Below are 65,121 nucleotides of genomic sequence, written 5' to 3'. Positions count from 1 at the left end.
CCCGCAGAAGCAGAGCCAGCCTGCCTGGGCACTTTCGCAGAAGTGGACTTTTGTCCGCAGAAGCGACAACGCAGGTGCGGCCCTACGACAGCAGGTGCGAGATCGCTGGAGCCAGTGAGGTCTCTTTTAAAACGAGACTTAGTCGTTTTGGCTCATTTATTTCCATTGTTGGGCGATTTTGGAGCTCTTAGAGAGGGGATTTCACCTAGCACTTTGAGGTAAGTAATTTCTATACAATGTGTGTTAAATACATAGTTTATGGGTAGATTATAACATGTAAATTAGTGAAAATTTTGGGTTTAGGTGAAAACCTAGGTTTTTGATAAAAATGAGATTTAATCATGAAATTCGTTATGGAACTTAGTAAATATCATATATTTGAGTTCATGAGGTCATGGGTAGCAACTTTCTTCAAATAATTTCGGAATCCGGGCACGTGGGCCCGGGGGTGAATTTTAGGAATTTTGCAAATAGGCTGGGGAAATCGATTTGATAGTTGGGATATGAACTTTTAAGCGTGTATTAATTATTTTAAATAATATTTGACTAGTTGCGAGTCGTTTGACGCTAAATTGAGGGTCTGGGCACAATCTTGGACCGGAAAGTAGGCCTTGAGATGAGGTAAGTCTCTTTTCTAACCTTGTAAGAGAGGATTTAACCCCATAGGTTAATTTAATCATTATGTACTTCTGTTTGTGGGGGCTACGTACGTACAAAGTGATGAGAGCCCGTGCGTAGCTACTATTCATGCTTATGTCCGGGTAGATTTAGGCTTACACCATATTTTTGTTAATACCGTTGCTTATTTATGCTTATTAATTGTTTGGATTAAAGAGGAGGTTGATGATTTCAATATTTTAAAGGTTCCTAGCTGAATTTCTTATTTTGAAAAAGAATTGAGAAATATTGTGATAACTTGAGAAAATCTATATTTAACCGCTTCGCAAGTATATGCCGCGAGCGGGATAAATTTTCACTACACTCATGGGAGCGGGTCGTTCGCCTTGGCAGGTTAATTGGTGTATTTATGGTTCGGGTCGTTTGACCCTCGACAATGCACAGTATATTTGGATCGGGTCGTACGTCCTCAGCATAATTCGTGCGTAAAGATATTGTAACTCTTTTATATTTAATATTGTTCCGTGGACTTGAAAGGTGTAAGGTTTAGACGAGAGAAATGACTTGGTTCTTACTTGAAACGGAAGAATTGTTTACTTACTTTTCATGCTTTGAGTTCTAATATCAGTTTATATATCATGTTTAATTAGAACTTCATACTATTATATTTTTGGCCTATAGTAAGTGTTGAAGTCGACCTCTCGTCACTACTTCTTTGAGGTACATGTTGCTTATGTACTCACGCTACACTTCTGCACTTGATGTGCAGGATCCGAAGTAGGTATATCTGGTTATCAGTCCGGCGCGCACACTTGACTTCTGGTTCGAGACCACACGGTGAGCTGCCCTTCCGAGCCGTTCAGCAGTACCCAGAGTCTCTCTTTTGAGTTATTTTTTGTCTATTCTTTTTCAGACAGTAGAGTAGAGATCTTTTGTATATTCTACTAGTAGCCCACACACTTGTGACATCAGATCTTGGCACACACTAGTAGACTCATGATTTTGGTTTTATTCCTATGGCCATAAATACATTCAGTTGCTTTCGTTTTATTTATTTAAATTTGTTTTTTATTAAACCTATTAAATTAAGGAAAGTTATTTACTTGGGAAAAACTTATTGAAATGGGAAAATCACTAGATTGTTCACTATTGGCTTGCCTACCCATGGTGCTGGGCGTCATCACGGCCTAAAATAGAATTGGGTCGTGACATTATGTATACGAACAGTGGGGGAACATGCAGGGCCTCGGGTTCCAAAAGGAAAAAAACCCCTACAACCCACACAACAAGTACGTTACTGTTACTGTTCATGAAAATTGGCTCTGCACTCACTGTGGTAATATTGGATATTTCAAAGAAACATGTAAAGCCAGATTCCAGTCCCAGCAGAAAAACAAAGTTTTTGCTGAAAAAATAACTATTGCTAAAAAACCTGCTCCCTCATATAACAAACGTGTATTGCTTGCTTGGACAAAAAGAACTTTGATTCACCTGTTTCCTCATTACAAGGGATCCAAACTTGTTTGGGTTCCTAAGTTTAATCCTTTATTCTCTTGTGCAGGGAGCAGTGAAAGGAAGCAACCAAAGATGGTACATGAATAGTGGTTACTCGAAGTATATGACTGGAAGCACTAATGACTTCCTTTCACTCAAAGCCTTGCAAAGAGGGAGTGTATCCTTTGGAAATGGCAAAAAGGTATACATTCTTGGAGTAGGAAGAATTGGGAAGTCTCTCACTCACTCAATCAAAAATGTGTATTACGTGAATGGCCTGAAGTACAACTTGCTTAGTGTCTCTCATATCTGCGACAAAGGCAACAAGGTGGAATTTATGTCAAAAATCTGCATAGTCACAAACCTTATGACTGGTGATGTGATCCTGATGGCAAAAAGATACAAAAACATCTATGTCGCTAATTTTGAGTCACTACATAATGGGGATTTCACGTGTCTGAGTGTTGTGGATGATGATGTTGAACTATGGCACATAAGGTTGGGCCATGCAAGTTTTACATTGCTGAACAAGTTAGTCAGGAAGGACCTAGTTCGTGGATAGCCTAAGTCAAGCTTCAAAGATCACAATGTGTGTGATGCATGTGCAAAAGGAAAGCAGATCAGGTCCTCATTCAAACCCAAAAAAGGAAGTAAGCACCTCAAGGCCACTTGATCTCCTCCATATGGATCTATGTGGACCTGTGAGAGTGCCAAGTAGAGGAGGAAAAAAGTACATTTTCGTCATTGTGGATGACTACTTCATGTTCACATGGACCTTGTTCCTCAGAACCAAAGATGAGACCTTTCTAGTGTTTGTTGCTTTTGTCAAAATGATCCAAGTAAAGATGAGCCATAGTGTTGTGAGTATAAGATCTGATCAGGGTACAGAATTCGATAATGCAAAGTTTGACGAGTTCTGTGCTGAAAATGGTATAAGTCACAAATTTTCAGCTCCAAGAACACCTCAACAAAACGGTGTCGTGGGGAGGAAAAATAGGACTCTTGAAGACATGGCTAGGACAATGTTGATTAATAATGGTATTGTAAAAGGTTTCTGGGCAGAGACAGTCAACACTGCATGCTACTTAGTGAACAGGTGCATGATCAGGTCCTTCCTGAACAAAACCCCGTATGAACTGCTGAATGGGAGAAAACCTAAGCTAACACACTTGAGGACATTTGGTTGCAAATGCCTTGTCCTCAACAATGGTAAGGAAGCTTTGGGAAAGTTTGATGCCAAGAGTAATGAAGGAATATTTCTTGGATATTCATCACAAATCAAAGCCTACAAGGTATACAACAAAAGAACTCAATGTGTTGAGAAAAGCATACATGTGATCTTTGACGAAGCACAACACCCTCTTGGAAAAGTTGCACATGATAAGGCTGATCAAGATGGAGAGTTATCAAATATCCCTGGTGAAGTTATTGACACGGCAAATGGAAAGGCCGATATGATGAGTCAGGTCAAGGAATCAAATGACAATGGCACAACTAAATCTCCAGCTGAATAGAGGAACCTGGTCCCTCAATCACAATAACGGAAGCATAAAACAGAGTTGTGGATGTTGTACATGGAACTCCAGCTGCCGAGGTGAGGAACAAGACACATGGATCATATGCAGAAGAACCTGGAACCTCTCATAATGAGATTCATGTGTCTAACTGGAAGCAAAAAAAGCTCACACCCTCTTCAAAATGTGATCACCCTCATTGACTTAGGAATTCAAACTAGATCAAAGTCTAGAAACTCACTTGCCTTCTCTGCATTTCTCTCTCAGATTGAGCCTAAAAATATCAAAAAAAATTGAAAGATGCTGACTGGATTACGACTATGCAAGACGAGCTTCATCAATTTGAGAGGAACAGTGTATGGCACTTGGTTCCTCGACCTGCTAACAGAACTCTCATAAGAACTAGGTGGGTATTTAGAAACAAACTTGATGAGTTTGGAAACACCACAAGAAACAAGGCAAGGTTAGTAGTTCAAGGGTACAATCAAGAAAAAAGAATTGACTATGATGAAACTTTTGCTCCAGTTGCTCGAATGAAGGCCATCAGAATCCTTATTGACTTTGCGTTTCATATGGAATTCAAATTATTTCAAATAGATGTCAAAAGTGCATTTTTGAATGACTTTATGAAAGAAGAAGTTTTCATCAAGCAACTGCCTGGTTTCGAGTGCCATGAGCATCCTGAACATGTGTTTAAACTTGACAAGGCATTATATGGACTGAAGCAGGCTCCTCGTGCATTGTATGAAAGGCTCTTCTAGAAAATGGATTTACAAGAGAGAAAATTGACAACACTCTATTTCTAAAGAAACGGGGGAGGAACCTGCTTATAGTGCAAGTCTATATTGATGACATTATCTTCGGAGCAACAAATGACGCTTTGTGTGAGAAATTTGCAAGACTCGTGGGAAGTGAGTTTGAAATGAGCATAATGGGGGAATTGAATTTCTTCTTGGGTCTACAGTCAAGCAAACTCCTAGGGGCACAATGATAAGTCAGCAAAAGTACATCAAAGAGCTTTTGAAGAGATTTGAGATGGAGAGTTCAAAGATCATTGATATACAAATTGCCACTCCCACTCGCCTGGAAATGGATGAACCTGGTTCTCCTATAAACGAGACTATGTATAGAGGCATTATTGGGTCACTTCTGTATCTCACAACAAGTAGACCAGACATTTTTTTCAGTGTGGGAGTGTGTGCCAGGTTTCAATCCAATCCAAAGGAGTCTCATATGAAGGATGCAAAGAGAATTTTGAGGTATCTCAAAGGAACGCATGACCTGGTTCTCTACTATCCCTCAGAAATAACTTTGACTTAATAGGGTATATTGATGCTGATTATGCTAGTTATCTGGTGGATAGGAAAAACATTTCTGTTATGGCACATTTTCTGGGTTCGTGTCTAATCTCATGGTGCACAAGAAAACAAAACTCAGTGGCCCTTTCAACTGCTGAAGCTGAGTATGTGGCAGTTGCCTCTTGTTGTGCTCAACTGTTGTGGATCAATCAGCAACTAGAAGATTTCAGTATGTTTTCTAATTGTGTGCCCTTACTATGTGACAACACAAGTGCTCTCAAAATCCAGTTCAACATAAGAGAACAAAGCATATTGATGTGTGACATTACTTCCTCAGAGACAATGTTGAGAAAGGGATCATTTGCATGAAGTTTTGTAGCACAGAAGATCAAATTGCAAATATCTTCATCAAAGCACTGGGCAGAGAGCACTTTGAAAATAATCGATTAGCACTAGGGTTGATGAAATCTAGCTAGGGACCCGGTCCCTCGATGATTGGCTATGAAAGAAATGCACAGGTAAAATAGCTAAAAAGTATTTTCTGGCAAAGTTTAACTCATATCTATACCGTTACAGGTAGACACACATGACGATTACAGGGCAAACAATTAGCTAATGCATTGCACTTTGGTCAAAGAAAGAGGCTTATATTTGCAAAATCTGTCAGTGAACCTGGTTCCCTTGACACAGGTTAGTAGTTCCTCTGTACTCTCATGCACAATTTTTAAACGGCCGAAACAGTGCCACGTCATTAAATTGTCAGTTTCTCTCTTTCCCGCTTTTTGAACCCAAGCGTCTCACCCATTATGAAGTGACTCGACTACCCAAAATTGATACCCGTTCCTAACCGGTCCCTCACCCCTATTAAATAAATCCTCTCACAGTCACTTTCATAACTGTTCACATACAAGATTTCTAGTCCACTAGTGGAAGAAAATTCTGCGGTATCTACCCCAGGCATTGATTTAAATGTTGTCGATTCTACAGGTAATGCTTTTTCTATGCCTTCTGGGTTTACTTTGGAGTTGCAAGAACAAGAGGCTATAGAAAATATGCTATCAATAGTTGTTGAGGTAAGTCTATGCGGGTATGTTTGAAACAAATGGGTCTCAAGGGGAAGATGCTAGTACACAAGGAGAGGGTAGGAAACTGGTGCCTGTAAAACCTTGGCATCAGACAGTACTACTGGGGAACTAACCGAGGGACCTGATCCCTCCACCCAAGAGGAGCCCTTTGCTTCTACTTGGCATAAAACCCATGGTTCTTCACAAGAACCCCAGGTCAGTACTGGTCCTGCTCCCTCTTGTCATTTATATGTTGAGCCATTATCAATTGTTGATCTTGAAATGAGATCTCTATCCGAGGAAGAGAATGAGGGTAGTGAAAAAGACTATGACAATGTGGCTCTTGCATGTTTCATTAGTGTCGGGGGTAGAAAGGGAACTCCCCAGGGGTCAACTTCTAAGAGACCTATCACTAGGTTGCAGAAGAAGGAAGAACTTGAGTTAGTTTTAAGGAAAAACAAAAAAGGAAAAGAAGATGAGGAGATTGGTGAAAGATGGAAAGGTTGTAAGTGAGAAGGTAGTGCCTCCTACAATAGTTGTTGATGTTGATGATGAGGTAGAAGAGGAACTTGGTTCCTTGGTTCGTAAGTCCTCAAAGAAACTTACTGTTCCAAAGTCCAAAAGGGAGTCATCTGTGAGTGAAATGGATTTGAGCAAGGTTGAGGGTGAAAAATCTTGTGAGGAAGTAGCTGAGAAATTTGGTGAGAGAGTGGTTGAGGAGTCTGGTGAAAGAGTGGTCGAGGAGTCTGCTGAGAAGGTTTTCAAGAAATGTGCAGACAAATGAAAGAGTGTAAGAAAATCAGTGAAGTGAAAGGCTGGTGCTAATGAGGAACCTAGTTCATCTAAAAAAGCCATAGGGAATGTGGTCAGGGATGAGGAAAGGGAGAATTTGAGAAATCAGAAGGTGCTCTGGGGCCGCACATTTGCCCCTGATATTCTTGATATGTCAGGAATGCGCCAACTGGATGACATCGGTGAATACCAACAGTGGACACATTTGTTCATTGGTGACAGTCCCAAAGTTTATGAGGCAGAAGTGTGCAGTTTCTATGCCGACTTCTTCACAGTTGAGGATGATAATATCTGTCTGAAAGTGAATGGTGTTGATTTTGTGATGGACACTACTGTACTGGGAACTATTTTGGGTGTCCCTACTGAGGGAATGTCCACCATTGAGGGAACCTGCTCTTCTAACTTCAGAAATGCCATCGTGAAGGATAAGGCCATACAACAAGGGGAGCGGATACACAAGAAGTCCCTCATTCTAGTGTACCAACTGCTGTTTGAATTGGTGAATAAAGTTCTGCTCCCACACGCAGAAAGATGGTCCATTATGTCACGAGCATACCTGGTTCTCATGGAAGCATTGGATAGCTACACCGCTATAAACCTGCCTGGTCTTATGATAGAACACATGAAGAAGGTGGCAGAGTTCAAGGATGGTAATCATGGGATGCCTTATAGGTTCCTCCTCACTAAAGTTTTTGAAATTTTCAAAGTCCCTTTGGGAAAAGCTTAGGTGGGAACTCGCAAGCAAACCTTCTCCAAGACCACCCTAGAAGAGTGTGAGTGCATTGACAAAAGTGGAAGGGTTGTCAACAATTATACTATCTCTCAGTTGATCAACACTCAGAACAGTGCCACTGGAAAGATATGGAAGTTGAAGGCAAGGAATGCCATTCTCGAAGGTCATCTCAGTCAGGTTCAGGAGGCACCTGATTCTAGTAGCTCTCACAGCACAAAGGTTGCCCGTCTGACAAAAGAAAATGCTGACCTCAGGAAACAGGTTGAGGACCTGAAGGAGAGACTGCTCAACGAGCAGGTGTCAGCTAATGCTCGAATGTACATCCTTCTTAGAACCCTTGCCTCTTCATCTAGGCCTTCTCCTTCTAGTACCCCCTAAAAATAGTTCCCTTCCCAGTGTCAAGTTCCTAGTGTCCGTCCTCTGTTTTTAGTCTTAGTGATGTTTATGACTGGTACCTTATGTTGTTTTTATTTTGTGGATGTTTTGGTAACAATGGAACTGCTCCCTGCTTAATTTCCAAAAATTAATGGAAGTTTCATCCTTTTGCTATGTATGTCTTGCTCTTTTGCTCTGTTTTAGTCATGATTGTGTGCACACATGTAGTATGAGTTAACCAAGCTAGACTTCTTTTTGCTTATTTCTTGCTACTGATCTTTTTATGATGCCAAAAGGGAAAAAAATAATTGAGGGGGAACAAACTGGGGAACAGATTCAGGGGGAATACAAGAAACTGATCTACCATTCTGGTTCTTATGAGGGACTTCAATTATAAGTTTGTCATCATCAAAAAAAAGGAGAAATTGATAGGTTATATGTATCCTTGTTATGTTTTGATGATCTAACAAACTTAATGATAAGAACCATATAAGGAGACTGTTACATATCCTCAAGTACTTAAAAAACAACAAGTCTCAAGTCAGGGACGTGGTTCAACTCTTCGGAGTCAAAGGAACAACAAAGGAAATAGATGGCCACCAGTTCCCTTGGTGACTGTACAAGTCAACTCTCCACATATGTAAAGTTGTTTCATGCACACGCAACAGTGCAAAAATAGTGCAACGGTCAATTTTATGGGGAATGCCCTTTACCTAACTTGCTTGCATCATTCAAGTGATGTCACAAATAAATTATTAACATCAGGCAAAGGTAAAACAAAATACTCGCACATATTCAAGAATCGATCAAGCATTTTCTCAAGTATGTGTCAATCTTGCAAGTGATTCGAATGAAGAACAACATAACGAAAGACCAGTTTATTTTATTGAGTCATTACATGTCCTGAGTTGTGTTGCACCTTTATTAAAGCACTTTACTTGTAATTCCTACTTAGCTTAGTTAGAAGCATTTGTGTAGGAAATCTTTGTAAAATCATAAACCCTGTGTTTGTGTCTTGGCTAGAGTTAGTCGAGTTGTAAGCTTTGTAATAGAGTTATTACAAATGGGCTTGTAATAGAGTTGTTACAAGTTAGTGAGAGATTAAGATGTTAATTCTTAGGTTACAATAGTTTGTAATCTGAAGTTTGCTCAGTAATGAAGTTGAAATCCTACAAGGGTAGGACGTGGTTTTTAATCCCGTGAGCTGAAAATTTTCCACGTAAAATTCCATTGTGTCACTTACTTATTGCAGTATGCGTGTGTTCTGTAAGAACTTATAGAGAACCTGGTTCTCTATATAGTTTGGTGTTCTCCTATATTTTGATTAGGAAAGTGGCATATACTAGGGGGTAACGACTATTTATTAAAATAATTGAAAGTGTCTTGTGTCCCAAGCTTATGTTCATGTATAAGCCTTTGATTTATACACAATGCAATGAAACTTCTTAAGTTGTGCGAAGGCCACACTTGATTCACTTTTAGAGAAGAAGCTTTAATAGTGGTCACAATAGTGTTACTGTCTGATTTTAATACTAGAAAATCAAATTGCTAAAATGATTTATAACTAGGACAATACATCCGAAGTAAAAGATTTTCAATTCAAGTTGTGTTTCATATTCTCATCTACTTAAAGTAGTATAGTTTCATGCATATTTTTTGTCATTTTCTCTGCTAATTTATGTGTATTTTATAGGAAAAACCAAGAAACCATTTAGACATGAGAGAACGCCTGGATTCTAAAGGTCAGCGTGAAGGAAAACTTATTGATTACAGGTCCAATACATCCGAAGTAAAAGATCTTCAGTTCAAGTTGTATTTTATATTCTCATCTACTTAAAGTAATATAGTTTCATGTCTATTCTTTGTCATTTTCTCTAACATTTCCTGCGCTAATTTATGTGTATTTTATAGGAAAAACTAAGAAACTATTTAGACACGAGACAACGTCTGGATTATAAAGGTCAGCGTGAAGGAAAACTTATTGATTAGAGGTCTAATATTAATGATCACCTTATTGATTAATTAAGGTCTTTGTTTATGTCAGTTCCGAGCTTACTTCAAATTAAGAAGGTGAAAAGGTGTCTAATTGTATTATATTGTATTATTTTGATATATAATGTTTGGATAAATTGTAGTGTTTGTCATCGTTTCATAATGTTAACAATATAAAAATTAAATTTGTAATATACGAAGTAGAATTATTATATAAAGAAGTAGGGTAAATATAAAATAAGACTATTTAATATTAAAGAAGGGTAAGACGAAATTAAAAAAATAAGATGACAACCAACTATACCAAATAGATCCTACCATAAAGCAATACTTTTGGACTCCATAGGATTCAATAAAATTTAACTAACAATGAAGTGAAAGATACTTTCTCATAACTCACAGTATTACCCATCTCCCACCTCTTCAAAAACCCCCCTCTTCCCTCTCTTCATCTCTTAACCTCCGTTCCCTTTTCCTAAACCCTAGCGCTCTCTCTCTCATTCGCTCCGCAACATTTCTCTTATAATATTATCTCATATTGTGTTTAACCTCCAATGGCGGAAGCTACTGATGATTCCAACGACATCGAGAAACTGTACGAGTTCGGCGAACGGCTCAACGAGGCCAAAGACAAGTCTCAAGTCAGTAATATCTTATCTTCAGTTTAATTTTCGCTTTTTGTTGTTTCTGCTAGGGTTTCTGGAAGCTTCCATTACACATATTTTGATTATTTAGTTTTGTGAATTGCTTGCTCATGTCTGTCTCAAGCCAGTAGTTTCTCAACTTCAGTGTTTATTTTTTACATTTGTTTTTTTTTCTGTTAGGGTTTCTGGAAGCTTCCATTACACTTTATTTGATTATTTAGTTTTTGTGAATTGTTTGCTTCGATTGAAAACAGCATAGGCAGGAATATGAGGGCATTATTGCGGCAGCAAATGGCAGTGGAAAGGCCAAGCAGTTAGCTGCGCAGCTTATTCCGAAGTTCTTCAAGTTTTTTCCTCAATTAGCGGAGCAAGCTATTGAGCAGCAATGGTATTTATGCGAAGACGAAGAGCTTGGGGTTAGTATTCAACCCATACTTACCATTAACCTGTTATAGAATGTTGCTTACTATTTACTTTAGGTTACTAATCAATGCTATTAAATGGAGTTACATGCGATTACATTTTAAAGTGACCTTATTGTTTAAGTTATATAGAATTTAAACTCCTATGACATAGCCTTGAGGTGCCCAGACCCTTTAAATGTATAAAACCCTTTGTGGGTGTTGGACTAATTTAAAAACGATTATTCATATCTCAAGCAGAAGTTATTAGATGGAACTCTTTAATTTCTTAACTAGAAGATATTATTTACTTTGTTCCAAAATCAACACCAAATCATGCGAGTAGTCATCAGATGTGCTAAGGGACATACGTGGCGTACATATTTAGCCAACTTTGTTAGGTGGCTTGCCCAAGAACAATAACTATAATAAGTGATAGTAAAACATAATTTGAAATCATAATTCAACATTCATCATCTTTCCAAGTTTCATAAAACACTTCAAAACCAGTTTAGGCTCCTTAGGACATAACCATAATTGTAAATCCATTTTATTATATTGGGAGTACCATTAAGACACTGACATTTACCACCATGTGACCAACATGGTTTACTCCGCTACACATTGTGTAAGTGGATAAAAGATGATACATACCCAATATGTATGGTTTCCAGAGATACTCGCCCCTATCTATAATATGAACACCCATCTCAGTAACCCAAGGTAATTTCCAAAGCATTTATAACTAGAAGTTAGTATAAGTTATTACATGGAACTCTTTGATTTTCTAACTAGAAGATACTATTTACTCTGTTATAAATCAACTCCAAATCATCTGAGTAGCCATCAGACATATAAAGAGACATACCTAGCGTATGTATTTAGCCAGCTTTGTTCTGTGGCTCACCCAGAAAAATAACTGTGATGGTGTGATGGCATTAATGTGGTTGTGTCCTCATTGTTATATAATAGAAATTGTCAAAAACTAGTTGTTATTGGTGGCTTATTAGTGAAGAAGTTGGAATATTTTAGAACTAGGTTTGACTTTTACCTTATATTGTCTAATAAATTTTGCATTTTCTTTATTGACTACCAGGTCCGTGTACAAGCGATCCGTGGACTTCCGCTTTTCTGCAAAGATACACCTGAGCATTTGTCTAAAATTGTTGACATTCTTGGCCCGCTCCTCGTGGCAGGTAAATTTTGTGCTCAATGCCTTGTGGACTTGGTTGGTTCGTATCATTTGTTCATATTGATACAGTTTATACCAATTATGTCAGGTGAAAATGTAGAGCGTGATGCTGTACACAAGGCTCTTATGACCTTGTTACGTCAGGATGTGAAGAGTGAGTTTCTGCTCCTGAAGTTTAGCCATTAAATCACCTCTCCCCGAAACTATAGAAGTCCAAGAGTTTCATGGTCAATAATTTATCTTCCACTTACATCTGTTATTACTTATTAGTAACATTATAAAGGTTTCTTGTGTGATTATTCATCACAACTGTCCTTACTTTTGTATTAACTGGAATTCTCAATGTTGATGTCGTTGTTAACGAATTAACATTAGTAGTCATTGCAATGTCTACTAAACCTACAATTACTTCTAATCTTACTTACACTGGGAAAAATAAGAGAAGCTACAATAACATCTAATCTTATCAGATCAGGCCCAGTGTTGTGAAGAGCGTGAAGCGAGAAAAAACGACAAACCCCATTTCGCTTAAAGCGAGAAGCGAGAAGCGAAGCGCTCGCTTTTTTGAAGTGAAGCGAAATTTAAAATAAAATAAAATTGCATAGACAACACATGTAATTGTAAGCAAATGTTCAATACTTCAATGTAAAAACTAAATAGTAGCATCAATTAAAGCACAAAATGAGCATCCTATTCTTCTACAAGATTGTCAAATTCTTGTATTCCACTATCATTATTATATTGCTCGTCATCTTCTTCAACCTCTTCTTCTTCATCAACTAGGGACATAGTAGCTGCCTCTTTTCCCTTCCTCTGTGAACTTGAAGTTGAGGTACCCCCCTCAAACCATAAATCCTCTCCCCAATTCCACGCGCCTCCGCAACATCACCCCAAGTGAAATCAGAAGTTTCCTCAAATACTTCTTCATCTGCATGATCTTCCGGGACTCCAGTTAGCCATTCATTAGCATCATCGATGTTGTCCAAACTAATTGGATCAATTACATTGCGAGCGTTGTAACGACGCCTCAATGTTCTATTGTACTTAATGAATACTAGATCATTGAGACGCTTCAAGGTTAGTTTGTTCCTTTTTTTGGTATGAATCTGCAAATAATAAGTAATTAGTCAGTTTAGGACAATTGAGATATAATTTAATTATCTCAATATACTAAATCTTTCTTCTTAGTTCTTACTTGTTCAAACACGCTCCAATTCCTTTCACACCCGGATGAGCTACATTTTAGACTTAGAACCTTAATGGAAAACTTTTGTAAATCCGGAGTGGAATGGCCATATTGCTTCCACCATTCAACTATAGAAGTAGAACAAATTTTCAAAACATAATATTGATAAAGAAATAACTTATTAACTATAAAACAACATATAAGCACTCGCTCACCTGATGACTTCGTCTTTCTTTGTCTAATCGCCATGTTTTTTCCAAAAAGTTGCTCAGCGTTCCTATAAATACTAAATTGCTCTGTTATTTTATCTTGCACGGATTCTTCAGGTATCAACTTCTCAATACATTCATAGTATCCATTCCACAAAGGTTCATCTCCTAGAATCCTTTCTTCATTGTCATAAAACAGTTCCGGGTTCAAAACAAGTCCAGCTGCATGCAAAGGGCTATGAAGCTTACTATCCCACCTTTTATCTATGATCTCAAAGACTTTTTTGTATTTTCTTTGATCATTAAACGAGACTTGAATAGCCTCCTTTGCCCTATCCATTGCTTCGTACAGGTAGCCCATTGGTGGCCTTTGCTCCCCATCCACCAAACGAAGCACTTTAACTAAAGGACCACCAATCTTCAATGCATGAACCACATTGTTCCAGAATGAAGGAGAAAGTATAATATCTGCAGATTCTCTCCCTCGAGCTTCCCTTCCATAGGCACTGTTAGTGTACTCATCTGAAACAAACAACTTCTTCAAATTGCTTTTTTGCTCATACATCCTATGCAAAGTCAAGAAAGCAGTAGCAAATCTTGTCTTTGCGGGTTTCACCAAGCTTCTTTGTTTAGTGATTCTCTTCATCATATTCAATAACAAAGGCCTTTGAACAATATAGGAATGCACTCTAATTGCCTGATTAAAGATTGAACTAAAGGGTCTTTCCTTGAAAATGTCACCGAAGATCAAATTAATGGAATGTGCTGCACACGGAGTCCAATAAATATGCGGGTACCCAGCAGACATCAAATCGCCAGCTTTAACATTTTCACTGGCGTTGTCCGTGACAACTTGAACAACATTTTCTGCTCCAATAGAGTCTATTGTACTCTTGAACAAGGAGTACATTTTGGTTGAATCAGTCGAAGAGTCGCTTGCATCAACGGACTCAAGAAACAGGCTTCCCTTAGGAGAATTCACCAAGATATTGATGATCATTTTTCCATTTCTCGCCGTCCACTTATCCATCATAATGGAACAACCAAACTTGTTCCATTCTACTTTGTGCTCCTCCACGATTTTGTTCACCTCTGCCACCTCTTTTTTTAGATATGGCCCTCTAACTTCATGATATGTTGGAGGCTTCATTCCTGGACCATATTGGCCTACGGCCTCAATAAAAGCAGAAAAAGTGTCAGTATAATTAACACAATTAAAAGGAAGACCTGCATCATACATCCACCGCGCAAACATTGTAATTGCACGATCCCTCAAAATCGTTTTGGCATCAATTTGAGGATTACCACTTTTTCTTTCCTTATCTCCAGATTTTTGCGAGAAGTAACAATCCATAGGACCTTTGGTCTTGCCAGTAGATCCACAACTAGAAGACATTGATTGCATCCTTCCCCGCTTTTGTGATTTTGGTGGAAGCGACGAAGCATTGTCACCTTCTTCTGTTTCATCATCGTCATCAAGATTATACAGTTCTTGTTCATGAATCAGTTGAGTCTTTAACTCTCTTTTTATGAAGGAATGCTTTCAAATCTTCCTTCACATGCGACGGAACTTTAGGACAAGATGCGACATTTGGATCATCGCCGATTAGATGCGCTTTTTGACGATAGATTCCTCCATTTGAAATTTTGTCACAAAAAAGACATCTAATTGCCATCTTGTTGGTCTCGCAAACTCTTTCAGAGTAAGCCCAAGCCGGATCTTTCCTATCTTCTTTTGGCGCCATTAAAAGAACAACTACATAACACATAAGAAAGGCAATAAGAACTAAGAATAAACTATAAAGGATATAAAAAATCATAGGAATTCTCTGTTAATAACTGAAAAAATTGGGCAGTAAAATTCTGGAAAAATTTCGCCAGAATTTCGCTGCTTTTTGGACGTTTAGAAAGAAAAAGAATAAGAATAAGAAGAAGAAGAAGAAGAATGGAAATCAGAAGTTCAGAACATACCTGTTGAAGTCTTGAAGTCTTGAACTTGAAGTTGAAGAAGAAGAAGAACAACCCTAGTTGATGATTTGAGATTCTTTCAGAAATCAGAAGTAGACGAAGAAGTCGCTGCTGTTGGAAGTTGAAGAATACTAGTCGCTGTTGTTGAAGATCAGTGTTTAATCCAAAAAACTTGTTTTTAATAAAATAGGGTTGAGTATTTTAATATAGAGAAGCGGACGCTTCTTCTCTTCGCTTCGCTTTCCCCGCTTCTCGCTTTTTACAGAGAAGCGATCGCTTTTACTGATCTGAGTCGCTTCAGCAAGCTGAAGAGCTGCCTTTCACGCTTCGCCTCGCTTCTCGCTTAAAGCGATGAAGCGAGCGCTTTTTTAAACATTGATCAGGCCCAGCATGGTTGTCTGAATGGGAAACTCCTTGGTCATAGGGTTTTCTTCAAATTGACACAAGATATCCCTAGAGGATAGAAGATGCCTGAACTGTGTGACTGAAACTGGTCTTTGAAAAAAATAGGAAGTGCTGAATGCGTAGACAAGTCTAATAATCTCAGGAATGTCACTAACTGTTGCTTGTTTCACTAATATGAAACCTAAAATATTTATAATCGTATTTATTACTATCTTGACTTATGAAATCAATCAATCAATCACCTCTACGCATCAATCCTAAACAAGATTACATAGTTGGCGTCAACAGTATGAATTTCTCTTTGACCATTTTACTATATTCGGGCCTTTATAAAACATATTTCATAAGTCATACACACAAAATATAAAAGCTACTTTCGATGTTCTGAAATGGTTGTACTATTTTGTGTTTGTGGATTCTAGAGCCGTCAATATGGGTTTGACCCGTCGGTCCAGCCCGACCCAATGCGTGATTTAGCAGGATTGAGCTAGAATTTTTGGAGCCCATTTAAAAACGAGGCATTTAAGCCCGACCCGATTAAGTCCGTGACACGTGAGGCGTCAAAGAGGCTGGCCCGGCCCGGCATGTGGGCCTAATAAAATATTTATTTAAAATATGTAAAAAATAATAAGTATACTGCCTCTAGAGATGGAAAGTCAGAATTGGATCTTTACTTAGAGGAACCAAGATTTGATCTTGAGAAGTTTCAAGAGATGGATGTTGTCATGTATTGGAAGGACCATTCTAGAAAATACAATGATGGCGCGTGATGTACTTTGTATTCCTATTACCATTGTAGCATCGGAATCAACATTTAGCATTGGTGGCGTGTTCTTACAAAGTACATAAGTTGCATTTATTATGAAAATGTCCAAACACTTATTACTACTCGAAATTGGCTGCACAGCTTTTTCCAAACTCAAACTTGAAATACTTTTTTATGTGAATTTGAATATTATTAGTTTTTAAAATTTAATTATTCTTAATAATTAACTAATTAATATTGCATATGAATTGTAAATGTAGATGAAAGTGAGATGTTAAGACAACCTTGTCACAAGTGGATTCAAATGTGTTTGATAAAGATGATGTGTTGGATATCTCATAAGCGTTATGGATGTTCTCTTGAATAGTTTGTTTTGACTTTTGACTTTTAGTGAATGAAATATAGTCTCGTCTTTTACTTTTTTTAGTGTTTATTGTGATATATTGGAACTATATAAAAAATTATTAAATTTTGTGAAATTTTTCCAATAAGATGTTTTTTAACTTTTAAATAATTATCTTTTTTAGGTCAGTACTTGAAGAAAAAATATAAAATTATATTTTAAAAAATGATGGCCGGGCCATGGGGGCCCACGACCCACATATGGCTGGGATGTGCTGACCATTATAAGGCCCATCAAAATGGTGGGCTATCCCAATCCAGCCCGCCAATTGCTAAAGCCCACGTGGGCTGGGCTAGCCCGGCACGGCCCATATGACCGCTCTAGTGGATTCACATAAAATCATGTCATGGAGATTTTTATGATATCATTTTTGTGAAAAAGAAGAAGAGGAGAACTGTTGTTATATTTGGGTTGATTAACAATGTAGAAATGGACTCTTAAATAGGAATTTTGTGCCGTATGAATAAGAAAAATCTAACTCTTGGAATTCTTAGTCATAGCATAATTATTTTGATAAGTAATTATGGCATAATTATTAAGATATTCTACACAGAATTCTTAATTATTCTCTTGGCTAATAAATTTTTTCTTTTTTCACGAGTAAATGAATTTCCTCTTGGATATTATATTTATTAAGTATATTTTGTTTAGTTCACTTAACCTTTAACATGCTCCTTCTAACTCAAGATGGTGAAACAAATTATGTTTACTGACTACATAAAAAATAAACAGAATAATAAATAGACGTGCCTGTGTAGTGAATAATCACCAAACGAAAACCACGAGGGAGTTCTTTGTGATTTGGGAAAAAACTGTGGGGCATTGGCATCTGTGAGGGTTCAAGGATTTGATTAATATAACAGGCGCGGTCATTGTTGTCTTTTCCATTTTAGGGAATTATTGAGTTGCTCAGGTAGTGTAGTAGTGCTGGTGGATGACATTACCGTGAGATGAAGTGAGGTTTGCATCATAAAGGCCTTTTTGTTATTTCGGTGTTAGCACTGGCAATCTAGGTGGCTCGTGCTATGAGGGAAGACTTGATGGGGTGGCTGCCTTTTCTCCTGAGTGACTTTCTTTGTGTGTGGTGTGGGGGGGTGGGAAGATGTTATGCATTCTCAGTAGCTTAGTTGAGTTCTTAATATTAAGATTAATATATTCTTGAACTGTTTTGCATGCAAAGGATTTCACTATTTTAGTCTGTCATATACCATACCAAAGAATGAGGTGAGTGCAATTCCATCTGGGTGATTCTGAACACTGTTTGGTAATTTAATACACCTGCAATTTGGGCACAGTACCCTTTTTCCTGGTTTCTTTTTGACATCGGCTATTTTCACATCTTTCCTTGCACAAGGGATGATAGTTAGTGTGCTGCCTTGATACTAGCTACCATGCTATGGAAAATGGTTATATTATTGGTTTTCTGGTACTCACATTATATTGATGAATGCTTTATAGATATTATGTTTGCATTTATTCTCTAGGTCAGGTGTTTGAAGTCATGCAATTCACATTGGTTATCCTGCTTACGATTTGGTTGCACTTGTCTATTGCAGCCTCTTTAACTGCTCTGTTTAAGCATATTGGAAGCATCGAGGATCGGAGTGCTGAGGATCTTAGCACTTGGGAAACCATTCGTGAAAAAACTCTGTTATTTCTTAGAGATAAGGTGTTTCTCTACTCTTGAAGTATTTTCTCAAGGAAAAGGAAAATGAACTCTTCCCATTTGATTTATGCTGGCAGTCAATTGACTAAGAAGGGATGAATTTAACACGGTGACTGCAAAATGTCTTTGTTGTCCACATGATCATGGATTTCCAGTTCATTTGACTTGGACTAACTGCATATATCTTTTCAGAAGTGTCTATTGATGAACTCCATAAGTTTGTGGCTGATCATTGCTATAATGAATCCCATTATTTTGCAGGTGTTCCCTCTTAAGATGGAGCTCCTAATGCCAGAGGAGGTGCAGAAGCATGTAACTACTTTGGTAAAGCAGGTATGGATTGGTATCATGTTGAATTTTCTCAAAGAAGTTCTCTTTCAAATTCCCAGTTTCTTTTATATCAATTTTCTTTTTAAATTTTAGGGCTAAAGATACTAATCCATATCAGATGATTCTATTATCGGTATCTGTGGGTTTTAACTGTCCTTGCTTTTGTTAACCAATCCAAAAAAATGATGTTTTGTAGAATTTGCAAGATGTAACGGCTGCTGAGTTTAAAATGTTCATGGACTTTTTGAAAAGCTTGAGCTTATTTGGCCGTGATGCTCCTGCAGAGCGTATTCAGGAGCTTGTTGAGATTATTGAAGGTCAGGCTGATCTTGATGCTCAATTTAATGTAAGTGATTTAGTTCCTTTCCTTTGTTGGGAGGCAACCCTAGTTTTGTATGGTTGTTATGTTATTGGTGTTAAGCAACTCTCATTACCATGGCTATGCTTGGGTGATCACTGCTTTGACTAATGCAATCTTATAACTGCATTTTTACTGATAAATTTTTTATAGCTGCACTACTGTTCCCCGTTAAGGCTCAGGATTTTACTCAATTCGTGCTCAATTCTGAGTTCTGCTTGCTTTTGTGCATTTCCTCTTCAGAATCTTGAGGGTACACCCAGTCATTAAAGGTCAATGCTTCTAGGATCTGAGAGAATCTACTTGAATTTTGAACTGAATATGTTTCCAGGCCTTTTAGAAGGTAGAAGGAAAAGAGATTTGTATGGTTAAACAAAGAGTCTTTGTTAATTCTAATCCAAAATGCTTTCTGGGAAACTATTTGATCAGAAAGGTCAGTAACGTACCATTTCTTTGAAGATCTCCAGTACAGGGGTATAGTCTTGGTACTACTTTACATAGTATTTACAGATAGTATTTCAGTGGTTTTATGAAGGCCTAAGGTTAGCTTTTGATCTCTTACTGCCATAGGTATCTGATGGAGTTCATGTCCACAGTTTCCTTTGCATTCGCTGCAACCTTCCCTTTTAACAAAACTCAGAAAAATTGATACCTGCTGCCTTTGGAATATGCATCTAAAGTGCTTGTTTACCTTTCTGGTAGGTGTCAGATGCTGATCATATCGAGAGGTACATATTATGCCTTTCAATGGCACTTCCCTTCTTCAAGGTGTGTACTATTTTCCCTTAAGTTGTCCAATGTATAGTACTCTTGCAGTAGTCATTGACTTCACATTCATTTGTCTTTAGAGGGGTGCATCGGCCATTAAGTTTCTCAACTATCTGAACAAGCAAATCGTGCCTGTTTTTGACAAGGTAACCCTTATGATTCCTATATTAGTTTCTTCATGCAGTGAGTACATTTTACACACTTACAGTTAGGTAACGTGCAATTACTTTATAGTACTAATGCAAATGTTTTTGCTGCAAGCTTTATTTTATGTTTTTTCCTGATTTTATGCATTGATGCTGTAGAAACATTTGTTTCTTGTTATTATGGTTAGAATGCGTAAGAACCATTACTCTTCTGTATACGGTGAAGGGTCGCTTATCAACAGTTACTAGGTTGGAGTTTGGACACCTTATAGATTAAAGTAGCAAATTATTTTGTTTGCTGCTAAGGAGGGCTTGTTTTGAAGTGTCGAAATAGAAGAGACGAGTACCAGGTGGTCTATTTTTGGATTTATGAGCAGTTATGATTTTTGAAGAGAAGGGAACTAGGCTAAAAGGAATTCCAGGAATCATGTACAGTCGTCGATTCCTGAGGCATCTTATTTATGTTTAGAACTTCATTATACAATTTTTCGATTAGGCCAACTGCATCATACAATTTGAAACAGCAACTTTTACAAAAAACCTATATTGATTGGACTAATTGACTGAGGAGATTTGTTGCTGGTATCTACAGGTTGGAAACATCTGTTTCTTTCCCAAAAAGCATAGAAATATCCATAAGTGTCCCTATGAAGCTACTTTTAAGCTTAGACGAATGCAATAGCTTGACCCGGTTACAGTGATGAAGTATAGTATTCTAGGAAATTAATGAAGTACCACTACTGCTGGGAAGTTCCAGAATCACAATTGTCGGAGAAAAGAAAAGAAAAACACAACGGAATTAGGACTACAAAAGAATTAATATTTTTTTGGACTAGAGTAACTAGGCCGGAATCAGTATATATTGAAAGTAGCCATTGCATGCATAATTTGTTATTGTGGTTTGGCAGAATCTTATGATTTGATGCAATTTCTTAGCAAGTGTCCAACTATTGTTGGATTTTTTTATCTCAATAAGATAATACACTTGAATCTTGATTAAATTAAGTTTTGGCACTCCAAACTATTTAATTCTTTGATTTTGGTGCATACTAGCTTCTGCTAGAAGCGCCATCTATGATATTATTTATTGGAGAAAATTTTGAATTCCATACTATACTAGCAGAAGGCTTAGTTTATGACCCGTGCTTTCAAAATCGCAAAGAAGCAACGAGGTCCATGAAATTCAAAGCGAAAAGCGAGAGGTGAAGTGCACACTTCTTTTAAGTGAAGCGCACTGTTTACGGAAAATAGAATTACAATACATGAATGAATTTAGTACTATAGTAGTCAATTTCAATTAAATTAACTAATCTCAACTACAATAATGCTGTTGTTAATCCAACTCAAAGTTGAGATTTGAAGAATCGACTGTTTCTCATTAGAATAACTTTGTGCATCATTTGAAGCTTGCATTTTTTCTGAAGCGCAATACATCATCCCTGAAACAGTGACCCTTAACTTCGCATCGCTTCATTGCTTTAACAGACAAAGTGATAGCTTTTAATAACCCTGGTTATGACTTGATCCGATAGAGTCAGCACACAATTATATCTCAAAGAAATGGTGCTCGTAACATGTTAAATATAACAATCCCAATTACAGAATCAGAGATTCAGAGTAGTCAAAAGCGAGAAGTGCTTAGGTCTTTTAGAGCTTTAAATGCAAAGTGCAAGTAAAGTGTGGGCTTTAGCCAAGAAAAGCGCCAATGAAGAAAAAATAGAAAATAGAAATGTAATGCAAGAAAAAGTAACTATAAACACAACAATAATTTTTTGGACAAAAGAATAGAGAAGGCTTTATATATATCTATACTATATTAAAAGCACTAAGCCCTTAGTGAAATGTTGTTCACCTTTTTTACCCTTTAAAAATAGAGTTTACACTAGATAAAATAGCCATTTAAGTATTTCCTAATATTTAAGACTCGAAAATTCGTTGAAATTGGTTATTAAATCTTTCCTTATTTAAACTAAATACCTAAAATTTAGGACTTTAAATTTGATTAAAATTTTACCTTAACTAAATTTTTAAAAAGTCAATTATTTGGAATGTTAGTACAAAAGTTATAGACGGTCTTTGAAGTATTTTGGCAATTAAGTGACATCCTAATGACACTCTAATTGTATTATGATGAACAAAATAATTTTGTAACATCAATGAGTAATTTTTTTAAGAATAATTTTACTTCATTTAGTATTTATAACAACTTACATTTATTTATTCTAATTATGTGGTAAGTTATGTGAGACTAAAATTAAAAACTACTAAATATATAAGAAAATTATGTTTCACTTTTCTATTAATTTTGGCTTTTTCAATCACTCTAGACTATTATAAAATCACGAAACTTCAACGCAAAATTGATCACTTTTTAATATTTAAAAATAAATTCATATCGGACAATATCGTAGTTTAGTTAGTACTTTCTAATATTTAAGACGTTATCAACTAAAATTTTGACTATTAAATCTTTTTTATTTAAACTATATAGGAAATCCTAATATGTGGGAATGTAATCACAATAAGATAAATTATATAAGTTGAGTAAGTTAATTTTCACAAGAATTCATAATTTTAGGAATTGTTATTTCACTCGGAACAACAATAATCCGGGTGATATTATAAGTTTTCCACTTTAAAATACTAAGATACGAAAACTTAAAGCAAATTGTACATAAATCATACTTAGGAGCTCACGATTATTTTCAGATTGCTAAAATTTTAATATTTAAGGTTGGTAATGTTGAAAATGTTAGCTATTTAAGCTATTCTTTTTTAAGAAAATGTTAATAAAATATTTTTTAAAGTGTTGTCATAGTAATTTCTTATAATGTCGATAAATCCATCTAGCGGATAGATATTGGATGTAATGCAAAAAAAATATCAAACTAGGAATATGTAGCTAACTGATATTACCAATTACTATTGAGTTAAAGGAAGTAACAACATATATTAGCAAGTATCATCTCTTATCATGATAATAATTGAATCAACCTAGAAAAGATGGCATGAGAACCTAAATCTATCCCTAACGAAAGTCCAAATAATAAGGCATTTGTAGAGAAGAGATCTTTTTTTATTGAGTTAGATAAATGTGATTCATGTTCCTGATTTTTTCCCAGTAGTTTGAATTTTTAAATTTTTGTTGATAATTCAAACACTTTCGTGCATAATATCTCTGTAACTTGTATTTATTGATATGAAATACACGCGCAACACGCGTACTCTAAGACTACTATATGTTGTACCCTTAAATACAGAAATCATGACTGAAGGTGAACACACTTTAGAGAAGAGGGTGGAAAAACTATAACTAAGCTATATGTATGCTGTTGTGCCCTTAAAGACATCCCATTGGTGAAAATGCACATGCCTTAGCACCTTGATGCCTAGTTGCCTACACTCTGAGCGAGGAGGAGCGCACAACCCGGCTTCAGGGCTAAGGCACGCTATTAGCGAGCCTTTAACAACACTTTAACTACACTTCTCCGAGTTTGAGTTTCTCTCTTTTTTTTTTTCCTTCTTTTTTTCTGTTTTTTACCACTCTTCGCTGGTCCATATTTTATGATTAGGGTTTCCAAGTTTTCAAGGGCAGTAATTTTTTTTTCAGCTTCCAGAAGAACGGAGATTGGACTTGCTAAAGAACCTTTCTGAATGCTCACTTTATGCAACAACTCAGGATTCTCGACAGCTGCTTCCATCATTAGTTCAGCTCTTAAAGGTTTAACTTTGAAGGTTTCATGAATATTGCATTTGGAACTTTAGAGTTGGGTAGATATGGAGATTCTATATGTGTTCCCATCACTTGCTGCTTATCCTTTTTCTCTTAAACATCAATGCTTCTATTTCTGGTTTAGTACGTGAAAGTACAGGGAGAACACACAAATACATTCTTGCTCTTGCCATGTTTATTGCATAATTCATGAAGTACAAAAATTAGTGTAGTTTGTTTTTTTGTGGTTGCTTAGTATCATAAGCTGTACTGCTGTTATTCAGTCTAGTTCATTGCATTTCCTATCAGCATTTGGTTTTAGCTGTACTGCTGTTATTCAGTCTAGTTCATTGCATTTCCTATCAGCATTTGGTTTTAGCATATTATTGATCTTCTCTCTTCTAATTGACTCCTGTGCATACAACATAGTTTAGGTATGCTCTTACTAGTTTTGCTGTGTGTTTCCAGTCACTAGGATCCCCTATTGAAATGCTTTGAAACTCTTGCTGAAAATGACGTTCTGGTGTTCTCTCAGAAATACATGGTTCGAAGAAAGATTGAAGAAATTAACTACACGTGTATTGAGTGTTTGTTGTATACCTTTCACCATTTAGCTCACAAGGTAAGAAAGTTCCTTTTCACCCATGGATAATATACCTGATGCATGGAGCCAACCTGCTTAATACTTCTTGATTTGGAATTTTATAGGCTCCAAACGCCACAAACAGTCTCTGTGGCTACAAGATTGTCACTGGACAACCATCGGATAGACTGGGGGAGGATTTCTCGGAGCAATATAAGGACTTTACTGAGAGGTGCTTCTTCTTGTTCTTCTGTTCGTTCATGTTACAATCAAACTGTATAACCAATGCTTGCTATTTCCGAAGACATGATGCCAATTAATGATTAGATTATGTTTTTGATCAAGAAAATTCATTTTGAACTAAAAATGGGATGCCGGCTTCAATATCAATATTCTGGTTTGTGGAAAACCATCTATTTTTAGTTCATACAACTGTATATTCATCTAGCCGAGTAGCGTCATTCCCAAGAGAGCATCTCATTACGTTTTGTTTAACACAAGAAATATCAGACACCCCTTTCTTTTTCCCTTAAATATTGAATATGGTGAATTGTGTGTGTAAGGTAATTTTCATGCATCTTAAGTCTACTTTACTAACCTGACGACAGCTGAATATCCTATGAGCACCACAAGTAGTCATGCAATAAGAGGGTTTACACCACTTCCAGAATTAAGAGAACTGAGGGCTTCTCTCTTTCCTTTCTTCCCCCTCTGAGTAATTGGTAAGAATAAAGGCCGAACATGGGTTGGGGGTTGGATTTTTCTGTGTCTTTATTGGGTTAACAAGAACTTAGGAAGAGGCTGTGGGTAGTATGGAGCATGCTCCTACTAGCCCAAGGAGAGGAGTTAAAGGAGAAGCTGGAGTTCTGTCATATTGTAGTTGTTGCTGGTCTTTGCTTTTAATCTTTTCAGGCTGACGTCCTTCATGTTGATGAAACAGGTTGAGCACGGTTGAGGATTTGGCTAGGGCTATGATCAAGAAATTAACCCAAGGAATGTCAGATCAAAACAAAGCAATGGCTGCTGCTAAAACAGAAGATGAAAAGGATGCAATTGTGGGTTTAACCTTCTCTCTCTCTCGCCCTATCCTCCCTTGTAACCAATTTTTTTCTTCTGTTGGTGTGAACTTAGCTGTTTTCTGTGATCTGCAGAAGACGCAGAAGCAGAATGCTACCTTTACGCTTCGGGCTTGTAACAATATATTAGCAATGACCCAGGTAACGCCTGTTGATTTTGCACTTTTTGCTCTACAATCAGCATGCTAGATGTGTGACTATCATATATATCACAGCCATTGCATACAAAAACACCAACTTTTATTGGAGATCAAAAAGTAAATTTATCATGGAAAGAAGTCGCGAAGCCATCGGGTCCTTCAACTGCTGCTGTTGCAGGGTATGTGGATAGATATTCTGTTGACTTTAGTCATCGGTAGTATTTCTCATTGATGAAGATAGTAATGTCTAATTATATAATATTTTAGTCTCAGTCAGAAGCGACCAGCTGCTACTACAAATGTGTCAAGCAATAATGCAACAAAAAAGGGCCGTGGAGCCGGTGGTATGCAGCACCAGCTGGTTAACAAGGCATTTGCAGGTATATATGACGCTGGAAGAAGCAGTGGAAGAGGAGGTAGGAGTTGGCGTGGTCGTGGAAGAAGAGGGTCTTACCGCTAACGTGCATGCTCCACTGTAACATTAATTACTTTCAGAACGATCAGGTGATCTTTTCCCTCGGTAGGATTTGGATATATCTTATAGAGACCCCGATGAGTTGTTTAGGCATCTAAGGAGAAGGCAGGTTTATTGACAGAGGTTCTGATTCTGTAGATTTCTTACTGATAGTACTTTATTTTCTTTATGTAACTTAAGTTTGTACTACGAACCTATAATAATACAGTAGTATTTAGTTGCTATGAAATTATTGAATTTCCTATGTTCGTTTTTATCGCATTAGTTTGGTTGAATCAATGCATTTTCATTGTTGGTATGATTTGGCAGCTCATCAAGAGGCACTGAAGGAAATTGAAAAGACAGATTCATGAACTGATTATGCAAAAAATTTCAACGGTAAGATTCTTTCTCTTGTGTTCAGATTGGAGCAAAGCCCTGAACATTTGACCCAAAATCAGAACGAACACACTAAAGGGCAACCCGGTGTTTTGACACCTAGGTTGTAGCGACAAAAACATCTGATAGATCAAAAGCTAAGTGTCCCGGGTGTGTGTGGCCCGAGTGTTCTTATGTTTGTTGTGTTCTTCGCTAAGCCATTGATTCTTTGCAATGAGTGCCTAGGTTTTTGGCTTACAGATAATAAGAAAAAAAAAGAAAAAAAACTCATTCGGGGTTCAGTGGAATTAGAATTTCTACCGTTGCAATTAAGCCTTTATTTTAAACGCTACAAATATATTTATTGCACCAGTTAAGGGAACCTTATTACAACCATTGCTGTAGATAATCAATGGCAATGGTTCTATAGTCGAAATCTTGTTAAACATTATCCACATCAACAAATTTTAGACGGATATTTTCTGAAATTTCAGAAACAGATTCTAGTTAAATTCGTTAAATTCTTTTACTATGGTGGTCAGTCGAAATAAAAATAATTACTGGCAAAAATCATCTGAGAAATCTAGAAGTTTAACCTTTTTTGTCGATAAATCGAAAAGCTATATATTATTTTTTGGAAAAATGACTATGTATAGTCAATCTCAGAATAATAGCTGAAAAAATGTATATTTTTTGTATATATATATATTCTGTATGTATGGGATTAAACTGGGTTTGTTGTTATTGTTTGTATGTTATATATAAAAATTATACAAATTTAATATACTTTTTCGGCTAGCAAATATAAATAGTTATAGCGCGGGCTAAAAGTAATAATATCCCTTATTTTTTTGTATTTGTATCTTTTCAACCCGGATCACACTCATTGCTAATCGGGTTTATTTTACGTCCCTAAAGGCTAAAGAGGCCGAGCCAAATTGTCGACGATATCTGTCGGAAACTTTACCAACAAAAGATTTTCCGATAAGCAGCGACCATCTATTACTTAATTTTACCCACTATGGCTAGTGAGTATATTTTCATTACTTTAATGTGTTAAGAAGAAATTTGTGACTTTATCCAATATTTTAATTCAGTGACCAATGATCACTTAATTCACTTTACTCAATATAGTCACACAGTAAAGTTCAATAACTTTAATGAGATAAATTGTGACTTTACTATTATAGTTGCCGTTGGTAAAAGTTAATGACGATACGTCAAATTACCCATTTTTTCCCCCTACTTTTTATCCAGGCATTCCAAAAGGGATATTCTATGATTGCTGAGAATTAGGCAATGAAATAAAACGCCCGTGTCTCAGCAGCTTATTTCTGTGTGCTGTTTGCATTTACTGTAGGGGTACTTCAACAGCTGCACTTGCAATCTACGTTATTCGTCGAAAATCAAGAAGTAGCACTTGTATTTGTACTGAGACAATTAATTCTCTCTCTCTCTCTATATCTCAGCACAGATCCAGCTTCCTCATCACCACTGAGATCTTCAAGTGGTTCCAAAGCTTAAGTACAGCATTGCGATACTATACTTGCCTCGTCTTTCCGTTGATTACTTGTTGATAAGGGTAGCAAGTGGGCCGGCCCGGGCCCGCGGACTAAGTTGGCTAAGTGAGCTGGGACCGTTAGGACCGCTAGAGGTGGGATCATGCCGGTCTCATGGGCCGGTTCTTAGCTAGGAACCGTTAGGATCGGGCCCGTTTGGCCCACCAAGAGACCGGGACCGGACCGGTCCCTTGGCGGGCCCAACGGATATTTTTTTTTCAAAAAAATAATTGTTTGGCTTTTGAAAAAAGAGCTGTTGGGGGTTTAAAAAATAGTCGTTGGCTATTTAAAAATTCCCCCAATTTAGTTTTAACCCCAAACGTTATATAATTACACTTTTTACCTATTTTCAACTATAAATACCCCCTCATTCTTTCATTTTCTTACGATCTCAATATCAATCTATCACAATCTCTATCTAATTTTCTTCTATACTTGCTACTATTGCTTACTTTATTCCAAAAAATAGTCAAAAAATATTGAGGTGGTTACAATTTATGAATAAATTGTGAAGTTGGTGAATTGAATTTTTCAAGTCTTCAACGATAATCAATTTTCAACAAGTTGTTCGTCAATTCGGTAAACTCGTTCCAACTCTAAAGTCTTAATATTATAGTTTTGTTTCTTTTATGTATTTGCTATTACTTTATTAATTAAGATGTCTTCCTTAAGAAATATTTTTGGTAAAAATAAGAATAAGGAAAAATCCAAGACTAGCGAATCTAGTGGTACTGCTGTTCCTCTTCCCCTGCCCCCGGCTCCCCGAACCAAACCCCATACACGTCCTTAACCTGCTATTCTTGATACCGATAATAGTTTATTATAATTTATCGAGACTGAATTTTGCCATAATATTGCACCCGGTGAACATTTAGACCATAAATTAATGAATGCTCTTTATTCTAATAATTATAATACTATTGATGAAAATGATGATGAGGAAATTGATCTTGATGAAACTCAATCGAATGATGATACATCCACTAGTCATGCTCCTGATGTTAACCCAACTAGTGACAACGCTGCTAATCCAAATGATGACCCATCTGATACTCCCGTTACTGCTCCTACTTTTTCTAGACAACCTACCAAACGGCAGGAAACGAAATTTGAATGGAAGCGGCGATGATCAAGCTACTTTTCCACACCACCAACGGAACTTCCTCCGAACCTTGAAGGATTTATGAAGTTTGTAAGAGATAGCATGTAACTTATATGAACAAAAATTAGTGTGTATTATGTAACTTTTATTTTGGCACATCTTGATTAGTTCCTTTTTCTTCTCAATGGTGGTATTAGCACCTTGTTGTGCTCATTCCATAGGGGGGAGGAAGACTAAGAAAGATATTGCCATATTTTTTATTGTTATAATAAAATTACAAGGCATTGCTTTGAATATCTTTTTACAATATTTTTGTTTTTAAATTTGAATTAAAAAAATAGTTCATAATTCTATAATAAATTTATAAGGCATTACCTCAGATATTTTTTAAAAATCTTTTTGTCTCTAATTTTTATTTATTTCTTTAAAAAAATCACTACTTACCCGTTGGGTCCACTTAGCCCACGAGCCAGATCCGTTTAGTCTGCGACCATGAGCTTGTGGGCCCGGTCCCGGGTCGGTTCCTACAAAAAGATCGTTTAGCCCGGGACCGTTTAGCCCGTTTATTTAAGGATCGGGACCGCGATCCACGAGATCGGCCCACTTGGCCCGTTTAGGGACCGGCCCGACCCACTTGCCACCTCTACTTGTTGATCTAAGTTACTACTCACCTAAGCACAATTACCACCCGCCCGGTGCACAAAGCATCTCGTATTCACGCAGAATTTGGGTAAGGGCCGCACCCGTTCCAGAGACCTCAAAAAGAAAAAAAGGAACCAGAAAAAGAGGAATATTAGAATATATATACTGGAGTACATTATACAACTAGTGATAAGTATAATGGTCAGGGTGATACAGGTCCCATGCATGTCATGTCCATATTATTTTAGTTTGTAAGTTTTGTAGTTTGTTATCACAAAAATGATAATTGGTGGCAATATATTTTGGTGGTATTGATATTGTCTCTTTTCGTGTTCTTGAGCCGAGGGTCTTTCGAAAATAACCTCTCTATTCCCTCGAGGTAGGGGTAAGGTCTGCGTACATATTACCCTATCCATACCCCATTAGTGGTATTTTACTGGGTCGTCGTTGTTATTGTTGTAAAGAAGGCACTTCAAATGGATTTGTTTATGCAGTCAGGTGGAAGAAACCTCAAATGGATTTATTCAGAATTTCAGATAGACTTATGAAATGGTAACTTGCAAGAAACCTCGTAATAATTATGTCAATTCTGCCTAAAAATCTCTTCAGGTGATCAAGGGGCTCCCTTTTTCAGTAGATGAGATTAGGAGAATTTTTTTTGAATTGACTCCCGACATGTTCAATAGTGATCTTTTGGCCATTGAAGGGGCACCCAACGGTAAACCATGGTTTACTGACATCAAGAAATATATTGAACACCAAACGTATCCCAAACATGCAACTTCAATTACCATATGGAAATGGAGATCGTCCAACATTATGTTCCAGTACCGCCCCTGAATTAATCAACCAAGTAGAAGTTGAAGTTCAGTTGGAATCTATATAGTCTTGTCGTTTTTTTTACTATGAATAGCCCCCTTGACTCTTGTTGAGTGTGCGAATAAAGTCTCATATTTGTACTTGAAAAGATTGGGATCCTACATATAAGCAGAGGCGGACCTACCCTTTTGGATAGGGGGAGTCATCAACCCCCAGTAAATTCAGAAAAAATGTATGTATATATGTGTATATATCTTAAATAATACGACGCCCCAAGATTCAAATCTTAGACAATTGTATTGGTCGATTTAGGGGGGCACAACCTGACTTTTAGTGTGCTACCTGAGTTCAATTCCAACTCCGGCATTTGCTCAAATTTTTATTCGACATTGGTGCCCCGCCACTTTCAAATCCAGGGTTCGCCTTTGCATATAAGGTGTATGGATCTCTTAATAGCGTGAGACCTTTTGGAAAAAACAGTGCGTGCTTGGCCCAAAACATACAATATCACATTATATTAAAAGTATTTTCGGATTGGTTTAGCCCAACACCTCTATTCACCATGTCACATATTTAAGTAATCATAACATGAAATAAAATCCATTTGAAAGAGGTCACAAAAGCTTCAGCAACTCATCAAATTTGTATAATCAAACACGATGTAGTGATCATCGTGTAAAAGCAGCTTGTAGTGATAAAATTCAGGAAAAATCGTCGTTCTTGAGAGCTCCTTGTAAGCCTGTGTAAAAACAGCTATGAATGAATACAGTGAATTGAATACAACCGAATATTACTGTTTTTGTGCCTTTTTGTTATTTCACGGAGAATACTACGATCGCCAAGGGAGGTGAAAGGATTTTCAAGATTAAATATGTCTTTCTTATTGAACTTCAGTTGTACTCTTTGTTTGGATCCAATACATTTAATATGTCTCAACCAAACTTCAAATGTTTGTTAGTATCTGTAAGCAGAAATTGAGGAGGAACAACTTTTTTAGATTGCAGCAACTGAAGCAAAGGAGGAGTGTTGAATATTACTTCTGTTACTTAATGCTGATTTGCTAGAATAATATAAGTTGTTTAGCGGTAGGAGGAGTCAACTTTGTTTAAATTTAAATTTCTGTTAGATAGTTTTTGTTGTTGAGATATTTTAGGCTTATGAATTTTACTTTGCAGATTTCATGCTTAATAAAAAAGAGCAGACAACTTCAATCATTCTTTTATTCTTGTTGATGCACCATCTTTTAGTGATTTATGTGTCACTTTCTTTATTTTTAGAAATTCGTGTCAAGTAGCTAAGACTCTCAGTTTAGTAGCTTACTTGTTTTTCTTAAAGAATTTCTTTCAAACCATTCAGTATAATCATTCTTCTGTTTACCCTTTTGACGGACTCGTTTACTAAGAGCTTGCCACCGAAAATTTTCGATAGGCATATAGAGAAAATGAATATTAAGGTTGTAGACGCATGAATATGAGTCTAAGTTGGAGATTGTTAAGATATACTGCTACAAACCATGCGCTTTGTTATTGTACTCTTTATGGAATAATTAGTTATTTATTTATTTATTTTAATAAATTTTTAGCATAAATAAATTAGGTATTCATTTATGTGTTCTTTGCTTATATTATAGATAATTTAATGTACAAAGTTTTAGCTTATACACGAAAAATTAATTCATCTGTTTTTATAAGTCATAAAATTTATATTCACAATCTAATGATGAGATTGGAGAAACAATCAGAATGATTGTATCACAAGATTAGATATAATTTATCTTGATTATAGGAATGGTTTAATTCCGATTTCTTGTGCTAATGACTTTGGTACGTATTGCTTCTCACTGTAATTTGGGGAACTTGTGTTGGCAGTCAAGAATCAACAAATGGTGTGACATCCAATCCTTCAGCTGGTACAAATCAGAGGCAAAACCATTTAGAAAGATTTTTGTCCCAATGGACTGGTTTGTTCTTACTACTTACTCCAACAACAATAACAACAACCTAGTAAAATCTCATAAGTGGAGTTTGAAGAGGGTAGTGTATACGCAAATCTTACCCCTACTCGAGAAAGTAGAGAGGCTGTTTTCGAAAGACCCTCGGCTCAAGACGACGAAAAGAAACACTATATTAGTACCATCAACAGAAAAATCAAGAAATAATTACAGCAACATAAGAACCACAAAATAAATATAAAGAAATAACAATAACCAGTAAATAAAGCCCAACACAATGAAAACGGGTTCTTACTACTTACTCCCTCCATCCCTATTTATGTGACGGTGATTGACTAAACACTGAGTTTAAGAAAAAAATAAAAGTTTTTGAAACTTGTGATCTAAAATAAGACATAGATATTTGTATGGCTATAAATCATCTTATTAAGGGTACAAATAGCATTTTTAAATCAAATTGTCACTAAATATAAAAAGATGTTACTCCTTCCGTCCCAATTTATATGAATATATTTGACTAGACACAAAGTTTAAGAAACAAAGAAAAACTTTTGAAACTTATTGTCTAAAATAAACCATAGAAATTTGTGTGGCTAGAAATCATTTTATTAAGAGTAGAAAGGAAAATTTAAAGTTGAATTATTACTGAATATAGAAGGATATCATTAAGAAAAATTTAAAGTTGAATTATTACTGAATATAGAAAGATATCATTCTTTTTGGGACTAACTAAAAGGAAAGAGTGTTGCATAAATTGAGACAAAAGAAATATTATACTCTTTTTGGGACTGACTTAAAAGAAAGAATGTGATATAAATTGAGACAGAGTTATAATGCTACATATGTTTGATCTCGACGATGATGGGATGATAAATATAGATGAATTTGTCAAAGGTTTCAAAAGATGGATAGATGAAATAAAGGATGCAATGGGTAAAAGATATCATTCCATAAGATCTTTGAACGATATATATGAGGTAATATGATCTAGCTCTTTTTCGTTTGGCTTTCCACTCGGTGTTCTGTATTCGTATTAGAGCCTAACTAAATCCGGATTCACACTGGGAAGTCTCACATTGAGAACTTTATATCTATCTTACTGGCTTTATAAGAGCTATATAAGATTACTAACAAGGGTTGTGGTGTAGTGGGGGTCAAGTGTTCCTTAACAAAGGCGACTCCATACTCAGGGCTCGAACTCGAGACCTCTGGTTAAGGATGAAGGAGTACTTACCACTCCACCACAACCCTTGTTGGTAATCTTATATAGCTTTTATAAAGCCAGTAAGATAGATATAAAGTTATTAGTATGGTATAATCACATAACAAACATTGATTATGTTCTTGAAGCAAAGTAATTAATCTCTAGCACTTAGGATTTATCTTCCTTTTTGGTTAAATCATGCTATCACCAGAGTCGAAAGATGAAACATATTCTATCAGATATTTTTCAACATGTTGAAAGCATTGCAGTAGGACATCATTCTCCTCTATCACCAGAGTCGAAAGATGATATCTACCAAGTAAGCAAAAACCATGCATGCACGTTACTTCATCTCTATGTTACTAAGATCCTTCAAAATTTTTACCGAATGTGTGTTTGATACTTCAAAAGTTATTCAATTTTGAAGGATCCGAGCAACATAGCTTCAGAGTCTAATCCATGAATATATGATGCACGTACGAGTGCATGTTGCTGCATTACTATGTTGTTCGGATCCTTCAAAAATCCCATCGAATGTGTGTCAGATCCTTCAAAAGCTATTCAATTTTGAAAGAGCCGAGCAACATCGCTTCAGAGTCTAATCCATGAATATATGATGCACGTAAGAATTCATGTCGTATGTTGCTCGGATCCTTCAAAAATGCCATCGGGTGTATGTTGAATCGTTCAAAAGTTATTCAATCTTGGAGGATCCAATCAACATAGCTTCAAAGTCTATAATCCATGAATATATCATGCACGTAAGAATGCACGTCGCTTCATTACTATGTTGCTCAGATCCTTCAAAAATGCCATCATGTGTGTGTTTGAATCGTTCAAAAGTTATTCAATCTTGGAGGATCCAAGTAACATAGTTTCAGAGTCTATAATCTATGAGTATATCATGCATGTACGAGTGTACGTTGCTTCATTACTATGTTTCTTGGATCCTTCAAAAATCCCACCCACTAGATGTGTCTTGGATCCTTCCAAAGTTATTCATTTTTGGAGGATCTGAGCGGCATAGCTTCAGAGTCTATAATTCATGAATATATCTTGTAATGCATGTGAACACCTAATTTTTGTCCTAATATAAAATTACTCCTAAAAAATCCAAAAAAAAAATATAGCTTTAAATTATTTTTCTATATTTTTACTTAGTTTGCTTTGTACGTATTCATGTTTGATGCATTTTTAAGTTGCATTTTAAATCCTAAAGAAAATACAAAAAGATTTAGATTTTTTTTTTTTAAATTTTAATTGCATAATCAATTGCATTTGTAAAACACTAAAATACCAAAAAAATACATTAGTAACTCTACATGCATTCTTAGGCTAGTTAATTAATTAGGTCATTAGTCAATTAGTGAGTAAAATATATATAATAGTTTAGCCACACAAATTGATTTAGTCAAGCCCATACCTTTAGAAGCCCAATTTGCATGACCCGCCTGGCCCAACCGAACCTCCTCTCTTTGAGGGACCCTAATTCCCCTTCCATTCTCAACAGCAGAGAGAACGGACAGACTCCTCACACTAAAAAAAAACTAGCCGCCCCCTCTCCTTCACTCTCTCATCTTCATCCACACACCGTTACACTCTCTCATTTTTCACTCATCTCTCACGTCATTCTTCCCTTCACTCATAAAGAAAAACAAAACAAACAATTTGAAGACAAGTTTCTAGATTCGAAAATTGCATCTCAAATCTGGAAACAAAAGCTTCATGAAAAGTTGAAAACAAAATAACAACAGAGATGATTTCAGAATTATTTCAATCTTTACTCAGCTGGTATACATATTCTAGGAGTTCGAAGGATATTTGAGGTTTTATAGTTGTTGTTTTTATTGTTAAAGCAGTGTTGAACTCTGTTTGGTTTGGGATTTCGCCTTTATTTGGCCAATCTATTATTGATGTCACTGTTCAGCTAGGTCAGTTCTCAAATTCCTTGTATTATGTTTTGTTGAAATGTTGACAACTAATTGAATTCCTTGCTTGCTGTTGTTCTACCGAAGTTGCTTGTTTAAACTCGTTTTGAATTTTGTTTTCACGTTTGTTAAGAATATAGAGGTGCTGCTTCGGTACTTTTGGGTTATACCTTGTAATGCTTTGGTGTTTATTGGTGAATGGTGTATAAATCGCATTTTGTTTGATAATACGGAATCCGTTTTTATTTTTGAATTGGTTAGAATTTCCAAATGTTGAACGCTATAGTTGAGTATATTTCGGAAGGGCTGTTTTGAGGTGTGGTTGGGCAGATTTTCAATCTGTTTCTGTGGAGTTCTTTGGCTGGAATTTTAGTGTTATTTTGGTGTTGTTTCATGGTATAGTTTGCAGCACTTTTCAGCTGCTGTTTCCCTGCATTTTTGGTGTATTTTAGACTAAAAACAAAGCTGTTTTGAGGCTTATTTCGGGTCGATTTTGGGGCTGGTTTTTGATGGAAGAAAGCTGACATTTCAGCTACTTATTTTTGCTGAAACAGTGGTGTTTGGAAAGTAGTTAAAGGCTGGTTTCAAGGATGATTTTGTTGGGTTAGGAGCTAGTTTTGTTTTGTGGTAATTTTCAAGTTGTTTTGAGGTATCTTAGGGGATTAATGGATTGGATGATGAAGGATCATTACATGGCTACAGTGAGGCAACATAGAAAGATGAAGAAGATCGTGTGTGCTCTTCTGGACGAGTGTTCCTTAACCTTTTGCTATGGGAAGTTTACGTGAGTGGTAAAAATCAAACATGACCCATAATACCTTTGTTTAACCACCAGCTGCACAATGACCTCAAATTTAGGATTAAACATTTCATGAACATCGTAGCTTGCTTTAGACGCGATTAATAAATTATCGTGGCTATGGGTACGATTCCCGTGGAATGGTCATGATGCATAATCCCCAATTCGAGTGCGTTTCACGTTACTCGACCATCACTTCAAACAATAATAAAATAAATATGTTGTAAATTGCGGGTGCGTTTCACGTGACGCGATTCACAATGTGTACAAAAACAAGCGAGTGCGCGACATCGCGACTTGTTCAAACAAATTTCATAAATATTAAAAGCGGTTAAAAAGTTTAAAAATGCACAATAGGTTTTAAACATGTATTGAATCAGATAATTAGGTCAAGTATTAATCATTAAGCGACCGTGCTAAAATCACGGAACTCGGGAGTGCTTCACACCTCCTGGGTTAACAGAATTCCTTACCCGGTCTTCTGTGTTCGCGGACCGTAAAAATAGAGTCAATTTCCTCGATTTGGGATTTAAAATAAACCGGTGACTTGGGACACCAAAAATTATTTCAAGTGGCGACTCTGATCAAATAAATAATCCCATTTCGAATATTGTCACTTTAATTGGAAAAACTTCCCTATCCATATCCCCTCGGGAAAAAGGAGGTGTGACAATGCATGAATGACCAGCAGAGCTAGAAGCCAGGCTACAAATTCAGCCGAACTAGTAGCTTTTGCTCAAACAATGTATTTACGTTAAGAAATAAATTAAATATGTACAAATATTAAAATTAGAACCCATTTATTAGCACTTGAAGTCGTTGGTCTAAAATTTAGAACCTATAAAAGTTAAAATTCTGAATCCGTCTTTGCCAGAATGGAAATGTGCATAATGAAATGATTTGTATATGCAGAAGAATTGGGAAATCACAAAAATATCACATTGCTTTCGTAAGTTGCATAACCTTTACTTCAACATAACTTCTCAAAAGGAGATGTGAACAAAAGACAGTTGTTATTCATCAATTTGTGACCAAAACAGGATATTTGAACATAGAGCACTTTGTTCTTTTCATTTTTAGCAACACAACACCCTAATCTCCATAAGCATTTAGGTCAAGAATTTATAGTACAACCTTACTACATGAACCTAGCAAGTTCAAGTAGAACCCAAATCTCCATATATTCTGGAATTGTTAGTTGTTAAAAGTGATAATTAACAGGCTTGCCTGTTTCGGGTATTATTTGGATCACACAACAGAAGACCGTGGAACTAGAAGATGATCTCATGGATAATTTCTGCTCATGCTTGGAGGCTCTTTTTGCGATCAGTTACACTTCAAGAGATAAATATTGTTGGAAATAAACCCCCACATAAATAATATTCACTGTAATAAAAGCGGAATAATAACGTAGCACCGAGATACAGTAATTAACAAGCATAAAAGAGTGACAACGACACCAAGATTTTTACGTGGAAAACCCTTTTGAATAAGGGAAAAAACTACGTCCCCGAGAGGAGCAACTGATATTACTATATCAAGGAATTTTACACTTTGTAGGTCCGAGTAAAATACTCCAAAGACCACTACAACACTCAAAAGAAATAACCCTCTTTTGATATTCCCACCTCACTATAATACCGCTCACTCTCTATTTTTCTCACAGACTATTTTCTTATACCCTGTCTGTGATGCCTCACTCTTTCTTTCTCTTTTTGTTGGTGTGTTTTACAATGAGAGCAAGACACCTATTTATAATGTTTAGGATTTCTTCATTGATGTCATCAATGATCTCATTAGTTTGGCAAGAGTCAAATATTCAATGTGAAACCAAAGAAATATTTGCCATAAAATCTTCCTTACTATTCCTTTAGTTGGCTTGACATTTCAAAGCCAAAAGGAAGATGTGTTCCTTAAACATGGGATGGACCCATCAAATCTCCCCCTCCGGTCCCATGCACCTGAAGGAGGTAACTCCAGTTTTTCATATAGAGTTCATGCCGACAAGTTCTTTTCATAACTCGAACTTGTCTTTTGGTATCGTCTTGGTCAACATTTCAGTAGGATTTTCACTCGTGTGAATATTTTTGACCTGTAAAGATTCGTTCTCCACCTGATCACGAATCCAATGATATCTCACATCGATATGCTTTGTTCTTGCATAGTACATGAAGTTCTTGCTCAAGTATATTGCACTTTGACTGTCATAATAGACGACATACTCCTTTTGATGCAACTTTGACTTCCATGATATAGCTACCCCTGAAAATGTGAACAGATATCCAGTATTAGATTTACGATTATCAAGATCACCTGCCATATCAACATCCGTGTAGCCCTTCAAGATTGGATCAGATCCTCCAAAATATAAGCAATCTCCTGTGGTACCTCTCGGGTACCTCAATATCCACTTGATTGCTTCTCAATGTTCTTTTCCTGGATTTTCAAGGAACCTGCTAATAATACCAACTGCATGAGCAACATCTGGTCTGGTGCATACCATTGCATATATTCAAGTTTCTAACTGCTGAAGAATAAGGAACTCTAGCCATGTTCCCTTTCTCCTCCACTGTTGTAGGACACATTTTCTTGCTCAAAATTAGATGACCAGCAAGAGGTGTGCTGACTGGCTTAGCACTTTTCATGTTGAACCGTTCTAATACACGTTCAATGTACTTCTCCCGAGATAGCTACAACTTTCTACTTGTTCGCTCTCGAACTATCTTCATCTCTAGAATTTGTTGCGCTCGGCCCAAGTCCTTCATATTAAATGCCTTTGACAAATCTCTCCTCAACTTTGTAATCAACTCTTTGTCTTATCCTACAATCAACATGTCATCCACATACAACAATAATATAATGAAGTTATTCTTAGAAAATCTTTTGAAGTATACACACGAATCAGAATAGGTCTTTATGTATGTTTGACTTTTTATGAATGAGTCAAACTTCATGTACCACTGCCTTGGTGCCTGCTTCAATCCATAAAGACTCTTATTTAATTTGCACATCATGTGTTTCTTTCTAGCTACTTCAAATCCTTACGGCTGCTCCATATAAATCTCATCTTCCAAATCTCTATGAAGAAATGTAGTTTTCACATCCAACTGCTCCACTTTAAGATCTAGGCTAGCTGCTAAACTCAAAATTGTTCGAATAGAAGTCATTTTGACATCAGGTGAGAAAATTTTGTCAAAATCAATACCTTTCTTCTGTTCGAAGCTTTTAACCACCAATCGAGCTTTGTATCTGACCATCTTCCCATTTCCATCTTTCTTGAGTTTAAAGACCCACTTACATTTGAGTGGTCTTTTACATTTTGGAAGTTTAACCAACTTGTACGTATCATTTTTCTGTAGAGATTCCATCTCTTCTTGCATGGCTTTCATCCACTGGTTTTTTTATGGATGGGACAACACCTCCTTAAGACTTTATAGCTCCCCCTCATCACTGATGAGGACATACTTTGTGGAAGGGTACCTGCATGAATCTACCCTTGGCCTTTCTGATCTCCTCAGAGGTAGAGGTTGTTCTTCTCCCTGAGTGGGGTGCTCCACTTGCTCTACACCATTATCAAGTTGCTCCTCCTGTTCAATAACCTCATCAGGTTGCTCCCCCTGCTCGGCAACCTCGTCAGTCCTACTTTCTGTATTTGTGGGATTGTTAGAAATAAAAGGAATAATAACAAGGTTAAGAATTATACCATTCTTGGTATTCTTTGGCATATCATCAGCCGTTCCAACTTCACTTTCTCGGAAGACTACATCTCTGCTTCTGATGACCTTCTTCTTTATATGATCCCACAATTTGTACCCGAACTCTTCATCTCCATATCCAATGAATATGCAGGGAACAGATTAATCATCCGACTTTGTTCTATGCTCCTTTGGTACATGTGCAAAAGCTCTGCAACCGAATACCTTTAGATGTGAGTAGGACACTTCCTTGTTGGTCCAAACTCTCTCTGGGATGTCAAACTCCAATGGAACTGATGGACTCCTATTGATTAGGTAACAAGTTGTCTGAACTGCTTCACCCCAGAATGACTTAGGTAGTTTAGCCATTCTGAGCATGCTTCTCACCTTCTCAACAATGGTGCGGTTCATCCTCTCGGCTATGCCATTGTGCTGTGGGGTTCCAGAAGCTGTGTTTTCATGTCTGATCCCATGACTTGAACAATACTCTTCAAATTCCCTTGAAGTGTACTCACCTTCATTTCGGAGATGCTTTAGCTTTTGGCATGTCTCCCTTTCCACCATGGCATGAAACTTCTGGAAAACTTGAAACACCTGATCTTTGGTTTTCAAAATATAAACTCATAATTTTCGTGAAGCATCATCAATAAAAATAACAAAATATTTATTACCGCCCATCGATTCAATTTTTATTGGACCACAAATATCAGAATATACCAAATCAAGTATATTCAATTTTTTTTAGACGATGTCTGAAATGAGACTCTATGCTACTTACCAAATAAATAGTAGTCACAAGGTTTTACCGTTGTACCTTTGGCATAAGAAATGAGTGATTTACTGGCAAGAATCTGCAATCCCTTCTCGCTCATATGATCCATCCTTTTGTGCCACAAATCTGCAGAAATCTCATCTTGTGCTGCGTTTAATTCACCTTGGCATATTTCAGCATTTGTCCCGTATAACGTGCCACGAGCAACTCCCTTTGCAATCACTAATGATCCCTTGGTGAGTCTCCACTTTTGATTTGCAAAATAGTTCTCGTATCCATATCGGTCTAAAGCAATTCCCGAGATCAAGTTCATCCGCAAATCAGGTACATGTCGCACGTCCTTTAGAACCAATGTGCATCCGACATTTGTCTTGATACAAATGTCACCAATCCCCGCAATCTTTGAGTAACTTGTGTTATCCATTCTCATAGTGCCAAAATCACCTGCTACATATCTACAAAAAAGATCTCTTACCGGTGTGGCATGGTAAGATGCCGATGTGTCAACCACTCATTCCGACTCTGAACCTGATAAGTGCATGCATTCCTCTTCCTCATTTATAAAGAGGAAAACATTATCATTGTTTTGCACCATGGAGGTTGTGTTGTCGTCATTCTTCTGGCCATTGCTTTCACCTTTGCCATTCCTTGGATTTGGACAATCTCTTTTGAAGTGACCTGCTGATCACAATTGTAGCAATTTCTGGCTCTTGATTTGGATCGATTCTTAGACTTCCCACGAGCTCCGGATCTACCATAGTTGCTCAAACTCCTTTGATAACTCGTGCCTCTACCTTCTATGATGAAAGCTTGTCCTTGATTTTCAGGCTTCTTTCTCATCTTCTCATTGAGTAGAAGAACCGATGTGACGTCTTTCAACTCAATGGTAGTTTTACCGTGCAGGATGGTTATTGCCAAATTATCGTACGAAGATGGCAACGAGTTCAATAACAAGATGGCTTTATCTTCTTCCTCGATTTTCACACCAAGGTTGGCGAGCTGTGTGATTAGTCCGTTAAATACATTTAAATATGACAAAAAATTTGTAGCTTCACCCATATGTACGGCATATAACTGCTTCTTTAGGTACAATTTATTTGTCAGCGTTTTGGACATGTATAGGCTTTTCAACTTTGTCCAAATGCCATATGCGGTGTTTTCATCAATGATATTATTTACCACATCATCTGATAAGTGCAACCTGATTGTACTAGCAGCCCTTTCATCCAAGTCATCCCAATCCTCAGCTTTCATGGTATCATGCTTTTTGGCATCATCATCTAGTACCTTGTATAATCCTTGTTGGATGAGAATACCCCTCATCCTTTTTTGCCATGCTGAGAAATCGCTATCTCCATTAAATTTGCTACCTCGTACTTTACTCCAGAAATTTTTATTTTTCACCGAGTATAGTACTACCGACAATGAATAGTATTTTTGTGAACGAGCAGAGTCTGTGCTCTGATACCAGTTGTTGGGAATAAACCCCCATAGAAATAATATTCATTGTAATAAAAGCAAAATAATAACGTAGCACCGAGATACGGTAATTAACAAGAATAAAAGAGTGACAACGACACCAAGATTTTTACGTGAAAAACCTTTTTGAATAAGGAAAAAAATCACGGGCCCGAGAGGAGCAACTTATATTACTATAGCAAGAAATTTTACACTTTGCATGTCCGAGTAAAATACTCCAAAGACCACTACAACACTCAAAAGAAATAACCCTCTTTTAATATTCTCACCTCACTATAATACCGCTCATTCTTTATTTTTCTCACAGACTATTTTCTTATACCCTGTCTGTGATGCCTCACTCTTTCTTTCTCTCTTTGTTGGTGTGTTTTTACAATGAGAGCAAGACACCTATTTATAGTGTTTAGGATTGTTTCATTGATGTCATCAATGATCTCATGAGTTTGGCAAGAGTCAAATATTCAATGTGAAACCAAAGAAATATTTGCCATAAAATCTTCCTTACTATTCCTTTAGTTGGCTTGACATTTCAAAGTCAAAAGGAAGATGTCTTCCTTACACATGGGATGGACCCATCAAGTATCGATTTTATGTTTGAATAGAATTTGTAACTATGTGTTATCTATATTACATGCTAGTGATCCTGACTATTTGGTTCCATTGTTTATACTTGTTTTCCATCACCCACGAGGATATCAGAACGGATATTCTCTTTGCAAAGCACCATAGTGCATGGACTATAACTTGTATAGCTTCAGATCCAAATCAACATTTCCTCCTACTTCAGTATGAAAGTTGCTTCCACGAGTTCTTTCTTTGCGAATTGATGTGCTTTGGCTTGAAGGCGGCGTAGGCTCTGCAACAGCTACATGTAGATTAAACACGCGCGCAACATAGTGAAACAAAGATAAAAAAGCACAGTACAAAAACAAGAATATAAATTCTAAAGTCCTCTAGTCTCACCTGACAGGGTACAAAGTTAAATAGCTCAAGAGTTTGTGGGGCTGGATTAGTTAAAAAACGTCGATTTACTTCTTCTAAATGTGGCAAAAAGACTAATTAACAGGTTTCTCAAGTATTAAAATTAAGCAATTTCCAGGTTAGATATAAAACCTTTTAAGTGCATTGCCCTCTTCTATATTGACTGAGCATTTGTTGCTTTCTGGGGAGAAGGGATTGGTCCTCTTTGCTCCAGCCATCTATATTACATCATCAACAAACCAAAAATATAGCTGTCAGAAAAATATAGGTGTCTCTGAGGTGTTTTAAAGGGCAGCCCGGCACACAAAGCATTCTAGATTTATGCAGGCGGAGCCACATTCAACCGAGGTGTGTCAATCGTATTGCTAGATAAAATTTTCTGTTTTATATGTATTTACTATATGTTGACTCCCTTAAACTTTTTGGTGTATTCATATTTTTATATTTTGACATCCCTTGGTGAAAATTCTGGCTCTGCCACTGCACGTAGGGTCTGGGGAAGGGCCGCACTATGTAGACAACCTATCCTAATGCAAGCATTATTGACTGCTTCCACGGGTCAAACCCCTAAGGGTGTGATGCATACAACCTACCCTAATGCAAGTATTATTGGTTGCTTCCATGAGTCGAACCCGTACCTATAGACCACACGCAGATAACTTTAACGTCGCACCAAAACTCTCCTTCTGTCTCCTTAGTGTTTTGAATTAAAGAATTAACCTAAATAGTCGCCCACTCAATCAACCGATTAAAACTAAAAATAACAGGTGAAAATATAATACATGTATAATATATATACAACCGTATACAATTAGTGTATAATCTATATAAACAGTGAATTCGGCCGGTCATTTGTGTAAAGATCACCCCTTTTGAATTAGCAAGATTTTTATGTTTATATCTGATTGATGACTTTATATATAGTTTTTCAAGCAAACTGTATGGAATTGCATGTCTTCCTTTGCCATATCTAAACAATATTCACATAACTATTCTGTCCAAAAAACTTAGAGGATTTCTAAATCCCAAAAAAGGAAAAGGAATAGTATATTACCTTCACTTCTTCAGGCCAAAGAGGTAAAACATTACAGCCATAATAATTTTGGTTTGAAGGGAGCTCCATCTGAAATTTTTTACAAAAACAAAACTATACACATGTTAATCCAAAATTTATACACAGAGCTGCAAATATTTTAATCAGCTGACTTACCATTGATGAAAAACTAGAAGTTTGCTGATGATAATGTTAAGATTTTTGTAACACATTGTGTAGGGGAAAAATGAGATTATGTGGTTCACTAGGAAAAATTTCAAAATTCATCTTCAATTGAAATTTGAAAATTTTATGGCCAAACACTGATTTCGAAAAAAAGTGAAAATATTTCGGAAAAAGGTGAATTGTTTTTAATGTCCAAACGGGCTCTTAACCATTGTTGCCTCACATTCTAGTATTTTTAATTGTGTTTTGAGTATTAATTATATTATTTTGTGCTTAATATTATATTTTAACTATGTAGGAATAAAACGGTGTGAAGATGAAGAGATTTGAAGCAAAATTAATAAAACGCGAAAGAAAAAAAAGAAAAGAAAACAAATAAATAAGAAAAGACAAAGGGTACACCCATTGGTGTTTGTCCCCCGAGTGCAAGACAAAAAAGGGAGGAAAATTGGAATTGAAATCGTGGAAACGTTTCTGGTTTGTGCGCAACATAGAGACTGGATCCTATGTTGCGGGATTTTTCCTATTTCGCCTGTGATAAGGTTATTTCGGTCCTATATGGTCCCAACTTGTATAAAAGGGGTTCTAAACATATTTTTGAGGGGAGGACGTTTCTGAAAGTAACTTTTGACAAGGGGAGAGCACAGACCTGCCGTGGAGGCCGGGTTTCATCTTTTCTTCCACCAAACTTAGTAATTTTTGTGTTTCTTTCTATGATTTATTGTTTTGCTACCATGTCTATGTGGAGCTAAACTTCACGCTCTAGGGTTGCGGTTCTTTCATGACTATTGTTATTCGGATATTGATTTTGCTTTCTTGATTTATCATATTGGTTTATTTATTCAATCCTGTGCTTAATTATTTAATTGCTTGATCACCAATTGAATACTATCTACGAATCTAGAGTTGAACTCGAAAGTGGAAAGTCAAGATTGCACATAGGATTGAGTAGATCAAGTTCTTGACACTGGGCATTGGGGAATGAATTCACAGTTAGAATAGACATATACCTAACTGCCTTGCTTGGTTGATGTAAAGGAATTATAAATGCGTTCTTGTTAGTTCTAATTCCATATACATATAGGTGTTAGATAAGCTTGAATATGCGAGTAAGAACTCGACAAATTCTTATGAGAAATATTAACCATGTTAACCAATAAACAAGATAAATTAATTAGTTAATTGAATTGAAGAATACAATAGGATTGTTAGATATCCCGTAACCCTAGATCGTTTTCATCGCATTGATAACATAAAAATCTGCTATTCACTATTTATTTTTCTTTATTTTAATTAGTTAGAATCAAATACTTCTCGGGTTCAATTCTTGTTTGGATAATTAGGATAGTTTAATTTAGTTAATAGTTAATCACAAGTTCTCGTGGGTTCGACATATGACTTTTAGTCACTTTATTAATTGACGACAGCGTATACTTGCATGTGCGTTTGGCTGCAACAAATTTTTGGCGCCGTTGCTGGGGACTTAGAATTAGCCATTTTTCTAGATTAGACATTTATATTTTTGATCTATTCAATTTATTTATTTTTAGTTTATTTAGTAGTTTTTATTTATTTTAGTATGGCATCTTGGAATAAAAATTGTTCGAATGATAGTTATTCTTATTTTAATGATCCTTGTCCATATTGTGGAGGACCCCACTGGTGAAAAAATTGTCAGAATATTCCCAGGAGTGAGTTGTGCGCACAGTCTCAATCCTTTGAGTGAAATATTTATAATATGTGTGGTGGTCAAGATGGCCATTGGGATGGTTGTTCTAATTCTTTTTATCCTTCTTTGGGCCCTTATTATGATCTTTCTAACAGTGTTTGTAAGTTTGATAGGGGCAATGAAGTACATGATATTGAACGTAATGCATATATTAGGGATATTTTGAGGCATGTAGCAGAGAAACAAGATGAACTTAAAAATGATATGAAAAGAACGAGGGTAGCAATCACAAGAATGAAGGCCAACCTAGAAGAATTAAATGAAAGGAGCGAGTACCAGCAAAAGGAAAATTTTGAAAAAGAGGAGATTTTGAGCCAAACTTGGCTGGTGGAACAAGCTGAAAGATTAGAAATATATGAGGCTCAGCGTGAAGAAATTACAAATGAGATGAGATACTTTATAGAAGGAAAAGCTAAACTGGGACAAGCGATCGATAAATTTGGCACTGCTATTCACGACTTAGAGGCTCAATTGAATTTAAAGGTTGATGCGTCTAACGCCCAACAAAATATTAATGAGTTGTGTGAAGCTAAAAAGAAGCTTATACACCAAATTAAGGAGCTAAAAGTGGAGAGCCAATCATTCAAGCATATTTTTGTTGGTGATGCCCATGTTGAGAAAAGTACACTAGAGCCATGTGAGAAACCAGATAATGTTATATTTGAAGACTCTTGTGCATGTAAATATGAGGGTGTAAAGTGTAATACAATTCTAGAATTAGAGCGTATTGGTCCTCATTCCATACATTTTTCAACATTGTGTTTGGATGATGACATAGAAATCGAGTCATCTGAGCCTTTGTAGGAGCCAATGGACGAGGAACAGGGTGCTTACATTCTTGAATTCGTCGTGCCAGAGAGACATAATTACATACCTCATCATAAGGTCAAGAAGTATAGAATGCGATATTGGTTGCTTGGCCCAATTAAATTTGTCTCAACGCCCAAGGAGCATAACAGAAAGCTTGAATCCAAATTAGGGGCTCAAATCATAAGTTCGAGATGGAGGCAAAAAGTGGTTCACGTCATGCCACGACGTTAAATTAGGCATTTGTTGGGAGGCAACCCAGCTTTACTGCTTTCTTTTAGTTTTGATTTTTTTTAATTGTATTATTTGTGTATTGTTGTTTTATTTTGTAGAATTTTGAGCATAGGGAGAAAAGCCATAGGAAGTGTGCAAAAGTGAGCTAGAGAGTTGGAACTAGTGTGAAGTATCCGCACAAAGGACCATTCTTGGGAGAAGTCTTAGTACCTTGTGAGCTGCTAGTGCTTCGGCCTTTGTCTTTTCAGGGAGTTTCTTGTCCACCCTCGTTATTTTTTTTACTTTATTTGTGCATTGGGGACAATACACTCCTTTAAGTGTGGGGTGGGAGAATTTCTTTAGATCATTAATAGTATTATATTAGTATGTTAATTTCTTATTTTTTTCAGTTTCGTAGTTTTGTTTTTCTATAGTAGTGTAGTATTTTAGGTGATTAATTTTAAAATTAAAAAAAATGAAAACAACTTGAAAAAGTTGGACTTATCCTGGCGATGGATCTCCTAAACAGTTTTCTTGAGGGATTAAAGTCTAAACAAAAATAAAATAAAATAGAAAAACACAAAACATGTCTTTTAGTAATAATTCCTCGTGGTTTTTCTTTGCGCCTCGATTCTTTTCCATGGGATGTAGCTTGAACCGGGTAGTAATTTTTATTTTATTTTTAGAGCAGGATGTAGGAAATAAATGGAAACTAGGCACCTTTGACTTATTTGATAGTAGCATATTTAGACTTTGGCATGTGTAGTATCTTCCCTATATTTTAAAATTGATCATGATGCCTTTATAAATTGTATAACATGTTTTGTGGTGCCTATGTGTCGTTTACTTGACTTATGTTTACTTTGTGCTTAATGCTTAATATCTCGTGGCTTTGTGAATACTTGCATTAGTTGAGAGTCTGTCACGACCCAAAATCTCACATGTCGTGATGACGCCTATCTTAATACTAGGCAAACCGACAACCTCAATAAACCACGATTTCTTTTAAGTTTGAAAACACAATAAATAAATTTAAGCGTAAAATCTCACAAACTTTTGATACAAAATACTGTCTTTATACAATACACTCCCAAAACCCGATGTCACTGAGTACATGAGTATCTAAATGACAACACAATCTGACTGATAAGAATACTGTCTGAAAATATAGAACATCACAAATAACTGAAAGGGAAGAGAGTCAAGGTCTGCATACGCCAAGCAACTACCTCGATAGTCTCCAACAGATAAATCCACAAATCTAGCAACCACCGTATCCGAAAGTACCCGAATCTATACACGAGGTGCAGATTGTAGTGTGAGTATAACCAACTCAATAAGTATCACAAATAAATAGGGCAAGGTAAGAGAAGCTTAATTTGTTGAATTCACTAGTTAATTCAGTACAACTATATCATGCTCAACAGTATTATGGTATGTAGGGGAAAGAAAGCAAGTAAATCAGATAATGATCAAGAAAATACAAGTTTCATACATTGCACGGATAACTCACGTGCTAACAATAAAATCTGCACTGAAACCTCACGTGCGACACAGATAACTCACGTGTCAATAATATCAATATATGGATCTGCACAGACAACTCACATGCCAAAGTATCAATATATGAATCTGCACGGACAACTCACGTGCTGAAGTATCATACAGTAGCTATAAATCAAGGGTACAAGTATATAATGGATGAAATAAGATTTTCTTCTCCCCACATTGGTATAAATAACATGCTAAAGTGTAGGCCTGTGCAAGTGTGCTATCATAACTAATCCAGAAATTTTATCAATGGAAAATATTTATCAAGTTTGTTCCCGAATTTAAACTTCTGAGTAAATACATGATGGTTTACTTAAATCACATAAATTGTTACCACACGTTAGATATTGAAGCTTGAAGCTTAACAGTCATTTCTGGGCTTATATGAGCCCAAGATAAATCAAAACATGAATAAACAACCCCGGTGCCCGCACATGGTACCATCCCCACACATGTGCGCACCAAAATGCACGTGGATATCACAACAATTCAGGCAACTAGTGCCTCAACCGAGTTTAAATACGATACTTACCTCAAGCAGCTTGAATCACTCTGCTAGCAAGCCCTTGCCTCACGAATCGGCCTTCGAACGCCTCAAATCTAGTCACAATTAATTCGATATAGTCAATACGAATTATAGGAATCAATTCCATATGAAAATAATAAATTTCCCAATTAAAATCCGAAATTCAACTCAAAAATCAATAGTAGGGCTGACACTTCGGAACCTGACAAAAGTTACAAAATATGAACGCCCATTCAAACACGAATCCAACCATATCAATTTTACCAAATTCCGACTTCAACTCGACCTACAAATCCTCAAATCTTATTTCAAATTCCTAGGTCCAAATTTTCGAATTACATCTCAAAAATACGTAATCTAGTTGGAATACTCAATGATAATTCAATATTATTGACTAACAATGATCACAAGTGACTTACCTCAGGTTTTCCCGTGAATTCTCGCTCAAAAATCGCCCCAACCCGTGCTTGAAATGTCTAAAAGTGAGAAAAAATCTCGGACACTTCGATTTATACACTACCCAGCATTTTTGCATCTGCGATGTATTTGGCCACATCTGCGGTTCCATTTTTGCGGTGAAGCTTCCGCTTTTATGACTGCCTTTGCTTCTGCAGACAGGAAGTCCGCTTCTGCGAACTCGCTTCTCCGAAGAAGTTGTCCGCTTCTGCGCAGCCTCCCCTCTCGCCCTTTCTCTTCTGCGATCACACACTCGCAGGTAGGGGTGAGCATTCGATACTTCGGTTCGGTGTTTAAGAATTTCATTCGGTATTTCGCTATTCGGTTTATCAATTATGTATATCAAATACCGTACCATAGTATTTCGGTACAGTTCGATATTCCTTATTTTGTTTCGGTACGATTTCAGTTTGATACATATTTATGTGTCATGTACTGCTAAGTGCTAAGAGCCTAAGCATTAAGCAAGCAGAAACAAGCTAGATGCACACCTGATTATCACAACAAGTACTTGAAAGAGAAAAGAAGTAAATAAATTATCACAACAAGCTAAGATAGTAAGATGAAGTTGGATGGAAAGGTGATGAGATTTGACTCTCGAAGTTGGATTTTGAGATGGGATTGCATTTTTAAACGTGACTTGTTCACTACACGACAAGTGCTAAGTCGTTGATTGTTGATCGGGTTCATTCTACAACTATCATAATATCTCCCCTAGTGGGGAATATTAATCTCTTTCTTTCGATGTCAACACATTTTTTGTGATATGTCAGTCTCACAGACTCACAGTAAGCCATATGCTGGAAACAAAAAACTGGAAACATTAGCTCAGCGAAGGCTGTTTTTTTCCCCAGAAAATAAGCAAATCAAACAATTATCTTGAATTGGTAATTTATAAAAGAGAGAAAATAATTTGTTGCTATTAAACTATATCAATAATATAAATTTTCAAAGAAAAGTGCAGTAGTCAAAGTCTAAAATTTTGCAGTGACCAAGTAGATCCACAGACAATGGGAAAAAGAAAAACTTAGATCCACAAATAGTTTTCCTTATTCCAAGAACTACCAATTAATCTACCATAAGTTATTATAAAAAAAGCTGAAGATTGAAGAATGAATAAGTTATGAACCTGTTGAAAAGTTGAAGATTGAAGAATGAAGGTCAAAAATGAGGAAATCAACAGTCACACTTGAGAGTCATCGGCGCCGAGGTCATGAACTTGTCGTGTTGCCGTCTCTATCGCACTCCCAAACCGCAGTCGCAGATGCAGTCACAGGCTCACAACTATCTTCTTTCTTGACACTTAGAGTGGAGAGAAACCTAATTCTAATTCCTATAGTGAAACCAAGGAAAGAGACAAAGAGAGTAAGGGAGTTGGGCCTATTCTTATTGGGCTAGAGATACAAACTTAAAATTTTGGGTTGGGCTAGAGCAGTGTAGGACTAGGATAGGAATTAGGAAGCACATAAAATTCTTTAAAAATTCGGTATTTCGGTATACCGAAATTTCAAAATCTTAATACCGAGGACCATACCGTTATACCAAAATACCGAAAATTTAATACCAAATTATACCGAAACCGAAATACCGAATTATTTCGCTCCGGTTCAGAATTCATTTTTTTCGAATTTTATGCCCATCCCTACTCGCAGGTGCGACTCGCTTCTGCGGTCCACCTGCCCGCTTCTGCGATCACCGCCTCAACCCATGCCTGGCTGCTTCTACGATGGAAAACTAGCAAAACTCTACAGGTGCGGTTGCACTAGAAGGCAAAAATTTCTAGCAGCTGTTTAAATCCATATTTTGATCCGTTATCCATCCGAAATCTACCTGAGGCCCTCGAGACCCTAACCAAAATTACCAACAAATCCTAAAACATCATACAAACTTAGTCGATACCTCAAATTGCATCAAACAACGTTAAAAACACGAATCACATCCCAATTCAAGCTTGACGAAAACTAACGAATTCCAACTTCTACATTCGATGCCGAAACCTATCAAATCAAGTCCGATTGACCTCAAATTTTGCACACAAGTCATAAATGACGTAACAGACTTATGAAAATTTTCAGAACTGGATTCGTAGCCCGTTATCAATAAAGTCAACCCCCGGTCAAACTTTCCATTTTCTATTTTCGCCATTTCAAGTCAAATTTAACTACGGACCTCAAAATAACTATCCGGACACACTCCTAAGTCCGAAATCACCATACAGAGCTATTGGAACCATTAAAATTCTATTTTGGGGTCGTTTACACATAATTTATCATCTGACTAATTATTTCAACTTAAGCCTTAAATCTTGGAACTAAGTGTTCCAATTCATTTTAAAACCTCCCTGACAAGTCACGTAATAATAAATAAATACAAAATAAGCAGTAAATAGGGAAATATGTCTGTAATACGCAAACGACCGGCCGGGTCGTTACATTTTTCATCTCTTAAATAAACGTTCATCCTCGAACGTGTTTAGAATCATAACTGAAGTCTCAAATAGGTGTGGATATCTGCTCCGCATCTCCCGCTCAGTCTCCCAAGTAGCTTCTCCGAATGGCTGGCCTCTCCACTGTACCTTCACTGAAGTTATGTTCTTTGACCTTAACTTTCGAATCTGCTGGTCCAAAATGGCCTCTGGCTCCTCATCATAAGTCAAATTACCATCCAACTGAACCGTACTGAAATCCAAAACATGAAGTGGATCTCCCACATACTTCCAGAGCATGGATACATGAAACACTAGATGAACACCCGATAGACTAGGCGACAATGCAAGTTAATAAGCCACCTCTCCAATGTTCTTAAGTATTTCAAAAGGCCCAATAAACCAAAGACTCAACTTGCCCTTCTTCCCGAATCTCATAACACCATTCATAGGAGAAACTCAAAGTAGTACATTCTCTCCTACCATGTAAGTAACATTGCGAACCTTCCGGTCAGCATAACTTTTTTGTCTAGACTGCGCCGTGTGAAGTCATTCCTGAATCAATTTAACCTTTTCCAAAGCATCCTGAACTAAATCAGTACCTAATAGCCTAGCCTCACCCGACTCAAACTAACCCACCGGATACTGACACCGCCTCCCATATAAAGCCTCATACGGAGCTATCTAAGTGCTCGATTGGTAGCTGTTGTTATAGGCAAACTCTGCAAGCGGCATAAACTGATCCCAAGAATCCCCAAAATCTATAACACAAGCACGTAGCAAATATTCCAATATCTGAATAGTGCGCTCGGACTGTCCGTTCGTCTGAGGGTGAAATATTGTACTCAACTAAACCTGTGTACCTAATTCTCGCTGCACTGCTCTCCAAAACTATGATGTAAATTGTGTGCCCCGGTCTGAAACGACGGACACTGGCACACCGTGAAGGCAAACAATCTTGCAGATATAAATCTCAGCCAACCGCTCCGAAGAGTAAGTAGTCCCAACTGGAATAAAATGTGCAAACTTGGTCAACCGATCCACAATCACCCAAATAGCATCAAATTTTCTCGAAGTCCGTGGGAGTCAAACTACAAAGTCCATGGTAATACACTCCCATTTCCACTCCGAAATTATCAAGTCTCTGAAGTAATCCGTCCGATCTCTAATGCTCGTACTTCACCTCGTGACAATTTAAACACCAAGCTACAAACCCAACTATATCTTTCTTCATCCTTCTCTACCAATAATGTAGCCTCAAGTCCTGATACATCTTAGCAGCACCCGGATGAATGGAATACCACGAACTGTGGGATTCTTCAATAATCAACTCACGCAGCCCATCTACATTTGATACACAAATCTGACCCTACATCCTCAACATCCCATCATCTTTAATAGTAACATCTTTGGCATCGCCATGTTGAACTGTGTCCTTCAGGATAAACAAATGGGAATCATCATACTGGCGCTATCTGATGCGGTCATATAAGGAAAACCGAGAAACCACACAAGTTAGAACCCGACTAGGCTCCGAAACATCTAATCTCACGAACTGGTTGGCCAAGGCCTGAACATCAACTACAAGAGGACTTTCACCAACATGAATAAATACAAGGCTACTCATACTCACTGTCTTTCTACTCAAGGCATCGGCCACCACATTGGCATTCCCGGGATGATACATAATAGTAATATCATTGTCCTTTAGCATCTCCAACTATCTCTGTTGTTTCAAATTTAGATTTTTTTTGTTTGAATAAGTACTGAAGACTCCAATGATCCGTAAATACTGCACAAGACACACCGTAGAGATAGTGCCTCCAAATCTTTAATGCATGAACAATGACTACCAATTCTAAATCATGAACATGGTAGTTATTTTCAAGTGGCTTCAACTGTCATGAAGCATAAGCAATCACTCTACCCTCCTGCATTAAGACACCCAATAACAATCCGAGAATCATTACAATATACAGTATAAGAACCCGACGATGAAGGCAAGACCAAAAGTAGAGCTGTGGTCAAGGTAGTCTTGAGCTTCTAAAAGCTCTCTTCACACTTATCCGACCACCTGAATGGAGCACCTTTTTGGGTCAATTTAGTTAAGGGAGGTGCAATAGACGAGAAGCCTTCCACAAAGAGACAATAATACTTGGCCAAGCCTAGAAAACTCCGAATCTCGGTAGCTGAGGATGGCCTGAACCAACTCTGAACTGCCTCTATCTTTTTCATATCTACCTGAATCCCCTCACTCAACACCTCGTGCCCTAAGAACGCCACCGGCATAAAGTTTCTCCTCTCTCAACCTCTGTAATACAATACTCAAGTGATGTACATGCTTCACCTGGCTACGTGAGTATACCAAGATATCATCAATAAATACTATAACGAATGAATAAAGATATGACTAGAATATATTGTTCATCAAGTGCATGAACGTTGTTGGGGCGTTGGTCAACCCAAAAAACATCACGAGAAATTCATAGTGACCATAGCGGGTCCTGAATGCCGTTTTAAAATATCCGAATCCCGAATCTTCAACTGGTGATACCCAGACCTCAAATCAATCTTGGAGAACACCCTCTCTCCTTGAAGCTGGTGAAATAAATCATTAATACATGGCAAAGGGTACTTATTCTTGAATGTAATTTTGTTCAACTGCCTATAGTCGATGCACATCTGCATAGTACCGTATTTATTTTTATCAAATAGAACTGGTGCACCCCAAGGCGACACACTAGGCCTAATAAACCCCTTATCAAGAAGTTCCTAAAGTTGCTCTTTTAATTCAACTGGTGCCATACGATACGGAGGAATAGAAATGGGCTGGGTACCCGGCACCAAGTTAATACCAAAGTCAATATCCCTGTCGGGTGGCATACCCGGCAGGTCTGCAAGAAATACATCCGGAAAGTTTTGCACTACCGGTACATAATCAATAGTAGGAGTGTCTGCATCAACATCTCTCACAAAGGAAATATAACAAATACCCCTTCCCAACCATCCGTTGGGCCTTCAAATAAGAAATTACCCTGCTGGGAACATAATCTAGAGAACCTCTCCACTCGACCCTCGGCAATCCCGGTATCGCCAACATCACGATTTTTGTGTGACAGTCCTGAATTGTATGACACGGATATAACCAATCCATACCCAAGATTACATCAAAATCAACCATACTAAGCAATAAGAGATCAACTCTAGTCTCCAGTCCCCCAATAGTCACTGCACATGACCGATATACACGGTCCACAATAATAGTATCGCTCACTAACGTAGATACATGAACAGGTAAAACTAAGGACTCACGGGGCATATTCAGATAACGAGCAAAATATGATGATACATACGAATATGTGAAACTAGGGTCAAATAATATAGAAGCTTCCCCGTGGCACATTGAGACAATACCTGGGATTACTGCATTGGAAGCAACGACATCTAGCCTAGCGAGAATAGCATAGAATCGGGCCTGACCGCCACCTAATCGACCTCCCCCTCTTGGGCGACCCCTAGTTTCTTGAGACCCTCCCCGAGCTGGTTGGGTGGGTGGTGGAACTGCCGGTGCTAGTGCCCTCAGCCTAGAACTCTATTGTGTAGTCGTACTCGACAATATAGGGAAATCTCTCTTGATGTGACCCAAGTCCCCGCACTTGAAACAACCCCTCCTCTAAAGGAGCTACTGCTCCTGATAACCCGACACACTATCTATAGAAACCTGAGCAGACGAGGCATGGTGCGAACTCTGTGTTGGTAGTGCACTGAATGAGAACTAGCATGAGCGAGAACTATAAGAACCGTTGTTGTCCGATGCACCACGCTGGGATGAACGAGCCATATGAGCAGGCCTATAAGGACGACCCATGTTGTGGTAGGGCTGCCCCCATAATGAACACCACTGGGATTACCCGGACCATGAGACCTCTTGGCCTCCCTCTCCTTATGCTCCTGGACATGGACCATCTCTAGACACCGAGCACTATCAACCACCTCGTCAAATTTAGCCCATGTTATATTTCCCAGAGTCATAACAAAACGAAACTGCTGGTTGATGCTATTAATGAACTTCTTGATCTTCTCCCTCTCAGTTGGAACCAACCAAATTGCATGACGAGCCAATTCTGAAAATTGCATCTCATACTAGGTCACGGACATGTCTTCTTGACTTAAATGCTTGAACTGCCTGTGCAATTCCTCTCTGCGGGTATGTGGCACAAACTTCTCAAGGAATAATACAGAGAACTCATGCCATGATATTGGTGCTGCACCAACTGGTATGCTCTTCTCATATGTCTCCCACCATCTGAAGGCTGCTCCGGTCAACTGAAAAGTAGTAAATGAGACCCTACTGGTCTCCAGAATACCCGTTGTACGAAGAATCTGCTGGCATCTATCCAAGAAATCCCAAGCATCCTCTGACTCAGCTCCACTGAGTGATGAAGGACGAAGTCTCTTAAATCTCTCTAGTCTCTTCTGCTCCTCGTCATTCATAATAGGGCCCACATGGGCCAAAGAAGCTGCAATCGGCTGCACTGGTAGTGCCCCCGGTATCTGAAGTCCCTACACTACCTGCTCTGGAGTACGAGCAACAAGGGTATGAGTACCTCCCCCGGCCTGAGCCGTAACCACCTTAGCAAGACCAGTGCAAACAATCAATATCTGGGCCAAAGGCTCCTGAAGGCCTGGAATCACAATAGGCATAGCTGGTGCCTGAGCTCGTCCCACCAGATCAACTATATCTGGAACTTGAACCTAAGTTGGAGCAACTGGTGGGTCAATAGGTGCTACTCTAGCTTACTAGCTGCACCTCGGTCTCTACCGTGGCCCCGACCTCTACCATGACCCCGATCTCTCATGGCCCTAACTGGTGATACTGGTGGCTGGTCGTCCGATCCAGTAGTATATATCATCACCATTTGTGAGAGAATAGAATAAAGAATTTTAGTTTTCGGAATCAACAAATCCGCACGACAAGAATACAAGAAAGTGAAATATTCCTAAGGATTCGGCAGCCTCTCGAAGATAAGTACAGACGTCTCCGTAGCGATCTGCAAGACTCTACTAAACCTACTCATGACTCGTGAGACCTATGTAACTTTGGATCTGATACCAACTTGTCACGACCCAAAATCTCACCTGTCGTGATGGCCCCTATCTTAATACTAGGCAAGCTGACAACCTCAGTAAACTTCAATTTCTTTTAAGTTTGAAAACACAATAAATAAATTTAAGAGTAAAATCCCACAAACTATTGATACAAAATACTGTCTTTATACAATACACTCCCAAAACTCGGTGTCACTGAGTATATGAGCATCTAAATGACAACACAATCTCACTAATAAAAATATTGTCTGAAAATATAAAACAACATAAATAACTGAAAGGGAAGAGAGTTAAGGTCTGCGGACGCCAAGCAACTACCTCGATAGTCTTCAACAGATAAATCCACAAATCTAGCAACCGCCGTATTCGGAAGTACCTGAATCTACACATGGGGTGCATGGTGTAGTGTGAGTATAATCAACTTAATAAGTATCGCAAATAAACAAGGCAAGGTAAGAGAAGCTTAATTTGTTGAATTCACTGGTTAATTCAGTACAACTATATTATGCTCAACAGTATTATGGTATATAGGGGAAAGAAAGCAAGTAAATCAGATAATGATCAAGAAAATACAAGTTTCACATATTGCACGGACAACTCACGTGCTAATAATAAAATCTGCACTGACAACTCACGTGCGACACTGACAACTCACGTGTCAATAATATCAATATATGGATCCGCACGGACAACTCACATGCTGCACGGATAACTTATGTACCAAAGTATCAATATATGGATCCGCACGGATAACTCACGTGTTGCATGGACATCTCATGTGCCAAAGTATCATACAATAGCTATAAGCAAGGGTATAAGTATATAATGGATAAAATAAGATTTTCTTCTCCCTGGACTGGTATAAATAATATGCTAATGTGTAGGCCTGTGCAAGTGTGCTATCGTAACTCATCCGGAAATTTCATCAATGAAAAATAATTATCAAGTTTGTTCCTGTATTTAAACCTTTGAGTAAACACATCATGGTTTACTTAAATCACATAAATTGTTACCATATGTTAGATATCGAAGCTCGAAGCTTAACAGTCATTTCTGGGCTTATAGGAGCCCGAGCACAACCCAAACATGAATAAACAACTCCGGTGTCCGCACATGGGACCATCCCCACACATGTGCGCACACAAAAGCACGTTTGTATCATAACAATTGAGGCAACTAGTGCCCAAATCGAGTTTAAATACGATACTTACCTCAGGCAACTCGAATCACTCCGCTAGCAAACTCTTGGCTCGCGAATCGGCCTCCGAACGCATCAAATATAGTCACAATTAATTTGATAAAGTCAACAGGAATTATAGGAATCAATTCCACATGAAAATACTAAATTTCCCAATTAAAATCCGAAATTCAACTCAAAAGTCATCAGTGGGACCCACATATTGGAACCCGACAAATGTTACAAAATATGAACGCCCATTCAAACACGAGTCCAACCATACCAATTTTACCAAATTCCGACTTCAACTCGACCTCCAAATCCTCAAATCTTATTTCAAATCCCAGGCCCAAATTCTCGAATTACACCTCAAAAACACGTAATCTAGTCGGAATACTCAATGATAATTCAATATTATTAATTAACAATGATCACAAGTGACTTACCTTAGGTTTTCCATGAATTCTCGCTCAAAGATCGCCCCAACCCGTGCTTGAAATGTCCAAAAGTGAGAAAAAATCTAAGACACTTCGATTTATATACTACCCAGCATTTTCTCATCTAAGATGCATTTGACCGTATTTGCGGTTCTACTTTTGCGGTGAAGCTTCCACTTCTGCGACAAGAAGTACGCTTCTGCGAAGCAGCCTCCCCTCTCGCCCTTCTGCTTTTGCGATCGCACACTCACAGGTGCGACTCGCTTCTGCGGTCCACCTGCCTGCTTCTGCTATCACTGACTCAACCCACGCCTGACTGATTCTGTGATGGAAAACTCGCTTCTGCGAGGTTGCACCTGCGAGCAAAACTCCGCAGGTGCGATTGCACCAGAAGGCTAAAATTTTCAACAGTTGTTTAAGTCAAAATTTTGATCTGTTACCCATCCGGAATCCACCCGAGGCCCTCGGGACCCTAACCAAAAATACCAACAAGTCTTAAAACATCATACGAACTTAGTCGAGTCCTCAAATCACATCAAACAACGCTAAAATACGAATAGCACCTCAATTCAAGCTTGACGAAAACTAACGAATTCCAACTTCTACATTCGATGCCAAAACCTATCAAATCAAGTTCGATTGGCCTCAAATTTTGCACACAAGTAATAAATGACATAACGAACCTATAAAAACTTTTAGAACTGGATTTCGAGCCCGTTATCAATAAATCCAACCCTCGGTCAAACTTCCAAACTTTTCATTTTCTATTTTTGCCATTTCAAGCCAAATTTAACTACGGACCTCAAAATAAATATCCGGATACACTCCTAAGTCTAAAATCACCATACAAGGCTATTGGAACCATCAGAATTCTATTTCGGGGTCGTTTACATATGATTTATCATCTGACCAATTATTTCAACTTAAGTCTTAAATCTTGGAACTAAGTGTTCCAATTCATTTTAAAACCTCCCCGACAAGTCACGTAATTTTAATTGAACACAAAATAAGTAGTAAATGGGAAAACAAGAATATAATACTCAAACCACTTGACCGGTCGTTACAAAGTCGGAATGGAACCGTCCCTTAGTGAGCCATGTGCCATGTGTGGTAAGTTTTTTTGTAGTCTATGTATTGTATTTGTGTCTAGAACTTGCCCAGTATGTGAGTTGAAGCGAAATTTTAGGTGATGCTTAGTTTGAAAAATGATTTTAGGCTTTCTTTGATCTTTTTTGAGCTTTATTGCTTATCATGAATAAAATTTATGCCTAGTTAATCCTTTTGAGCCTATAGATTTTATTTGGCACCCACATTACAAGCCTATACCCTTTTTGCTCTTAATTGATATTGTTTTGACCATTTTACCTCTTAAAGCATTTTAATTATGAAATGAGCGCTAAAAGATGTAAGATGGGACTAAGTGTGATGTGGCTCTTGAGTGGAACCAATGAAAGGAAGAAATGTGCACTTGTTTTGTAAAAGAATACGCCACTAGTAGAAAGTGCAAAAGAGAAAAACAAATAGTTGGAAAAAAATAGATGAATAAATATCTTGTTTTTACTAGTGGAGTGTAAATGACGATAATGCTTAATGAAAGAGGGAATATTTTTGGGGTTAATTTTAGTTGTGAAATTAAAGTGTATTGAAGGATTTGCGCTTAAGTTATCATGTGATGTGTTAAAGTGCTTAATAGGGTGAGTCACTATTCCTAAAATATATCCTACCCGTCCCTTAGCCCACATTACAACCATGAAAAGTCCTAATTGATTTTAAATCAAGCGAGCTTACATTAGTAGAAATTTATATTAAAGGCATACTTATGGTACCAATTACATGCATGTGACTTCTTTTGTGAGAGTGATCGATTTTCTTTGATATATGTGAGTTCTTAAAATATATTTGACCATTTGATTTGAATGTGTGGATTCAACGTATTCTCTTGTTCTTGTTGTGAGGGCACATGATTTCATGAGGGATAAGTAACGTTATTAGATTTCTCTATGATGTTGGGTGTTCAAGTCGTAGGTGCATCGTGACATTGAGCCAGTTTTTGAAGCTAGGATTGTTATGAGCACGTTGTCTTTGTTGTGAATATTTTTGAAGTATGGCATAAGTTAAAGGGAAGTGTGTGATGAATGCATATGCTAGAGATTAATTACTTGTTACTATCAACCATGGTCATAGGTGTAATGTGCTTTTAATGTGAGGAGCATAATTTTGTTTCGTCTACTGTAGTTATAGTTTGTTCGAGGACGAGCAAGAGTTTAAGTGTGGGGTGGTGATGTTTGGCTAAAACATACATATAATTAACCATTGTTGCCTTACATTTTAGTACTTTTAATCATTTTTTGAGTATTAATTATATTATTTTGTGTTTAATATTATATTTTAACTGTGTAGGAATAAAGCGGTGTGAAGATGAAGAGATTTGGAGCAAAATTAATAAAACGCGGAAGAAGAAAAAAAGAAAAGAAAATAATTAAATAAGAAAAGACAAAGGGGGACACCATTTGGTGTTTGTCTTCCCAAGTGCAAGACTAAAAAGGGAGGAAATAGAATTCTTGAATTGGAATTGAAATCATGAAAACGTTTCTGGTTTATGCTCCAGATCCGGCGCCTCGTGCTGCCCTAGACCAAACGTTGCAGGATTTTTTCTATTTCGTCCGGGAGATGGTTATTTCGTTCTTACACGGTCCCAACTTGTATAAAAGTGGTCCTAAACATATTTTTGAGGGAGAAGACATTTTTGAGAGTAACTTTTTACAAGAGGAGAGCACAGAGCCGCCATGGAGATCGAGTTTCATCTTTTCTTCCACTAAACTTAGAAATTTTTATGTTTCTTTGTATGATTTATTATTTTGCTACCATGTCTATGTGGAGCAAAACTTCACGTTCTAGGGTTGTGGTTCTTTCATGACTATTGTTGTTCAGATATTAATTTTTCTTTCTTGATTTATCATATTGGTTTATTTATCCAATCATGCGCTTAATTATTTAATTGCTTGATCACCAATTGAATACTATCTACGAATCTAGAGTTGAACTCGAAAGTGGGAATTCAAGATTGCACATAGGATTGAGTAGAGCAAGTTCTTGACCCTGAGCATCGGGGACCAGATTCGCGGTTAGGATAGATATATACCTAATTGCCTTGCTTGGTTGATGTACATGAATTATAAATGCATTCTTGTTAGTTCTAATTTCAGAGACATATAGTTGTTAGGTTAGCTTGAATAGGCGACCCAGAACTCGATATATTCTTATGAGCAATATTAACTAATAAACAAGATAAATTAATTAGTTAATTCAATTGAAGAATACAATAGGATTGTTAGATATCCCGTAGCCCTAGATCGTTTTCATCGCATTGATAACATAAAAATCTGCTATTCTTTTGTTCAAAATTCACTATTTATTTTTCTTTATTTTAATTAGTTAGAATCAAATACTTCTCGGGTTCAATTCTTGTTTAGATAATTAGGATAGTTTAATTTAGTTAATAGTTAATCACAAATTCTCGTGGGTTCGACATCCGAATTTTAGTCACTTTATTACTTGATGACCGCGTATACTTGCATGTGTGTTTGGCCGCAATACTTAATACTGGTTTTGGCTAAATTAAAAGACTTCTTTTTCTGTTGCTGCATGTCAAGCATACTGAGGCTGTTGCATTTGGTCAATCAATTTACCAAGCCTCGCTTATATTGCGCGAATTCTCCAAAATGATGTTGTACCTGTATCGGATCCTCCAAAATTGTACTATTTTTGGAAGATCCGACATGCATCCAACGACATTTTCGAAGAGTCCGAGCAACATTGCCTATCGCAACTTGTTTGGAAAATTTGAGCAAAGATTACATCAACAAAAACTTCCTAAATATAGAGAAGAAACACCTTCCCTTCTCGTCTTGTCCCAAAGCCAAAAAAAGCTACTTTAGGCCAGGGGCGGATTAGTAGCTTAATATATGGGACACGTGAACCCATGGTCTCTCGGTCAAACTAGGTATTCTATGTACATATCTTCTGGAATTGATCTAATATTATCTGCTGACACCCATGCTCCAATGAAACTAAATGGTGCACTTGATTGAATGTTGAATTTTTTTTACCTAGAGGAGTGGGATCAATACCCACTTCATGCTTCCTTTATTCTTTTTTCTTTAGTGGTGTACCCATATTATAAACCTTCTAAATCCGCCTCTCCTTTGAGCTACCTTTTTTCCTATTCACATTAGCGTTTTAACTTCACTTCCCTATACTATTAGTGTGAAAACAAAATATACAATATAATGCGTAACTGTCCATAAAAAGAGCGCAATTAATAACCTTAAAAACAAGTTAAGTTATATGCTACAAATGACTACTAAGTTTGTAGCTTTATTAATCGGATAAGTAACAGCCGACTTTTAAGATTGTACTATATTTTTATTTTTAGAAGTAACTAAAATATATATTTCTCTAAAAAGTATATAGCCTTTACATATGCAAACTAAGCACATAGTACATCTTAACGCATACAACTCCACTCAGCTTGGGTCAGAAGTGGGTAAGTGATGGAATATATACATTTTATTTATATATTTATATACATCACACAAGATATGACATGTAGAAAGTCCACTTGCTTTAACATTTATTTATTAAAAAAGGAAGTGACTTTTATTTTATTACTTTAAGAATTATAATTCGAAAGTAAAACGTTACAACTTAATCACATCAAGAACTATCACTATAAGAAAAAGAGAAGGAGAGTGCGGCAAGTAGTCCATACTATATCGTACAATAATCTGTTCGTCCAAAATTACAAATACACAGGCTCGAGTCAATTATTCCCCCAACTTCATTATATGTAACAATTTTTTCCTTTTTAATCTGTATAAAAAAGAATTAAAAAGTAATTAAATTTTAAATTTCTATTTTATCTTTAATGAAATAATTTAATTATAGATACAAAACCGTTATAGCATGTTTTAGACCACAACTCTATATTGAAAATTTTCTTAAATTTCATATCCTCAAACACCATCACACAAACCAGAATGGAGGAGTACATATCTTAAAGAGCTTCACGGCTGTTGAAGGTACTAAAAGTATTCTTAGAACACGTGTTCTAAAATATGTCATGACATTTATATGACCGCAAGAAACATATCATTAATTTATAAAATAAATTTTTTAAAGTTAGTGCATTAATTAATAACAAACTAAAAATAAAAGTGTCACATATAACACGATCAGACGGAGTGTATTTTTCAAAAATACAGAAAAACTTAAAATTGAACATATAATATATATGATTTATAACAATTTATTGACTCTTTAAATCTTACATCCACCTCTGTCAACAACCCTAATGATGTTTAGGGTCAGGTCCTCCAGGACTTAACCGATTCACATCATACTTGATTATTGCATGTCTCAATCTTTCCCTTAAAATTTCTCGGGCTGTTTCCATCATTGTCTCTCTTTTCCTTCGTGAAAATACTGGCTCGAGCGGGCGACTTTTAAAGGCAGGACATGAAAGCAAAATAAGAATGATGCAAAACCAAAACTTAAAACTAGCCATTCTTGGGGAAAGTTAATTTTTAGAAAAAAAGAGCTTATCTGTATCCGTTTCTCTTATTAATTCGAACTAGTCACCCCTTGAAAACCGTCTCAAGAAACCTTCTAAATAGCTCTAAGCCCCTTGTAAATGTAGATGTCTATTAGGATGTTTGGAGTTTATATAGGCGCTTGTGATCGTAAATTTCATGATATTTAATTAAGGAGAGGCGTGAAGTAGCACAAGTATGTGGCGAAGATGAAAAATGCCACTTAATAATTAGGCCATCAGAAATTCAAGTGGGAGTTTATTTTAAGTTGCTAAAACAAAAAAG

The 65,121-nt window shown here is 37.0% G+C and overlaps 1 protein-coding gene across 2 annotated transcripts; it reads left to right on the top strand.

Moving 5' to 3' along the window:
• Window positions 1-10,271: 10,271 nt before the first annotated feature.
• Window positions 10,272-26,552, top strand: LOC104090178 (apoptosis inhibitor 5-like protein API5). Of its 2 annotated transcripts, none has more exons than XM_009595234.4 (16): window positions 10,272-10,521; window positions 10,779-10,940; window positions 12,022-12,121; window positions 12,206-12,271; window positions 18,611-18,723; window positions 18,982-19,053; window positions 19,247-19,396; window positions 20,111-20,176; window positions 20,257-20,322; window positions 23,933-24,043; window positions 24,570-24,656; window positions 24,743-24,849; window positions 25,558-25,672; window positions 25,769-25,834; window positions 25,909-26,012; window positions 26,101-26,552. In XM_009595234.4, the coding sequence occupies exons 1-16, from the start codon at window positions 10,435-10,437 to the stop codon at window positions 26,291-26,293; spliced, it is 1,665 nt and encodes a 554-aa protein (XP_009593529.1). In that variant the 5' UTR covers window positions 10,272-10,434; the 3' UTR covers window positions 26,294-26,552. The 2 variants fall into 2 exon arrangements, with proteins under 2 accessions (XP_009593529.1, XP_009593530.1); XM_009595235.4 differs by having other exon boundaries at window positions 10,294-10,521; window positions 26,107-26,552.
• Window positions 26,553-65,121: the final 38,569 nt, after the last annotated feature.

Source organism: Nicotiana tomentosiformis, chromosome 8, assembly GCF_000390325.3.
Source record: "Nicotiana tomentosiformis chromosome 8, ASM39032v3, whole genome shotgun sequence".
NCBI lineage: Eukaryota > Viridiplantae > Streptophyta > Magnoliopsida > Solanales > Solanaceae > Nicotiana > Nicotiana tomentosiformis.
The sequence above is the reverse complement of the archived record's forward strand: the minus strand, read 5'-3'. Positions and strand labels throughout refer to the sequence as shown.

Coding starts and splice junctions, on each gene's coding strand:
- LOC104090178 (XM_009595234.4), top strand. CDS start 10,435: ATGGCGGAAGCTACTGATGATTCCAACGACATCGAGAAACTGTACGAG. Junction 12,122..12,205: donor TGGCCCGCTCCTCGTGGCAG/GTAAATTTTGTG, acceptor CAATTATGTCAG/GTGAAAATGTAGAGCGTGAT. Junction 19,397..20,110: donor ATCTTGATGCTCAATTTAAT/GTAAGTGATTTA, acceptor CCTTTCTGGTAG/GTGTCAGATGCTGATCATAT.